This window comes from Pinus tabuliformis, chromosome 7 (assembly GCF_031772625.1).
Source record: "Pinus tabuliformis cultivar Carrire ecotype Pingquan chromosome 7, CPIR1, whole genome shotgun sequence".
NCBI lineage: Eukaryota > Viridiplantae > Streptophyta > Pinopsida > Pinales > Pinaceae > Pinus > Pinus tabuliformis.
In genome coordinates, this window is record NC_142293.1 from 299,517,432 (window position 1) to 299,589,520 (window position 72,089).

Consider the following 72,089-nt stretch of genomic DNA (forward strand, 5'->3'; position numbering starts at 1 on the left):
ATACTGGGTAGTTATTACTATCATCTATGATCTCAATAACTTTGAAATCAGCCACTGCTCTTGCACCTTCAATATCTATAGTTACTCTGTGTAGGCAACCCATTGGAATTATTTTTTGTTGGTTCGCCATGCATAGCTAGATTGACGACCACTGTAACCTAGGCTTTCCCATATGTTCCCAAGTCTGCTTCAGCAGTACGTTAGCATGAGAACCTAAGTGTAGGATTACTTTATCCATTTCAAAATCACCAATCTGCATAGTCAACCACGTCTCCTTACCAACTCTCTTCTTGCTTTGGTTCACCTTATTGACTGCGCACTGTCCTGGTAATGACTTATCCTTACTGGCACAATTATCGATTAGTTCTTGTAGTCCTTCTACTACCTTCTTATCGCATAATAACTTCATATAGGTATGCATAAATTATTTTAACATTTTGGGCTCTAAATCTTGTATTGCAGTAGCATATTCAGGTTTATACTTTCATGAGACTATCAAAATCTGGTTTTGAGACATAGAAGCATCTAAAACCATATAACTCTTTTTCACCTCCATGAGTGCCTATTTTCCTCTATGCAAATTAAAGCCAATATTCTACTCACTGGCTTTTTGGAATCATGAGTCTAATTCCGGTTGTTTTCCTTCGACCTTGTCTTCACCAATGGCTACACTACTTCGCGTGACTATGTTGACATTGGGATCGTCTTTTTGTGGCTCGGATCTCATCATTTGAATATTCTGCGTCAGCTGCTAGTTCATCTTCTCCTGCATCTTTGCTATGAAGATCAAGAAATCTTCTATAACATAATCAAATTGAAAACAATATTGACACAAATTGTGTGTTGGATTCTAACAGCCACACACAAAGTGTCCTAGTTCTCCACAGTTGTAACAAATAATATGGCCTCGATCTCTTCTAGATCCTTCTCCTCCTCCTCTTCCCCGTGCTTGGAATCCTCCATGAATGATAGGTGAGCCTTTGTCATTCTACGCATGGTTTTCAACCTGCATTCTATACAACAGAGTTATGTCCATCATTACTTGATAGCTTCGACAATGCCCCTCGTCATGACCAACTAACTTACAAAAGTTACAGAAGAGGTTCTTTGATACTATATAAACTTCTGTAATAGGGAACAATTATCTGTCAAATGTCGTCCTGATACTTGGTAGATACTACACTAGGTACTTGCATCGATGGTTGATCCAATGGAAGAATCTTTTTTTAGCAGGCTAGGACCTCCCACAGCTATATAATTCCAGAATACAAGGAATTGATCCTTGTGATGACCTTCGACCTTGCGTTTTGCGCACTAAACTTCAGAATGTGTCTCTAACTTAACCTCGTTTCGTTTCTTCAGATCCTGCAAATCCATATGCAGGATTGCTAACTGCGTCTAGATCTACTAAACTCCTACATTTGTATCCTGAATTAGCGAGGCTTCTAGCTTCATTGGTATTTCCAACGCTTTAGCCTGAGACCCAATCTTCTGCTAAGATAACAACAATCTTAAGTGAGGTAATAGCAAAGCTATGTACCAGTCCCTATGTTTTTCATTTGGAATATGAAGGTTGGCTTGACTTAGTAAGCACTTCAGTCACTGATCTATATCCCACACTGACTCATTAACCTTCTGCTTGATCTCCTTGATTCCAGTCACACACTGAGCTTTGGACTTCAGCTTCGTAAATTCTACATTCAGCCCATCTTCGTATTATCCAATGAAGCATCCAAATGAGTTGTGTTGTATCTGATGTACCAGGTAAGTGATCTGTCTTGCAGCGCTGTAACTAGGCGTGCTTTTTTCATATCATCATCGTTGATCTTTTATGCCTTCAAAACAGCCTCTATTAAAAACCAAAATTGTTTGGGATCCTTCTATCCCTAGCCCCTGAATATAGACATTTTCACTATATTTTTCATACTAAATAGCAGAGGTGGAGGTGGAGGTGAAGGTGGAGGTGGAGGTGTAGGTGTTTGAGGTGGAGGCAAAGGTGGGGGTGGAGTGGTTGGATGTGGAATTCTAGAAGTACCCTGATCTACTATTTGCGCAACACCTTTGGTCGTACTAGGGATACTTTTTTCTTCTTCACTTTCAAATTCTCCCAATAAGGGACTGTATTCACTTCTGAATTTTTTTTCTAAATCTACTCTTAACCGATTTCCACTTTACATAGATCCAATCAGGCCCCTCTTAAACATTAAGTGAAAACCATAATCCCCTTTTCACATAAAAGAATTTTAATCTAGGTTTTTGGCAATTTCAAGTACTTTCCTCTCGGACCTTTGAAGAATCATCGTTCAGCTTCGCTATAAGACACAGTTGTATCTATTGAAAATTTAGTGATGAATCCTCCCAAGATACTATTAATCCAATAATTAACAGTGCTTGCAACCTTATAATCAAATCTTTCAATACGTTCGACTAATTCTGGAGTCCACACAGTATGATCATCGTGCTTCCAAGTAGGTTTGCTATATGCTAATTTGAACAGCCACTCTTGTAATTCACAAGGGAACAATGAAAAGAAAACTTTGTGTACTTCTGTGTAGAGATACCTTTGTAACCACTGCTCTTTTGACAAGCACAAATTATTATTCTTCTGAGTTGCACACTTGTGTAACTTCCAACCTATCCACTTCTTGATTTCCTTCTTAGTTGGTATCCACTTATGCCACATTACACATCCCTCAGATAGATCTCAGTCCTGGCAATAGAACCATTTGTTGGCTTGAGGGGGCTTGGACCAAGGTTCAAATTTAGTTGTGCTAACCAACAAAACCCTACACTATCAGCCATTTCGGCAACAACCCACGTAGCATAGGCTACACTCTCACCCAATGTAGTATTGGGGGATGCTTGAACCAGGCTTCTACATCCAGAAGGCTATGTGAAGTGGTTAAGGTGTTTTCTTCAGTTTCAGGTATGATCTAACCTTCGCGAACCCTTATTCATGAACTTAAGTGATTTTTAGTTAAAGAGAGCTATAAACTTTGTGTAAACATCTAATCATGCATAAAATCATATATAATAATGGATCAAGATCTTTGTGAAGAAGTAAATTCAGAAATGCAGATAACTATCTTTCAAGTTCGTAAATACAAAAAATACACAAGAATACAAAAATAGATAGAAATTTCTTCAAATATTCTTTAGTGCTTCATATCTTCTTTATACAAACTTTCCAAACCCTACACACACAACTGTAGGGGCCCACACACTCAACTATGGACTTAACAATGTCTTCATGCACTCAGCTGTAGGAGCCTTCCCCTTCTCCCGAATACATAAAGATCTACAATTATAGACTCAGAAATATCTCATCCATCAATTGATTGACTCCATTAGACTCGCTAAGATACCCTTTTATATACTCATTTCTATTACAATACCATGGTCCGCAAACCATGGGTGGATCTCAAAACAATAACACAATGTAAGGGTTTTTGACCTTCATAAAACCCCTTGACTCCTATTTGACCTACATGTTGTGTGATCTGCTCCTCAAAATGTAGAAACTTACAATATTTTAAGAAAACTTGACCGAGGGGACCCCGTCCCAACACTTAATCATGCTACTCATGAATTTTGTCACCAGAATATCTCCTCCTCCTCCTATTTCCTTTGTAATTCAAGATCTTGAAGGCCCTTACTTCCTCCTTTTCTAGTTTTTTTAATCGTCCTTCCCTAATAATGATTGTTTGTAGTTCCTCCATGTGCTCATCAAGTTGATATTTTCCTAGAAAATGTTTCCATATTCCAATCAGTTCCACTGTTTAATTCTTAGTTTGAGCTCTTTCAGTTTGAGATGGAATGGTTGCATCTTTTTATTCCATTGGACTGAGATCCCTTGCCACCATTCCTTTAGTTTGGATATAAATTCTAGACTTTGGAGCAAGAAGCACTCAAATATAGATGGTTTATTACGAGGGTCCATTTTTAGATCTATGGCTAGCATGATAAGCCAATGGTCAGATCCTATGATGGGAAGAATTGTTGCTTCCACAAACAGGTCTCTGATTAGTAGGTATTTAAAGAGGAAAAAGCGATCAAGTAAGATACTTGATGTTGATCTCTGTGAAGGTTTTTCAAAGCGTGAATTCCATTAGCCATGTCATCATCGACTATCTTTAAATCTTAGATCTGCTCCTGAAATAAAATCAGCATTTGTTCAAGTATTTAAATCCCTCTTCTTTTCTCTTCTAGGTTATGTATAATGTTAAAGTATCCACCTAAGATTCGTAATTCCCATTAAAAGTATCAATGTAATTTTTTCATCTCATTGAACAATCCCTATTTCTTCCATGGGATTAAAGGGCCATAAACCAAGGATATCCATACATACTCTGACAAACCTAGGCACATGAAGCGCCCTAATAATATATTTGGAGTGGATATCTAGTCCTAAAAGGATACCCATATAGGATCCCAAGTAACTTCTATACCCCATACGTTGCCTCGTAAGTCGATAATCATAGATTCCCTTCCTTTCGAGCATCTACTCATAATTTCTTCAAACTTTGGAATATAGATTTTTGTTTCCTGGAGTATTACTATCTTTGGCCTCTCCTTCTCTATTCTAGATCTCAAATATCTTTGCTTACCACTACTACCTAGGCCTTGAATGTTCCAAGACACTATTTTCATGGTGTAGTTGCATTTGTTTGGAGAAAATACTCTATGATCTTATTAATATAACCTGAGTTTCGTAGGAACTCCCTCGATTCTCTAAGAACTTCCCTTGTTTACTTGTGCCCTTTTGTGCTTCAATCATTTGTGGTTGACTCTTTGGATTTATGTAATTGAGAGGACCTTGTCTTCCCCATATGTGAAGAGACCAAGACACCTTCTGATTGGGAATTATTCATCCTCCAATGGTCGTATATATGTAACACATGCTAGATTTTCTCAATCGGGATTTTCTTTTCCTATTTTCTAACCCATGTCTGCAGAAACATGAGCATTATTTTCTCATCCACATTTAAGTTTTCTTGTCAATGTTCCACCTCCAATATCAATCTTGTATTGGTCAAAAATTATTTAAGATATGAGTTATCGATTGGCTCTATCATGGGCTTTTGTTTTGAAGAGTTATCCCCCTTTCCATCTGTTTTCTCTTTAACCTTCATAAGATTATCTTTTGGTTTGTGTTTCCCTTCTTCGCTTACATCCCCAAATTTTCCCTCTTAATTTAAGATTGTAAATGGGTTTGCATTAGAATCACCCTTGTATGTCGAGTCCCTAGACTCCTGCGAGTGTTTTTCCTTCTAAGGGAAATTTTCTTTTCCTTTCTTATAAGAGACCTCCTGAAAGTCATTTGAAGTCTCCTAGGATTCGTTACCTGAATTTCAACAATAGTGATCAGGCATGCCCTTATTAAGTGTCCATGCCCATTGAAACAACAACATTTAAAAGGGACACACTCATAATCTAAGGTATGGGTCCATATCTCATCGTGGTACTCTGAATCTATGATTGCGATAGGGGATTTGAGACATTCATTTATATGCAAGTCCTAGCATAGGAAGAATTCCTTCTCCTCTTCATAATCTCTGAGATTTTCCCAAAATCTCTAATGTAATTACCAATTTCTTCTAAAATATTTGGTTCCTAGAAGTCATCTAGCAGGGAAAATAAGCACACCCAAATTAGAGCCTCCAAGAACTGCTCTTTCTTTGTATTGTAAAGTTCCTCCCAAAATCTCATGAAAAGACCCACATTATTCATGAAATATGAAACATTTTCAAACACCCTCTTCCTATCCTCTAGATCTGTAAAGATAACAATGAAGAATCCTTTGGCCCTTAATCTCAATTCCATGGAGCCCTTTGGCTTCCATTTAAGTTGAATCCATTTCATAATGTCCTAATATTTGGGCCAGATGCCCATGAACTTATAGATCAAAGTGTGATCCTTCATGAATTGCCTAGATTTCTCTAGTTGGTTATTAGGAATAACAAATTTCAAGCTTGATTTTGCTTTAGGAAGATATTTTCCTTTCAAACAAGCTTGCCATTAAGCTCCCAAAATTTAGATTTCCCCTTTGTCGATATTTCCTCTAGATGAGCTTGCGATCATTGTTCCGTTAACAATATTTGGAGAGAAGAGGGTTTCACCCCTCCCTAAAAGGCCACTCATAAGGCTAACCAAGAGACAAAATTACGTGAAAATCACCTTCATTGGGTAAGTAAGTACCATAATCACCCTTATACGATTCAATATTCATAGTACATAAAACCCTTTACCAAGCATACTCCTTTAAAATAAAGAATTATTTAATTTTTTCATATATTACAAAATTTTCAATGCATTCCTTAGGTTATATAAATATTATCCAAATTATTTAATATAGTTATTGCAATATCGTATTATTTATACTGGAATTATTTTTATAGCTAGTTTTTATAGAAAAATTATTTGTGTTTATTATGTAACAAAACCTAGTTGAACATTGTCGTTGTCATTGCAGCTTAAAGATTGTAAGTGTCTTGGAAGAGTAGAACAACAACAATTCTAATTTTAAAACTTCATTGAAATTTATATTTAACATAACAACAACATATCCTGACCTAGCGAATTATTTTGTTAAGTACATAGAATAGGGTTTTTGTGTATCTGATAATGCTCTCTACCAGAAAAGAGTTATTCAATGGCCATGTCATGTTACATCCATCATTTTGAATTTGGAGAAGCAGACGAATTAATGTCTCTTTTGGGGTGCGTTAATGGGGAGGCTCGTGTTTTGCATAAATTTTATGGGGCATAAATTTTACTGGGGCTTTACGAGTAATATTCCTTATCTAGTTTGGAAGTCATTCATTATCAAATATAGTGTAACTTAAACATTATGGGTAGGACAATATACTCATGCATATGTATATTTCATGTGGGCATAAAAAACAATGGAAGAAGAGAAATATTAGCGGAATGTTTGGAAAGACTGTAACATGTTGTTTTTGTTATATAGAAGATGGAGATGTAAGTATTAGACATGTCTTAGCGAAAGAAAAAAATTAGAATAGTTAGTGTATTTATATATATAGATTACATCTTTTTAATTTATTAAAATTATAGAAATGTAGACGGAAAAAATTTAAAACGATCTCTTGAATTTATATATTCTGAAGACTAGATAAAATATATTATATTTTAGTGGATCTTTTATATATATATATATATATACCATTCAACCAAATTTATTAACTAAATTTATCACTATTAAATATTTTCATAAATTCAAATGCTTCATTAATTTAGATAATTTTAAAAATTTATTTTCTTTGTTTTTTATTATCATTGCATCATTTAGAACACCCTAAAATAAAATATATTATATTTTAGTGGATCTTTTATATATATATATATATATATATATATATATATATATATATATATATATATATATATACCATTCAACCAAATTTATTAACTAAATTTATCACTATTAAATATTTTCATAAATTCAAATGCTTCATTAATTTAGATAATTTTAAAATTTTATTTTCTTTGTTTTTTTATTATCATTGCATCATTTAGAACACCCTAAAAATAATCAGTAAAATGGATAGAAATTAAATCACTTATGAAACCTCCATCTACTATTTCTCCTCTATTCACAACAATAACTCTGACACCTTTCTTTAGCAACCCCCACTTCTTTTGGTTCTACTTCTTTCTCTTGTTCGGGGTCCAATGTCTTTATTTTCTTGCATTTTCTTCCCCTCTTTAATTTCCCAATCCTTCTACATTGCATGTTCATTTTCTTCATTATTGTCCTATTCTTTCCTTTTTTTTTTTACACTTTCTTCACATCGTAATCTCATTCTTTCTTTTTCTTTTTCACACTTTCTTCAAATCCTAATGACAAGTTGCTCCCTAAGATTATCATATGATAAATCGCTTGATATATTTTTATATAATTAATACTTTAATATTATTTAACAACAATAATAATATTAAATAAAAATAATCTTAATTAAACTTTATCCTAATGGTTCCTTTTTCTCTTTTCTTTCTTTACTATTAAAATATAAAAATAATAAAACAAACTCATTTATATAAAATATAAAAATAATATGATTATTAATCTTATAAAATATAAATATGTTAATATATAACAACACTAATAATACTAACCTATCAATATTAATAATTTATCAATACTAATAACTTTTTAATATTAATAAAATTATTAAAATGCATACTCAACAATAATATACTACTGATTACCAATTTAATGATAGTATAATCCTAATATAATTATTCATCTTCCCTATATTTTTTTCCAGTGTTATTACCTTTTATACCATACTAATATTTTTCCATCTTTTCATTAAAATTAAATAATAGTATCACTACTAATATCATAAAATAAATAAATATATATATATATATATATATATATATATATAAATAATAATACACTTATGAAAAATAGATTTTTGTTGGGGACAAACTCTATAGCCCATGTCCCTACACTGGAAACTGTATCATAGATCTTCATAGCCTTGTGGATGATTGTCTGGACACCGAGCTAATTTCTGCGACTTCAATGCACAAAAATAAAAAGGAAAAAGAAAAAATAGCACTCGATGGGAAAGAAAAAGTTGATGTGTTACGACCGAAAAGAGATACCATGAATGTATAGATACCATGAATGACGAAGTAACAATCAACGCATCATTTCAAGGAAGATAAACAGTGTATTCTATGTGGAGTATTAGATTGTGTCACCTTGTATTGGTTTGAATCTCGAAAATTTAAATCATGATGACGTTTAAAGCAATATTTCATCCTAAAGCAAAAACAGCAATGAGGATGATGTTACTTTAATTAAAGATTTTGAATAGGAAGTACAGGAGCAAAATCAAATATATTATTTACTGCCTATTAAATTATGAAATATTCTCAAAATATAAAAAATTGTGAAAAAGTAACTATATTACTATCTATTGGAAATATATTATGGTAACTTGTTTCACCCATGATTGTTATGTTTTTACATCACTAGTCTTTTTTTAATCAAACACAGAATTTTCAACTAATTTTTATGGGGTTAATGTGAGATTATATATTTTTATTTGGGTAGTCTTCTTATTCATTTAAGAGTAATAAGTATTTTTTCTTAGTGAAAAACTATGAGTGATGTGTTGATGAATCTAGAGATTTCTGAGAATTGGATAAATCCATAAATAAGATGAATCTAAATTAATTTAATTATAAATTATTAATCATTTTAATTAATAATTTTATTTTTGTTTTAATTTAATTTAATTTTTGTGTAATTTGACTGAGTTAAAATATTTTATTTAATAGTTATAATTAATGATTTTTTTTTACTTTTATTTTTATGTAATTTTGTTGAGTAAAAAATGTTTATATAACATAAAGACATCATAGAAGATTACAATATCTCTTCCATTTTTTTCAGAGAGTGTCTTCTGATATTTTAATTATAAAATGAGAGATGGTTTTTGGGCATGTGGTGACTATCGAGGTTAAGAATCTTATTATATTGTAAGTATTAAGTTGTTGAGCTTATTGATGAAACCTAAGTATGGTTAAAAATTTATTATTTTAATTTATATGGTAAAATGTATCCTAATATATAGCTATTATTTATACCTTAATATTTTAATGTGGTAGAAGGTTTAAATATCTTTTTTTGTAAACTTGACAGGACAACATCTTTAACATGTCCAATATATCACCCCTATTGGGGAAATTTTTGAATTGGTGACCTCACATCAAGGAGTGCCTTAACACAGCGATAAATGTCTATCCAAGACCCAACATCTTTAACATGTCCAATATATCACCCCTACTGGTCTATCCAAGATCCAACATCTTTAACATGTCCAATATACCACCCTATCGGGGTAGGGAATTGAACATGTGACCTAACAATAAGGAGTGCCTTAACAGAACAATCAGTGTTTATCCACGACCCTGTGGACTGCCAAAGACCACGTGGACTGTACAAGGTTTAGATATATATCAGAAGTAATTTTAATACTTTTTCTTATAGATCTAAATGTAAAAATGTTATAAAATTAAATTCAAATAAAATATTTATAAAATATTTTGATTGTGAAATGAGAGATGATTTTTGGACATGTGGTATTGATGACTCATGGTATTAGGCAAATGTATTATAACAAAGCCTATTTACAAGTTAATAATACCTATGGTAATCAATGGTTTAAAGTATTGTTGTATTGTATGTTTATTGGAAGTATTCAATCTTTTATGTGTTTATTAATGAAATTTAAATATGTGTACGGAATCATTATTTTAATTTATAAGAATAAATGCATCTTAATTTATAGCTACTACTTATATATTTTAATGTGATATGCATGTTAGTAAAAACAAAATTGCAATATAATAAATTGAATTTTATTATTTTATTACTTTTAACTTTGTACCGACAACATCTCCTCTTGAGTCTATATTATTTTTTAACATTTTATAATTATCTAATTGAGTAGACAAGTAAATGTTTACGAATCCTTACATATTAAAATAAATTCAACATATTAAATTGACATTTACATATTAAAATAAATTCAACATATTAAATTGACATTTAAAAAGTATTGATAAACTTTTGTACATTACATCTACATTTCTATATCTACATATTTTTTATATCATACTATAAAAAGTCTCAAAACTCAATAAATATCTTTAACTCAGATTATGGATTTTAAAAATATTTCAAAATCCAAATAATATAAAAGTGGTTGATTATTTGAAGTCACCCATATCCCTCAAATTCTAAAATATTTTAAAAATTCACAATCAAAATACTTATATATTTTAATGTGATATGCATGTTAGTAAAACAAAATTGCAATATAATAAATTGAATTTTATTATTTTATTACTTTTAACTTTGTACCGACAACATCTCCTCTTAAGTCTATACTATTTTTCAACCTTTTATAATTATCTAATTGAGTAGAGAAGTAAATGTTTACGAATCCTTACATATTAAAATAAATTCAACATATTAAATTGACATTTACATATTAAAATAAATTCAACATATTAATACTTTGATAAACTTTTGTACATTACATCTACATTTCTATATCTACATATTTTTTATATCATACTATAAAAAAATCTTAAAACTCAATAAATATCTTTAACTCAGATTAAGGATTTTAAAAATATTTCAAAATCCAAATAATATAAAAGTGGTTGATTATTTGAAGTCACCCATATCCCTGAAATTCCAAAATATTTTAAAAATTCACAATCAAAATAAATTGAGATATCCATACTCATAATATATTATTTATTTGTCTTTATTCAGAAGATTAACCATTATTCTATTTCGCCATCGAGTTTGGAAATCAATCCATTAATAGGTCCATCAATAGTTAGCCACGAAAATATAAACATACGCATTGGAGCTAATTCAAATCTGATATCATTTTAAAAGCTATAAAAGGTGAATTTAGATTAATATCATTTTGAAAATAGTTTTTTTTAAAGCTAAATTGCTTCTTACCTAGATTTAGATAGATCCCCATATATATATATATACTAGATTTAGATAGATCCAGTTATTTATTTAATATATATATATATATATATATATATATATATAAAATTGAGTTAGTTAATATTAATAAATTTAGTTTTTTTCTAAATTAATTTATATTTTTAAATTTGAAGTGAAAATATTAAATTTATATTTAGATGTTACTTCTACTCTTTTTCCATTGTTCTTTCAAATTTAATTATATTATAAAAAATTAGTTATGAAATAAGTTTTTGTTACTATATGTGTAAATTTAGTTGAATATCGTTGATTATTCAATTTTTATTTTTAATTATAATTCATGACTTTTTAACAATAAAATTCGTGAAAAAAAATGTATTTTGAGAAGTTTAATTATATATATATATATAAGTATTTATTTTAAGTATTGAATTTTTATATGATTATTAATTAAATTTAAATATGAAGTTATGAAATTTTATAGCTTATAAATATGAATTATCATTATTTAAATTTCTTTTAATGAGATATGTATTTTATGAATTTCTTAAAAAAATGTAATAAAATTATTAATAAAAATAAAATTACAATATAACAAAATGAATTGAATCAAATTACTATTTTATTAATTTTTTCATTAATTTGATTATTATTATTATTATTATTCAATTCAAATGGGTGTATGAGACCCCTTAGTTTGTGGAACAAAAGACCCACCTCCACATAGCTATTTAAATGCTAAGTTTACGAAGATATAATACATGCTCTCATTAAACCCACTCAAATTACAACATTTCTCTTATACTAATTAAAAAAATATTTCTTTACTAAAAAAAAATTTTAATTTTAATTTTTTTCTTTAAATTATGAATTTTAATAATTAAAATTAAAATATAATATTAATTTATTTTTTTTAATTTAATATTAAACTCAAAATATAACATAGTTTTTCTTAAATGATACTTTATAATAAAATAAAAAATGTTCTCCATCCAATTAATAAAACACTATTTAATCATTCTCAATCTACTCTAATCTAATATTGAAAAAAAAAAACTAAAAACCTAATACTCAAAACATTATTATCGCCTTCGCTCCTTTCATACAATATAGACTCATAACCGTCAAAAATCATGACTTTATGTTACGATTACCCTTTTTAAATTTGTGTTACATTTTAATTAATTGATACATTATTTATATTTTTTTACACGCATTATCTGTTTACGTGCATAATAATATTAACCATATATTTTTCCAATTCATATTTAGATACCACTCTTTGTATTAATTTAAATTGTTATTTGTAATAAAAAATATTGCAAAACAATATTATTAAACCGTATATATTTAATTATTTAAATATTACGATAATTATAAATATGAATAACATTGTAATGGAAAAAATATGTTTGTTTTGAGATAAGTATCCTTAAAAAAAAATCCTGACACCTTTTTCTTTAAAAGTGAAAATAGATGCATGAATTGAAAAAAAATTACAAAACCAAAGGTATATTTTCTAAGTATTAAATATTTTATAAACACAAAGTGTTAATAAACGGGTTGTGAAGATAATATAATTCATGAGTATATATCTGATGATTTTTGAATTATTTTAGGAGACTTGGTTTTGTGTCCACCAATCTTGGATAGATGGTGATGGGCATTGTTAAAGTACTAGAAATTAAGTTATACGTTCAATTCTTTACCTTATTTAGGTGTTTAAATTAGGAAAAAAAAAATGTTAACAAAATTTTGATAATAACCATTAGTTTTGATCTACATTCTAGACAACATCATATGTCAATATAAACTCTTATTTTTACATTATACATTGAATAAATCCAATTTTTATGTTGATATATCAATCATATCACTTTTTTAAAAAAAAAATAATATCTTAAAATGAAATAATGATATTATTAATAAACTGATTTTTGTTTATCAATGAATCACCAACTTTCTCAAAATAAATGATGAATGATGATCCAGAGATTGTAGGCAAAAAATTGTTTATATAAAAAGTTGATGTACCAACTAATTACTGGGGATCAAAAACCTTTTAACACTTTATCTTTCAAAGTTAAGATTTTGGACTTATATGATTCTTTCTTCACGGTAAAGGTTATTCTTTCGATTCTTGTGATAGATTTTTCAAATCCATATAGCTGTTATTTCCCTCTTCAGAAATAACTACACCCTTCTGGCTAATTTTAAAACTTTGTCGAACTTTAGGTTTAACGTAACAGCAACTTATCCTCACCGTAACGAATTGTTTTGTTAACTACACAGAAATGGTCTCTACGTATCTCACTGCCCTCTGTACTGGCATTGAATGATTCTGTGGCGATGTCAAGTTGCATCCATCATTTTGAATTTGCAGAAGCAGGCGTCTTTTGGGGGTCTGTGTAATGGGGAGGCTCGTGTCTTGCATGCTTTTTATGGGGCATTCCTTTTACTGGGTCTTTCAGAGTAATATTGCTTGATCTAGTGTGGAAGCCATCCAGTGTCAAACAAACTACAAGTTGAGCAGTCCCGCTAGGAGAAGAGGCGCATGTATATGTATATTACCTCTTGGCATCAAGAATCATGGAAGAAGAGAAGATAGATATTAGATAACTGTTTGAAAAGACAGTACCATATTGGCCTTCCTGGACTTGAAAGTATTAAACAAATCTTATTAAAAAAATCAAAGCTGAGAATGAGAAATATTTGATAACTTTATCCTAACTCTTCTTTTTATTCTTCTCTTTTTTTCTATGTTATAACAATTAACACTATATTAATAAACAAACCAAAAAAACTAGATTAAAATATAATAATAATATAACCATTAATACCACAAAAATATGAATTTCTTAATACATAACATCACTAATGATACTAACATAAAAATATTAATGAAATTGTTAAAATGCATACTTTAATAAGATATGTTACTAATTTAATAACAATACAGTCCTAATATAATAACCTCTCTTCATTACAGCTATATTTTATTCATTATAGTTTCCCTTAATACCAAATTAATATTTCTTTTTTTTTATTATTAAAATATAATAATGATGATGATGATGATAATGATTAAACGTCCACTAAAATCAATGTTTTATTGGACCTCAAGAAAGAAAAAGAATCTAATTGTGATTCTTCAAAATCTTGTTTCTATGATCAAAAGGAAGGGAAAGAAGGGCTCCAAGATCACTATAGTTGGGTTGGTTTAATAGGTCAAGAAGATTGGAAGTGTGGCAAATGTTAAGAGTGGATGTGAGTAAGAGCCAGACATTCTAAAAGGAAGTGTTTTTCCTATTCCACCTTGTTAGTATCACAAATATGACAGATTCTATCATGTGAGGGAATCTTGGGAGTAGACCATTATGTGGTTTCACTTCGAAGTTCATGAGAATTAGTTAACATTCTAGAAGGAAGTGTTTTTCCTATTCCACTTTCTTAGTATCACAAATTTGACAGATTCTATCATACAAGGGAATCCTGGGAGTAGACCATCACATGGTTTCACTTCGAAGTTCATGAGACTTAGTTATTGTCTTAACCATGCTCATTTTTTTCTAAGTACTGGTCAACACAGAGAGATAATTCTGGTTATTGAGGGTGGGGTTGATCACCTCTTTCTAGTATCTTACCTTCCTTTTACCCTCCATTTCCTTATCATTCCACAACTTGTCCTTAAAATTGAAGGTAATACTATCTTTGACACTATCCTTGCTTCCCATGATGATCTCCTCCTTAATCCCCCAGTGGTTGAGCCAACACTGAGCATCCTTATGCCACCCATGCTTAAGGAAAAAGTGGGGGCTTTGCCAAAAGTTAGTAGCAATTTTTGGGAGCCTCTTGGAGTCCATCTTGTAAAGCTTCTTCTTATACATCAGATATCTAAACACCACCCGTGCTTAAGGAAAAGGTGGGGGTTTTGCCAAAAGTTATTAGCAATTTTTGGGAGCCTCTTGGAGTCCATCTTGTAAAGCTTCTACTTATACATCAGATATCTAAACATATTCCTACTTTCAATGTGGGACATGCCAACTTCAGTAAGAAGATATGATAGGGAGTATTTCCCTTGAACTTGAGGTTGTATATTATGAATTGTTTTTTAATCATCTCAATATTTCTCCATTAGTCTCTAGATATATTTCAACCCCAAACTTCACATTCGTATAAGACAACCAAATGACTATAATGATAATAATAATATTTTTTTTTTAATAATAATAATATATTGTATTAATACAATCCTCTTATATTAATAATAAAAGTTTAATACCAATATCACCTTTTCTTATAATATAATATTCATAAGATAAAATTGTATTATTATTATAATAATTAATTAAATAATAACCTTAATTTTGGTTAGTAAAATATTAATCTCTTAACGTAAACTCTTTTACTATAATTAATAGTAACTTAAATATAAATTCAATTAATTAAATTACTTGTTACTGAAAAGAGAAAACATAACACAGAGAAATATCCTAATACAAATATTTATAATATAATATAATTATATTAACATTATATAATAATTATCATATTTTTTTATAATATTAAAATTAATTTAATATTGATAATGATGATGATTAACACCCATTAAAACAAATGTGGTCTATTGGACCTCAAGAAAAGAAAAAAAAATCTAATTGTGATTCCTCAAAATCTTGTTTTTGTGATAAAAAGAAGACAAAAAAATAGTTGGGCTAGCTTAATATGTCGAGAAGATTGGAAGTGTGGCATATGTTAGCCAATTGAGAGAAGATGTGAGTAAGAGTCGGACACTCTAAAAGGAAGTGTTTTCATCTTCCACCTTCTTAGTATTGCAAAACATATTATATCATCCTAACAAGCCTTGGGAGTAGACCACTTCTGGTTTCACTTCGAAGCTCATGAGAATAATTAGTTCTTATCTTAGTGATGTTAATTTTTTTTTTAGCATTGGTCAAAAAAGAGAGATAATTATGGTTATCAGGGTGAGGTTGATTGTAATATCCCTTCCCTTAATAATACATAATAAATAATAATATAATAATATAATAATAAATAATAAATAATAAAAATAATAAATAATACAAATAAATAATAATAATATAAGTAATAAATAATAAATCACTTAATAATAAATAATAAAAATAATAAATCATAAATAATAAATGAATTTAAAAATATACAAGAAAATAAATAAAAATAATAAAAATAAAAATAGTAATAACTATACTAAAACTCTAAATCAGAATAAATAGAAATAAAACAAGAAAACTATCAAAAAGAAGGAAATAAAACAAGAAAGCTAAAAAAATCAAAAGAAAAGTAAAGAAATAAAACAAGAAAGCTAAAAATCAAAAGAAAGTTGCATGTAGACACATGGAGTGTGTGCATGTGGTTCCCCTTCCAATGTTGTTCTATTTAATAGATGGTGAGGAAGATGAGATGCATTCTGGCATTCCATCTTTCCGAGATTTTTTCTTTCATTCTCTTGGGAGAATGGTATACTAAGACCTAGGAGTCACTGGCAGTAGTATGTTGATTGAGGGCTCGGGGGTGGCCAATTGTAGCAAGACGTTGCACAATTGAGCCTACGGTTGGGTGGAGAGTCGTCCCCAAAACCTTGTTGCAGGTAGCAGACTTCAACCGAAATCACAGGTAAGTGCCACTCTGATTTAATGCTAATTAGGACAGTTAATTGGATATTTATTTTTGGACTGTTACATTGATCACCTCCTTATAGTATCTTAGCTTCTTTTTACCCTCCAACTCCTTATCATCCCATAGCTTGTCCTTAAAATTGGAGCTAATAGTATCTTTGACACTATCTTTTCTTCCCACGAAGATCTCCTACTTAATCCCCCAATGGTTGATCCAAGATTGGGCATCCTTATGCCACTCGTGCTTGAGGTGAAGGTGAGGGGGTTTTAACTAAAGTTAGAAGCAATATTTGGGAGCCTCTTGGATTCCATGTTGTAAAGCTTCTTCTTAAACATCAAATATTTAAATATAGTCATACTTTCAATGGGGGAGAGACAAAATTCAATCAAGAGGATAGCATAGGTAGTATTTCCCTTGATCTTTAGGTTGTAGGTTATGAATTGCTTTTGATTCATCTCAATCTTTCTCCACCACTCTAGATATACTAGAACCCCAAAATTCGCATTCGTATAAGACAACAAGGGTGACGAGAGTCTGAAAGAGGAATTTTTTTTACTCCAAATACAAATATCAACCGACTTACAATTGTTTTCAAGCTCATAAGAAGTTTTCCAACCTCCAATACTCATTTTCTTGATGTTATAATTCCTGTTGAGCTGATGAGGAAAGTCAATACCCAAATATTTGTAAGAAGAAACCTGCTCTAAACAATGGTTATCATAGACGAAACTACCATGGGTGGTCTTTTCTTATTTAATAATCATGAATTCAGTCTTGTCGATATTAACTGTCATACCCATCTTGGAACAGTGGACATGAAGAGTCTTAAGGTGCTTCTCTAGGATATCATGGATTTTTGCAAGAAGAATAATGTGATTAGCATAAAGGAGAAGAGTAATGATTATACCCCGAGCTTTGTGCCCTTGAAACTACAATTTCCAAGACACTCCTCTAGCATATCGATGTAAATGCCAAAAAGAGTAAAGGATAGGGGACACCCTTACTTAACCCTGATATTATTTTTAATATCTTTAGATCGCCCTTAGTTGGCAGATCACAACAATCCTCAATTCAGGAGGAACCATGATCTATTCAAGTCTCTCGCGAAGCTTATCTCTATGAACAATGTTGAAAGTTTTTCTAAAGTCTATAAAGCAACAAAAAAATATCAGCTTTACTATTGCATCATTCCTCTACAATAATCCTGAGAATGACCAGATGACCAATAATCAAATAATATTAAATAAATTATTAAAATAATGTATTTATTCGAATTTTAATAAATAAATTTAATTTATAAATTTTTTAATATTCCCGACTATAATAAATACAAATCTTAACCCTAAAGTCTATTTCTCCTAATTATTAGCTTTAATAAAATTGGAGTCAAACTTCCTTAACGAAGAAGTTCTTTTAATAGATAACAAATAATTTTTTTCTCTTTTCTTAATGGACATTTACACATTCTATATGGTTCATTTTACAAATTGAAAACATGAATTCAAACTATAAAAACTTACCTTCTCAATTTTACTCAATTTTATTTTTTTTAGTTAAATATTTTAAACCCTTAATATAACTACTAGTATTCAATCAATTGATTTTTCACTTACATCTACAATGATGACTGGATATAATTACAGTATTCAATCAATTGGTCTTTCACTTACATCTACAAGGACTTGACTAATTGACTAATTGCCAATCTAATTGCCAATCTAATTGGCTATTCGCTAATCATAGATTAATAACTCTAACTATTGGGAGCACGGTTCGCTCTATATAATTTTTATTTTCGAATCACATTCTAGATATTGTTTCCATCTTTTGCAACAGAGTTTATAGATATAATTTTTTACTTTTTATATCAATGTTGTTCGCAATTTTTTTAAATGGATCGACAACATTATCTGTTATAATGGATTCCAGCTGACATGACGAGGATTGGTCTCCTACCATGGCTGATGTGATGAGCTACACACTTAATTTTAGGTAATGAATTTTTATTTTAATAAATTTAATAATATTAACTCGCCCTCCCAAAAAAAATAACGTTCGAGTAAAATTTAAATGAAACAGCACTCCAATCAAATTGCATAATCGTTTAAGAGACAGGGTGAGCTTGAAATTCCAAGCCCTTCTGCAGGGCGAACTTGAAATTCCAAGGTTGAGTGAGATGAGAGTAGGACGAACTCTATATCTCATCTGTTCGTACCAGATTATACATAATTGACACAAGTAGACGCTCGCAATTGACAGATGCAGACGCTCGTACAACTCAGAGAAGGCTGGCCGCTGTACTGCAACGTGAAAAATGGAAAAATGGAATTAGGTTTTTCTTTATTATAGTTTATTTGTTATAATTTTTTGGATTTTTTTTAGGTATTTTTTTTGTTTAATTCGTTTATAATTATGTAGTGATTGGTTGGAATTACAAGTTTGAGTGTTAATTTTCTAAAATTTAAATATCTACAAATTTTTCAGAACACTGAATTGATGATGATGATGGTGGTGGTGGTTAACATCCGCTGAGACCAAACATTGGTCTTTCGGACCTAAAGAAACAAATTATTTATTTTGATTTAAAATTTTATTCTTATGCTCAAAAAGCTTGGAGAGAAGCCTCCCGAGCTCAATATAATTTTGACATTGTAAAAGGCTAGGAAGTTCAGTGTTGTAACGAAGATTGTGAAACTAAGGTTTAATGTGGGTTGTACGCTGAGCACTCTAAGAGGAAGTGGTTTTCATCTTCAATGTTCGTATTCTCACATATATGGCAAATCCTTTCCATTCATAGTGTTTTAGGAATTGCCCAACTACCTATTTCACTATGGAGCTCATGAGAATTTGTTCTAATCTTTGCTATATTAATTTTCTTTGCTATATTAATTTTCTTCTTTCAGCTAGTTAAAATAGGGAGATGGTTGATGACCTTTTTACAATCAAAAACAATTTTAAATTATAAAAAATTATAACTTGATTAAAAATCAAAAATTCCAAATCAATTTAGTCAAATAATTTATCCATTTTTATTATTTTTTCCAATAATACATCTTCATTATTCATTTTTATTATTTTTTCCAATAATACATCTTCATTATTCGTGACGATGATCATTTTGATTTCATTGTCAATTTGATTTTATTTTCAATAATAGATGGTCACTGGTCATGACGGTGGTCATTGTTCGTCATATAGTACCACGCAATTTGTGCGACTTCATTGGCTTTCCTCAGTTGCTGCAAACAAAAATATATATCCAATGACTAGTGCCAACAACATGTCGAAAAACAACCACATACGGAAATCATTTCACAGCTGGAATTCATGCCCCCCAATATCCCTACATACAGAAGTGCATCCACAAATGAAATTCGCTTCCACTCCCCTTCGTCGAGAAAATTTCCACAGTAGCAGGAAATTTCTACAATGTTAGCCACGTTTGAGTTTTTCTTTTTTATTTTTGTGGCAAATGGAAAATACCTATTCATAGTCATACATGCAACAGCAAGGAAAACAGGCCTATAACGATGTTAAAATTGGAAGAATGATGGAAAAGCACCAATGGACTTTTTTTTTAATTGTTGGTTTTTTTTATCAATTTTTTTTTAAAATTGTTAGGTTTTTTTTTAAATGAGTTAAAATCATATTTTCGAATGGATAAATTTATATAACTTAGTGGAGTTGTGTGAATATATATATGAAACTTTAAAAAAATATAATTTAATTTTAAAAATAATATTAAAATATAAAATAATTAAATTATTATTATTGTTACTTTTATGTTAATGTTTTTTATTAATTCATAAAGTTAAAATTTTCCAAGTATATTTATAAAATTTGTGGTTTTATTTTTACTGGATTTGATGGTCAATAATTTAAACTCAAAAATTGAAAATTAAGGATAGAACCAAATGACAAAAAATCTAAAATATATTCATTATAACAAACACCCAATAATCATTCTTAGTCGTCCGAGTTAACTGGAGCTAGATTATCTATATCTGCTCCAAGAGACAGAGGCAACTTGTAATCGCAGTGCATGTGTCCTTCCTTGTGGGCCAATCTGTGATCCAAACGCCCCACTTTCTCCAATGAGCACGATGTTAATTGCACCAAAGGCTCGCCAAGTGATCGTGACGCTGCTAATGAGTATGTTGAAGGTGACCTAGGATTTTCAGGAACTCATCCTGGTCCTCCTGTTGAACTTTGTTGAGTTGTTGTATGCTCAAGGGGAGGTACTAAACTAGTGAGTCTAAAGCACTATGAGGATGGGAAATTGTCTGACCATGAGAGAAGACCAAGGAGCAGGAGGAACCAAGGTGACTGGGCATCACGAGGAGCTCTGACCAGATTACTGTCCTCCCTCCTTGATTGGTAGATTCGTGTATACCACCCCTCCACATAGGAGGCATAGCATCATTCAAAATGACCACCCAACTGTCAATAACCCCCACCACCACGCAGAACCAGCTTCCCTCTTTTAGAAAGAGTCTCTTCACAAAATACTAGGACATGAGAATGCATCTTAATTCGAGACCCCATCACCACAATGCTCCCTAGTCGATGAGCCACCAAGAGGCACGAAAGCCTCGACTATGGCCACAACAATGACACAGAAAAGTAAAAGAGAAGGTTGCACAAACATAGAATCATCTGAAGGACAAGACCAAGGAACAACAAACATGAAATTGAACCAAACAACACTTCCAAAATGCCAATTACATCTTACCCAGCGTCCTATTGACACTTGAAGGAAACAAAATATACCCTTATCTCTAACAAATCTCAACAAAAAAGAAAAACTAGGAAACAAAACTAACACCAGCTGAAGGCACCCCCAGACTTTAATTTGAACATAAATTACCCATAGAAGAAACTACAAAATGCTCAAAGGAATAGTATCAACAAGATTAGCTCCCAGAGAATGATAATGAGTTACAGGTGAAGGATCACCATTATTAGGATATGCATTGTGTTATGGATAATCTCGGAACAAAGGGTCTAGATAACCCTCAATATGCTCCATCTTCAAATAATGATGATTCAATATCATATGGTTTTGATGATCAAATGGAATTTGAATCATTTGGTACATGATGTTCATAATAATGTTAAAACTTCCACATGTGTAAACCCTAGTATTCAAGCTCCAAAATAGGGGATTTCTAATGCTTTGTCTCATGACTCTATCCCTCATGCAGTTATTGATGGGTTGATCTTGACTTGCCTTGAGTCTCCCTCTATTGAAATAGTATATGAAGGGGAAGATGGGCTACACTCATATGGGAAACCTTTGTCTACCCCTATCATATTTAGGTCATTCCAAGGGAGGCTCTCCTCTCCTATTTTTGAGGATTCAAAATTGGGTTTATTGTCTTGGATGGATTCTCGTGGGTTTGAACCTTTGACCATTAAAAAAATCCTTCTTACCAACAAATGTGGCTATTGTAAGCCCTAATTCAAGGAAGAATGTGACTACTAGAAAAACGAAGGGTACAAAATTTAGAAAGGTGTCCTCTTTCGCCCCACTCACCTTTGCATTACACTTGTCCTTTGTTGAGGTTGAGGAAGAACTGACTCTTCATTCCATCGATCCTTGTTATATTTTTGGAGAAATCGTGGTCTTTGATTACTCTGAATCTTGGGTCCTTAGAGGGATTCCACCCATCACATTCCCACCTTAATGATCATTTTGTCTTTCAATATCAGGGGATTGGGATCACCCTCAAAAATACGTTCCCTTCACTATATATAAGTGGCAAAGACCTGTTGATGAGCCCTAGTATCACAACAAGATTGTTGAGAGTCCCAAGGCTATGAACCTTGATTATCAACTCGGTGTTCGTACAAACATAAGAGTGACAAAGTTGTAAGCACAGTAGGTCAATTTCTACTCATGCCACCTTCAAGAAATGGACCATATCAAGGCATAAAAAATACCACTCGTTTAGCTAGCTCAAGGGAGGGAGTTGCATGAAAATTAAATTTCTACTCTAACTGTAGGAATGAAAATGTTGAGTGTGTGTTACATTCTTTCAACGACTAGATGCATGTGCGGGGGATATTTCTCCCCCCTATTCATTGGGCCAGTGCAACAGGGGGGTCACAAGGGGGGCAGTAGCTCCCCTATACAGGGTCTGAGGCAATAGTCCAATTTTTCTTTTTTGAACCCTATATTAGTGGGCGGACCTACCTATGGTTTTGTGCATGGATTTTTCACATGATTTTGGGCATAATGGTTTTATGCCTATGGTGTTTTGGAGATCTCATCAAGGGAACTGCAGTTATGTTCTAATTGAGGTTTAATGGATTGGGGTTTATGAATGCTTCGACATTTATATATATGTATTGTAATATTGAAAGGAACATAATGAAAAATCAATCTGGTAGTCCCAGTTTTGGGATAATATCTATGTACTTGTTTTATATTCTCATCATCGTTTATTTTATGTTTTTAGAATTTGTCTACAGGTCATTTATGTACAGGGTTATAACCTACTGAAAAACAATTTCTCTAGTTTCATAAATGGAAAGTGACATTCATCAAATGTAAATTCTAACCCTAGTTATAGGAATGTAAAATTTATGCTAATTGCAGGAGAAAAATGTACTTGTCTAATTGCAAAATGTAAATCTTGTGCTACTTGCAACAATTTGAATCATTAGTCTAATTGCAGAATGTGAAAAATTGCTTTGAAAATAAATGAATCCTATGCAAGAACAACAATGTATAATTGAAATCCTAAGAGTATGAATTCAAGAAATAGGCCTAATCTTCTTTGGATGGGAAAATCACCCTCTTAATCACTATGTTCAATGGGACTTGACTAGAGTAACATAACTCATATGCATTTCATGAGAAAATAATCATTATCATTCAATTTAGAACTCTAACACCTAATCCTAATTGCAGAATTATGCTTGCAATGAGAAAAAGAAAGGTTCAAAGTGGTCTTGTGTCTTACTCAATCATTAATTCAAAGCCTAGGGGTCATTATTCAAGACTAAGGGACAAAAACCAAGCCTTTGGAGAAAATCTGGTCAAGCTTAGGGACTGCTACAGGATTGTTACAAGATGCCATAGGATTACCCTGTTTTGCTACAGGATTGATCTTGTGAGCATCTTGAGGGTGGAAAATGAATTTTGAAGGTGGTGAAGTGTAGGTAAGGCTATAGGAGGGATTTGTGAGGCCTTTTCCAATCCTAGTTCCTCTAAGAGGCCCATCTTGCACAAAAACAAATGCAGACAGTGTCCCTTAAATAACCCAAAAATATGGTCTCGATAGCAGAATTTTGAGGGGAGTGTGGGATGACCAAGAAGAGGTTGATGATGACAATGGGGATGTAGGATCTATGTGCTAACCCTGGAAGCCACTAATAGTACCTGCAAACCAACAAAAATCCATTTTCTTTCACTCAAAATGATAATAAATTTGTAGTGAAATAAGCTAAGCAAGAGAGGATAACTCAAATTTTATGAAATCAAACAAAGAAGGATATTTTTTTCATTGAGAACCATTTCACCGCACAACATGCACCTAACCTACATACATGAAAAAATGAAAAAAGATGATTTTAACTCCTAGATTGTGGAAATAGAGTATGCAAGATATAATGAACTAAAGCCTAGAAAATTGGAACAAAAAGCATTCACATATATTTTATTATTGTTGTGGACTCCTCAACCACACTTCCCATAAGAGAGGTGGTAATCAAGCCTACAACCACAACTTTTCTAGCAAATAAATCCTACTCAGATGAGGAAGGAAATTTTTCTAGTAAAACAATGCATAAATAAGATACATAAAGAGGAACTGGAACCTCTAGGTTAGGCCCTAACCCAAGGGGACTCAAACCCCTGCAACAAACTAAGATGTGAAGCAATATTATACCTTTCATTAACATAGAATATAGTTCAAATACATCATGCAATGATAGACTCAAGCTCCTATTTCTTAATAGATCTTCACTGCTAAAAAATTCCAATCCTAATGATCCCTTAGGCTTATTTGTTTATACAAATAGGATTGAGGGGTAGTCTCCTTGAAAGGAGGTTTGCTTCCCTCCAAAACTTGGAAAAAGTGGATATAGCTCCCTTGGATCCTCACATTCACTATAGTTCATTGGCTTCTAGTAGACCTCGAGTAATATATGAGTGTAGATGAGTGATTCTAGGGATCACTTCAAGTCAAAGGAGAGTAAATGCAAGGGAGAATCCTCCTACAGTTCCTCTAGATGCCTCCAATGTCCCTTTACATCATATATGTAATAAAAAATGTTATTTCATACACATTAACCACATTAGGCTATGAAGCACGACAAACATCCTTTAATCTTCCCATTAAACACATTATGGCCAAAAAGATGTTAATTAATGTGAGAAAAGGAGAAATTATAGGTTGGACGGTGGATGAATGGGCTTATAATATACCTCTTGATGGGACCCATCACCTGTTGTTGTGCTCCTATAGGAGATGATGGTTAAATGGAGAATGGTATGTGATCTATTGTTAAAAAAAATCCCCAAGTGGAATATATGTGTGATTAGTGCATCTCACTAGTCGGGGGGGGGGGGGGGGGGGGTTGGCGGCCATTTGGGATCCCAGACTTATTAACCTTCATAAATTTATTTACTTTGCAAGGATCATTATGACGAGATTTCCTGGAGGCTCTAATACTCATTTATGCATTATCAATATATATTCCCCATATTCTGACTGAAAGAATTTATGGGATCGTATCGATCAATATGGTTCGATGGATCTCAGTTCATGAATTCTCACTAGAAATTTTAATATGACTATGTATTTTGATGAGGTTTGGGGGACTAAGAGAAAGGTGGATGTGATGGGGACATATTTTAAAGCAAATATTTAATATAAATATGATGAAGGAAATAATCTTGTTCCCAAAGAAACCCACAGGGAGGAATGGTCATATCAGGCCATAAGTGATTCCAAAGAGACTGCATTGTTTCTTTGCTCAAGTAGATTAAGCGGGCAACTTGATAAGTTTGAAATCATGGGTTATTTTTTCAAATATCTATGATCATGATCCCATTTTCGTAATGTGGTCAGGTGAAAATGATTGAAAGGATTTTATTTTTAAGTTTAACCATTCTTGGTTAAAATAAAAGAATTTTGATGATCTAGTCAAAACCTCTTGGAATAAGCCTTTGACTTTTCTGGTGCATAGCAAGATGAAAGTTATCACTTCTAAACTAAAATTATTAAAGAAAAAGGGAATTCAAAGATGGAAAAGGAGGAAAAAAGGGAATTAATTTGAGAATTTATCGACATAGACTATGAAATGATGACTTTGAATGACCCATCAGATCACATATTATTTATCACAGATCACAAAGAAGAGATTATTGGTTTTCGAGGAGAGAAATAGGAAAATTTTAAAGATTTAGGAGGAGGAATGACGGCTGAAGAGAAGACCCATTTGGATGGTAGAAGGAGATAAGAAAACCAGGTTCTTTCATATTAATGCATCAAAAATAAGAAAGGAAAATTCCAATTCGGGTATTTGGGATGGAAAAGGTAAATATATCACATCACAATCACAAAAATGACAAGAGGCGATGAATTATCTTAGCAAAAAATTCAAAGAAAAGGAAAATTCAAACTATACAAATCAAATGGAGGTCATACAACACATTCCAATAATATTTGATGTCGAGGATAGTGATCAATTGGGGAGGAAAATTTCTAAGGATGAAGCAATAGAGGTCTTGAAAACATGTTCCAGGGATAAAATCCTTGGCACAGGTAGATGGTCTGTGGAGTTAATTTTACATTTTTTCTATCTGATGATTAATTATATTCATGAGGTCGAAGAGGAATCCCATATTCTATGCTCAATTACAAGTTCTATTATTGCCACATTCATTACCCTTATTCCTAAAATTTTGAGGCCTTACACCTTTGTGGATTTCAAGCCCATTTAATTATGTCACTCGGTGTACAACATGATTTTTAAAACAATTTCTAATAGGTTCAATTCCAATTTGTCAAAATATCTTTCTCCGGAGCAATTTGGTTTTCTAGACCAAAGACATATACAAAATGCAGTTTTTATCATTCAAGAATGTCTTCATTCTATTAAATCCCATAATATGGAAGAATGTTTATTTAGGATAGACTCGGTTAAAGAATGTGATAGTGTGGACTAGGAATTTTTATGATTGATTCTCCATAAGATTGGGATGAGGGTATAGGTTATAGAGTGGATAATAGCTTTTTTTTAGTCCAAAAAAATTTGTGGTCATTCAATAATGGCCTTCCTAAAACATTTTTTAAGGCATTAGGGGGTCTCAGAAAGGATTGTGCATTGCCTCCTCTTTTATTTCTTCTATTTATTGACAGACTAAGCAGGAGGATTGAGGATTCCCACTCTAAGGGCTTAATTAAAGGTTGTCGGATAACAACAAACATTCCTTACACATTTTACACTTGTGGATGATGTACTCTTCATGGGAGAGGTCATAGTAACATAATGGTATACTTTAAATAGATTCTTTCTTCTTTTGGTGAGGCATCAAGCTTATTTATGAACAAAAACAATCAACATCCAAAGATGAGGCAATGACCATGGAGATTACTAGAATCAATGAGGTAAGTATGATCTATATGGATGATGGTTTTTGATATCTCAGTTTTATGTTGAAACCAAACAATTATGGAAATAAGGATTGGGATTGGTTGATTAGAAAAATTGAAAATAAGTTGTCTTTGTGGACAAATAAGTGGCTCTCTTTGGGTGGGAGGTTGATATTAATAAAGTTTATTTTACAGAATATATTTGTGTATTGGATGCATCTCTACAAGTTTCCAAAAGAAGTCATTCGTAAAATCAACTCTATCATTTCCAATTTTCTTTGGGTTGTGCTGGGTAACATGAGAAAAATACATTTTCTTCACCTTATCAGGATTTCTCGTAAGGCGGAGGTCAGTGGTTGGGGTATAAAGGATACAAAATGTTTCAGTAGGGCATTACTCATAAAGAATCTATGGAGGGATTTAAGCGACAAGGTTTTATGGCAACACATTATAAATGAGAAATATCTAAAAACCAAAAAATATGATAATTTAGATTAGAGAAGGAGCACATGAAAAAAGGAAACATCATATATTTTTTGGACTATGATGATGTTTAAAAATTTGTTACATCGGAGTCTTAGATGGGAGGTGGGTTCAGGTACAGAGGTCGAGATTGGATTGGATGCAAGTAAAGGTTTTTTTGGTGACCATTCTATATATTCCCCTCTTGTAAGGCATATATATAACATTGGTATTTTATTTCCTAACCAGATCTATGTTGATCATTTTTATTTTCCTGTTTCACACTCTTGGCTCAATGCTAGAGAGATTGGCCTCATAGAACCTTTATCTAGTGAATGGGATAAGCATATTTTACAGATAAGCTTAGTAGCTATTACTCGATCTAAGGAAGGGGATTATCTATCATGTGAGGTGTGTGTATATCACAGGGGCTTCACTGGGGGAGAAATACCATATGACGTGCATTCATATCGGGGGATATATATTGAGGGGAAAATGACATAATATATTAGGGGATATATAGGGGGTAAAGGGTTTTTATATTAGAAGGTATAAAAAATGGAGCTCAAAGTTATTGACAAAATATAAATGGGTATAAAAAATGTTAATGAAAGATGGATACCTACAATATCTAGTGAAAATAGGGGTTTTTAAAATTGGGAAGGTGTATTGGATTTGCATTGGTAGGGGGTTAAATAATGTGATTTTTAGAGGTATTTTCCAATATGTAGTCAAATTGTTTAGTATGCCACGAACACATGTGATATGTTATAGGTTCATTGAGTGAAGCCCCCATGGTGTATATAAGGGAAAAATTTAAGTGAAATAGATATACACTCTGGTCTCTCTAGATAATAGCTCGAAGGATGACTATATATGGTTTCAAAAATATTGGAAATGGGTTATTCCAAAAAAATTAAAGTGCTTTTGTTGGTTGGCTTTACATAATGGGATTCTCACTTGGGAAAATCTCCTTAAAAGAGGTTTTCTAAGACTTGTGAGATGTTATTTTTGCATGTGAGACAATGATGATGTGGGACATCTTTTTATCACATGTCCTTTTGTGATTTCGGTTTGCTACATGGTTATGCATATGCTCAATCTTGTTGCGGTCTGGGATACGGGTTCGATTGAGAAATGTTGCACTCATTGGTTTGAGGAATACAAGAAATATAGTGTTGTATCCTTTTATATTCTTTTGGGAATATGGAGAAGCAGAAATGCAAAGATTTTTTAACAGAATAAGACAATTATGAGAGGCACGTGTGTGAAGATTGTTTATTTTTTTAAGGAGATAAACCCAAGAAATAAGATCCTGACTAAGAGATATATCCAATTTAAGGAGGTTGTTTCTAGATTCCCAGTCGGTTTCTTTGATAGGGCATCATCATAAATGATTTGTGGTTGTGGAGCTTATATTTTCCTGAGCCTTGGAATGTTTTACCACTTCTAGTGGGCAAGTGGAACTAGTACTAAAAGTCATGTTGAGCTTATATTTGTTTGGGGTGTCATCATATGCACTAAATGACTTGGCATTGATGAGATACATGTGTTTGGTGATTCAAAAGGGATCTATTGGCTTGGTGGGGCATGACTGTTATAGACATTTTTGTGCCTTACAGCTCTAAGCATGAAATGTCCATAAACCAAGGGCTCCTAAGTCCCTAAAAGTGTTGTTCTAACTCCTAAAGGAACAAGGTCAACAAATTACAGCTTCTCCCAGAAGTTCTCCACCAGAAACTGCTCAGAATAACTCAAATCAAGATCATTTCAGCTGCTCCACTAGCCAAGTGCGTTGCATAGCACCTAAGTCCACTAGCTAGGTGCGTTGGAACGCACCAAAATAAACTACCAGGGTGCGTTGAGCGGGAAATGACAAGTGGCAGAGTCATTCCACGAGGTGGAGAGACAATGGAAGCTTCCAGAATCTTCTCCAATGACACTTGCCTCACTGAATTCGGCCAAGGATGAGTAAGAGGCTCTCAGTCTCCAAGTGGAAGCAAGAACTGACAGAGAGAAGCCACTAATCAATTCATGAGCTGACTCATCCTCCTTGCATACATCTATATATGGTTCCCTCATCCCAGAGATCCAGAGGCTGGAATTTTGCACATTGTAAGGAATTGCTGTTGGTTTTGAGATACATATCAGAGAATTGGGTGATCTATGCTTTGTTGGGGTTGAAGAAGGGATTTCTTTGCTGGGAGGTTGACGCTGGGTCAGGAATCATGTTGTAACTCCTCCTGGATCTTCTTGTATATCAATAAAACTATTTGAGTTTCTTCTCCATGCTTGTGTTTCATTGATGTTTGTTACATTTGTATGGTTAACTTAAATCTGATCCCAAGTTATTTATGAATATAAACCCATGTCTTTGTATGGTTTCCTTCTTCTATTATCTTACAGGTACTTGGTGAAGCTGGGCAAGTGAGAGAGCAGGTAGCTGGGAGCTGTCGAAGAGAAGAGAGATTGGATCAAAGGACTAGCGCAAGACACAGGTTGGTTCATCCTATTCCTCTTTGTTTATAGTTCATAAAGAAGAATACAAAAGTAGTTTTCTCTGTTTGTTTCTAAGGTAGCTGTCACACCTTAGTGGGATAGAGTAGATCTGAATGGACACTTTTCCCGATAACAAAATGGCGACTCCGCTGGGGATCGTGTCTAGTTAGTTTGTTTGTGTTTCTCCTGTTGTTTGTTTCATAAACTTAGAAGTAGAAATCGAACTGCATTTGCCATTAACAAATGCAAAGTAGACATCTGTTTCTTCAATCCATTCACTGGATCTGTTTATGATTTGAACAGCTGATTCATAGACCAATTGATTACCCTTGTGATAGCTCTTAGAACCCCCCTTAGATGTACCTCTGATTGTGCATTACTGATTGCTTTTACTTGGCCAGAAACCATAGATTAAACTGCAAACCGTGACCCAGAACCTGGATAGAATTCTCGTTTCTGCCCCAGCGCAGGCTCTGTGAAGAGGTTCTGCATTTCAACGCACTTCCCGAGAGGGCTACCTGCACTGCAATGCAGTTTCTCTATGTAATAGGTGCGCTGGTCAGCCTAGCCTTGTGCAGCTGAGGTTCTTTGCTTCATCTTTTCAGTTTTGTCTCTGATTTTTGCAGCCTGTGATCATTATTTCACTGTTTCAAACCCCTTTTCCTTACTGATATTCCGCCTCAATTGTACAAAAGAAACTGTAGATGTTTTTTATGTGTTTGTTGCTTCATTTACAGTTTTCCATTGCAAAAGTATAATAGTCGTACTGTCGTCCTTTGATTTAGATCTGTCGCAAGTGTCGATTTTGATCATAAGAGAAAGTTTATTTGCTGTTGATAGTCGATTATGCTTTTACTTTTGCCTTTGGTTTGAATTTGTGACTTTCTAGTGTCGAAACGAGTATTTATTTCAAAATCATAAAGTGTCGTAATCGTCTCTACCTTTTGATTTCGAAAAGAAGTTTGTTTGTGTTTGTCACTTGAAAGCAAATTCAGATTTGTACATCAACTTTCTTTTTAGGCATCAATATTAAGAAAGTGAAAAACAAAACACATGCATGTGCATTTGCATATTGGCAGTCTGTTTGGCTTGATTTAGGAAAAGTGCATTTACAGTGTGCTCTTTGCTCTTTGCGAAAAGATTGTCTTTCTTTTCTCCTAGTAGCTAGGATTTTCATTGCTGAAAAGAGATAAAAGTTTGTTTATCATCTTTAGATTGCATTTTAGGAATTACATCTACATCTCGTGGTGATCCCAAAAGGCAAACTTCATAAGAAAGATCAGCTTAAAATAAATTCAATGAACTTAACAACGCTTTGAAACTTAACGCACAACATTTAGAGGTCTAGGCTAGAGACGTATTCCGGCGTCATAAAGCCTGGTAACTGTTGTCCTCACTGATGGTTGGGTGATTCCTCCACTTTGAGACGATAAGTGCCAGTACGGACTTGTGCTCCCACGTACCGTCGAGTATATATTGGGAGACCCCTATAGGCTCAAAACCTTTATCCATAGGAAGCCGTGTCGGCCGCCCTACTGATCGCAATACACCGAACACAGCATTCGGGAAGATTGACTGCCGTACCGTAAAAAGTATTCTACAGTTTTGCGATTGGTTTGGTACTCCCTCTACCTAGACCTCCAGAGCAGTCCCTTTCACTCCTTTTCAGACTCCTTAACGGAAAAGGTCCATCTGAGCACTTGTCACTTCAGGCTCATTAAAAATCGAAGGAGACTAGAGTCATCTTTTGTTTTTTCTCGACTCTTAAAAACTGAAAAAACAAGTTGTGTCAAAGCGTGTTAAAATTTATTTTAAACGAAATATTCATCCCCTTTTCCTACGTTGATCTTGGGTTGAGAAAATGGAGCCTACCAACCAAGGAATTCCCCTTGGTGGAAATCCTAGTCCCTTCTCCTCTTGGGGAGATGTTGGTGCGCCCCATATGGCCACATTGTCGCTTCCAGGACTGACAATTGGCTTGCCAGTATGGCTCTTCTCAACCAATGTCGTTCAGAACACCACCATTCCTGAACAATCGAATCAACAATTAGACGAGTCCAGAGTTGCCCACCAGCCTTCTACTTCCTCTAATTCTTCCTCTCCTCCTTCCTCTTCGCTTGATGGAACTGGTAAAGCTAAAAGCCATGTTCCTAAGGAGAAGAAGGAAAAGAAGAAGAAAGAAAAGAAGAAGAAGGAGCCAAAGGCGAGTGGGGGAAAACGAGTGTCGTCTAACGAAAATCCACACACTGCACTGACCAGGCCTAAATCACCATGTGTCATTTGCAAAGGAGACCACTTTCACAGAGATTGTCCTTGCATCCCCTGGATACTAAGGGACTGGTCTCCTCGTTTGCACAATCCGGTGTCATCAACCTCTGGTGATCATGTTGAAAGCACACCGTCAACTAGTGAAAGTGAAGCCCCAGGACAAAAAGGGAAAGCTAGATTTCCTTGTAAACTGTGCGAAGGCAATCATGCCCTCCACCATTGTCCCTTCTTAGACGAAGCTAAAAGAGTTTTGGATGATCGTCCGGTTTCACCATTACGACTTCCTCCTGGATATAAAAAACTCTTGCCGAGTCCATCACTAGTTGAGAATCCAGCTGGCCCGCTCAGGTGGTCGGCTGAAGCGCCTATCATTGAAGATAAACCAACTGAATCCATACTAGACGAAAGTCAAAAGGTCAAGGCGGCAGTTGACCCGGTCTTGCCTTCAGAGGTTTTATCTTCGGATGATACAGTCACTGAAGAGAACAAGGATGACACCGTCCAAATTCTCTTCGTCAACACAGACTCCAACGAACATGGGGGCAATCTACCCATTCCTTTACCGCAGGAAGGAATTTCGTTAGAGCCATACCCGGCCGTCTACTCGGTCCCACCTCCAAGCAACCTAGTTGTCTCCTTCGACTGGAATCAACTAGGCAGACCCCGCCTACCAGCAAGTGTACCATTCCGAATTATCATACAAATATATAGAATGGTCATGGCTGGTACCATCATAGATGAGGGGGCTTCTGTGAGTATCCTTTCCTCTACTGCTTGGAAAGCGCTTGGTTCGCCATCGCTTTTGCCTGAGATGAGAAATCTGACAGGCTTTGATAAAGGAACCAGTCGACCTTTAGGGATCCTTCCCGATGTGCCCATAACATTAAGAAGGAAGACAGTTCGCATGAACGTCATGGTAGTTCGAGGACCCTTGGATTATAACCTACTCCTTGGACGAGACTATATTTATTGCATGGGAGTCATTGTCTCCTCACTCTTTAGAGTAATGTGTTTTCCGCACGAAGGAAGAGTGGTCAAGCTCGTGGACCAGCTTTCATTTCCCGGATCACGCATAGCAAATAGTCATGTACCGTCCCTAAATGGTCTCTTCACGTAAGAAATGTCTCCATCCCCAGTCTGTCCTCCCAATGAGCGCGAGTAATTCAGAGGGATATGACTGAAACCCGGGGGGCATGCGTCCTGGTCTGCTTCGACAGGAAAACTTCAGATATAGGGTAGGTTTCCGCGGGAGAATATGACTAGTCTGTACCCCGTCCGTCGGTGGAAGAGGGGTTATTCTAGAATAAGATTCTCTAGTCAAAGTTATGTGAGTTGGCGGGCATCGTCACTCACCTTTGTTTATCTCGGTAGACATTGCCGAAGAAGTGTTTTATTTGCGCCGTGAATAAGACAATCTTTGGTAACCTGTAAGAGGTAGGCCTCTCCTGATAGAACAAATGTTTTGTCTGCAAATTGAGGGGTAACCTTGAAACCATATTTTATACCTGGGGGCATGAAAACCTTTCGGAGTGCAAGCAAAGAGCGAATATTTATCTGTTTTTTGGATTAGTCGTTTCCTAACTTGCATAAAGAAAGGATGTGGGGCAAAAATCTAAAAATTTCCATTTTTATATGAGACATTCTTATCATATCACTGGATTAATCGAGCAGTTTTAGCACATAGTTCAAGCTCGTTAAAAAATAAACATAAGATATGAGCAAATGTTTCCAACCGCGTTTAAGCTCGTTAAAAAATGAACTATTCCCCGGTAAATAACCACCGTGAATGAAGCATTTCAGCCATTAAAGCCTTGGGCGTGTTTGCACCGTCACCTCCAATTTTCCATTGGCCGATCATTCACCTCCATTTGATTGTTTACCCATTTTGAGGAACAGCTGCGAAGAGTGATTTCACTAGCCATCCTTGTGACACTGCCGTGATTGGAAAATTCCAACCCTTACCTGGAATCAGCTGCTACCCATTTTATCACTCGTTCCTCAAAAGACGAGTCTTCTTTAAGCTCTTTTCAACTGACTCGTAAAATATGAAAAGATTGCCGAGTTTTGGCCTTCCAGCTCGTTAAAGCGACAGGAAGTGCTATCCCTCCTCTAGATTTTAATCTTTTTGGACCTGAGGGATTATTGCACAAAAATATCGAGCGCTTGTTTTGTTCGGCTCGTTAAAGCGATCGAAAATTCATCCCTTCTGTATTGTTTTATACTTTTTCGGAGTTAAGGGATTAGATGACGAAAAAGGAATTTTGGAGTTACCTTTATGTACCTTTTCAGACTCTCTAAAAATGAAAAGGACCGAGTTATCTTTGTCGTTAGACTCGTTAAAAAGATTAATAGTGACAAACTTGTCTTTAGACGAGAACGAGTTTCACTATCGCTAGACTCGATAAAACATAGCGATGGGTTTGCCCGAAGGGTAAATTATAGAACAAGCATATGTTATCCTCCTCAAGCTTGACAAAAATAAAGAGGTACTGGTCAGCAATGACTGGGGAAAAATTGGGAAGAAAACTCAAAGAATCTTTATTGGTAGCAAGTCACTCTTGAACATGACACTTCCACTCCGTGCCCGAGTCGGGTTGGGTTGTTTCATTCACCAGTCACATCGCCATGGTCTCACCATACCATCCACATTTGGGGTTAATGCTACCAATCCATCACATAAGTGTTGCCGACATGTTCAAGAGAAGTCATCCAAAAAGGCCACCTGTATCCCGCCCACTACCATACATTATACTCCATTCTTTCATGACCGCCACCCTGAACCATATATCATCAGATCGTTTTCACCTCCATCAAAAATCATTTGCTCCGTTCCGTGTCATTGATGTGGGATTCATTAAGGCCCTCCTATGACGGATCACTTCTTGTCGACATCAGCTCATTATCCAAGAAGTTGATCTAGGAACACCCCATTCAGTACTTTGAAGTTTTCATGCCTCAATGGCAAGTTTCTCACTTCCGGCGACAGTTATACATCAATGACCTTCGACCGAAAGATTTTGCGTGGTGTTCAACGCCAAGTCCTTTATTCACACCACGTGAATTGTACTGCAGTACCTTGAGGGTCATTATCATTATCGGCGATTCCTCTCGCGCTTGTTAACAGTTTACATCATTGACTGGTAATCAAGCGATGTCTTTCCATGTTCGACTTCAAAACATTTCTCACATGGATCGACTTGTACTTTGAGTGAAGATCGGACGAGATTGAAGACCCCGGATCTAGTTTCATCCATCCGGGCTGCGATATATATTCAGGAAAATAAAGACATTGAAATGTACAACATTGCAGCACAGATAATCATCCTACCAAAAGGATGATGGCTCTATCAGAATCATCAGTCTACCATCAGACGATTGTCTGTCCTATGTACATGAAAATGAATTTATAAAGCTGAGCATGGCAATGGCCGCCTCAGCTAGATCATGAAAACAGTATGAAGATAATGTATTGTATTGTATCTTATTACAGGTATCCTCCCAGCATTGAAAGAACTTTGGATCCTCCTAATAAAGCATTTCACCCGATAAACGGCCTCATACTTTAGGGGGCAACTGTTATAGACATTTTTGTGCCTTACAGCTCTAAGCATGAAATGTCCATAAACCAAGGGCTCCTAAGTCCCTAAAAGTGTTGTTCTAACTCCTAAAGGAACAAGGTCAACAAATTACAGCTTCTCCCAGAAGCTCTCCACCAGAAACTGCTCAGAATAAGTCAAATCAGGATCATTTCAGCTGCTCCACTAGCCAAGTGCGTTACATAGCACCTAATTCCACTAGCTAGGTGCGTTGCAACGCACCTAAATGCACTACCAGGGTGCGTTGAGTAGGAAATGACAAGCGGCAGAGTCATTCCACGAGGTGGAGAGACAATGGAAGCTTCCAGAATCTTCTCCAATGACACTTGCCTCACTGAATTCGACCAAGGATGAGTAAGAGGCTCTCAGTCTCCAAGTGGAAGCAAGAACTGACAGAGAGAAGCCACTAATCAATTCATGAGCTGACTCATCCTCCTTGCATACATCTATATATGGATCCCTCATCCCAGAGATCCAGAGGCTGGAATTTTGCACATTTTAAGGAATTGCTGTTGGTTTTGAGATACATATCAGAGAATTGGGTGATCTATGCTTTTTTGGGGTTGAAGAAGGGATTTCTTTCCTGGGAGGTTGATGCTGGGTCAGGAATCATGTTGTAACGCCTCCTGGATCTTCTTGTATATCAATAAAACTATTTGAGTTTCTTCTCCATGCTTGTGTTTCATTGATGTTTGTTACATTTGTATGGTTAACTTAAATCTGATCCTAAGTTATTTATGAATATAAACCCATGTCTTTGTATAGTTTCCTTCTTCTGTGATCTTACAGGTACTTGGTGAAGCTGGGCAAGTGAGAGAGCAGGTAGCTGGGAGCTGTCGAAGAGAAGAGAGATTGGATCAAAGGACTAGCGCAAGACACAGGTTGGTTCATCCTATTCCTCTTTGTTTATGGTTCATAAAGAAGAATACAAAAGTAGTTTTCTCTGTTTGTTTCTAAGGTAGTTGTCACACCTTAGTGGGATAGAGTAGATCTGAATGGACACTTTTCCCGATAACAATGACCCAGATTCAAGGTTGGTTGCGCTAACCAAGAAAACCCTAAACTATTGCTCCTTTCGGCAACCACTTGTATAACGCGGGCTGCAGTCTCACCTGAAGCAATATTCGAGGATGACAGAACCATGTTTATTCATCCAGAGGTCTGTATGATGGGTTCCTTCGACTTCTAGGGATTATTCTTGTCTTCGTGAACCCTAACCTTTTTGGAACAGAGAATATAAATAAATCTTATACACAACAATTATATCTTCGTGAAGGTCATTAACTAGTGATAATATGCATAATTTATATTGATCTACCACTTTCACATATTAGAGAAACATGTATTCATATACTTTTATATACAGAGCGAAGACACATAAATTGAAAAAATAAATACAAATAAGCATATACGCAAGGTATGTATTAAAACTATCTTTTATTAGATGTGATCTTCAAAATACAAACTCTTCTTCCCTGCGCACTCAGCTGCAGGGGCCCGTGCACTCAACTTGCGGACTTACCAAGGTCTCCACATACTCAATTGTAGGAGCCTTCTCCTTCACCTAAGTACATGAAACAAATTTTCATGCCTTAGCTTACTTTCCCAAACAATGATATTCTATCTTATTATTCATCTCCTAGACTCGCTATGACACTTTTATTTATAACCTTTCCTTTTACAATATCATGGTCCAAAAATGATGGGCAGATCACAAAACCTTCTTAACACCTAACAACCTAAGGGACTAAAGCCCCTTTGACTATTAGTATCTTCAAGCTCTACTTCCACAAATCGCTGAGACTTTACATTTTTACAAAACAAGAAATACAAAATTTAACCCCAGGGATCCCATCCCAACAGGCTCCCTACACAATTTGGTGACTTATCCTTGAGTCACTCAGCTGGCACTTCAATTGTCGCTTGGAGTCCGTGGATCTCCAACTTTAAAACCTACAGATTAGTTGTGCCTCGCGCAGTGGGATATACTTTGGGAGCCGAGTCATAGGGTCATCCTCCTCAGCATCCATCTCTTCGATGCCTCCGTGCCATTCTTCTTCATCCAAATCAAAGGGCTCATGTGGCTTTTGCGCTCTTTCCATCTTACCCTTTCTGAAGATTTCTGCAGGAATCTTTTGCAGTGATTGCCTCAGCAGAACCTGTTGTGGTTTCTTCTATTTCTTGTTAGTTGCAGAGGGCTTAGGCCTAGGATATCTCGATGTCGTAGCCAGAATTCCTGTAGGAGCAGAGGGTATTGCTTCAACTTAGAGTGCGCTTATAGAGGGAACTTCTTCTGTTGCGAGGGGAGTGGCAGTCATTCTCTCAAAGATGATCTCACGGTGCCAATTAGGCAAGTTGGAAAACTCCAACTATGCTAGAATGTCCTCCCTAACCTTCTCAGACATACAACACTTGTCTTGGTAGAAAAGTTTAAGGAAACTTTTTTGGAAGAAAAGTGTTTGAATGTGGGGCGGCATGCCAAATTTATAGGCGAATTCGAATTTGGATCTAACCATTCCATCCACATTTGTATCATTAATGTGTCTTTGGCGACAGATTTCCAAAGTTTTTCCCCATAAATGTGCCTTCCCCACTCCTCCTAACGGAAAATTTTCCATCTAATCATCTACAATGCTTCCAACAACTACCTTTTGACCAAGCTGCGTATAAACAACCTTTGTGGTGCATGTCCCCTCGATGCCCTACTTTCTTCCATCGCGCGGCCCTGTTACTTTGTCTTTCCCATTTTTGGGTAGTGTAGTTTATAGTCTCATACTTCCTTGTAGCTGCCTAGTGTACTAAAACAATCCCACCATCATACAGTCATTGTGCAGGGTTGGGATCACCCTTGTTCAAATTCAATTGACTGCCATTGACTCTGCCTGGAAACAATTTCCATTCAACTTCGCACGCTGAACTGCGCCACCATCTATAATTTCTTTTACTACATAGGGTCCAAGCCAATGCATTTGAAACTTTCCAGGAATTTTTTTAAATTTGACGTCATATAATAATACCAAATCATTAACCTGGAAGGTGCACTACTTTATATTTCGATCATGCCATGCCTTTTCGCTCTCCTTTTACATTTGTTGGTGAAATCCTGCTAAAAACCAATCCTCCTCCAATTCCATCAGCTCCGCGAGATATTCGTCCATAGTATCACGATTAGCCATATCAGTGAGTGCTGCAATCCGCAGACTCGACACAATATATTCCATGGGCATCACAACCTCCTACCCATAGACCAATCTAGAAGGGGTTTGGCCTGTCCACTTTTTACAAGTGGTTCTATACGCCCACAAGATGGCTGGTATGTGCACATCCCAGTTAATCCGCTTCGCGTTGCAAACCTTCATCAAAGCGCTCTTCAAGATTTTTTTGAAGGCTTCAACCGTATCATTAACTTGAGGGTAGTAGGGCATAATCTTCTGATGATAAACCTGAAATTCTTCAAGCATCGCAACAATCATTTTGTTTAAGAAGTGTGTGCCCCTGTCACTCATTAATATCTTAGGGTAGCCAAATCGGGACAAGATAAACTAAAAAGGAAACTTCCCAGTGGTAGCTACGCTACAGTCCTTTATTGGTTGTGCTCCCGCCATCGCGTCAAGTATTCAGTTGTTGTAATAATATATCGCGCCATGGTCTTTCTTCCTGGTGGCTGGATCAGACCCACAAAATCAATCGCCCATTTATTGAACAACTGCAAAGTTATCTATCTATTTAAGGGAAATTTGTCCCTCCGCGATGATCTCCCTATCATTTGGCAAGCATCGCATGCCCTATAATACGCTTTAGAATCCTTATGCACTGTTAGCCACCAAAGTTCCACGTGCAAGATGTTCTACATGGTTTCTTTGCCTACATAGTGTCCTCCCGCCACTCCTCCATGTGCTTCTCCGAGGATGCTTGATCCTTCAAACTTTGGAACATATCAGCACAATATTTCATCGGAGCCCATTTTATGTAAGTGTCAAGTGATCACAGAAAAATCAGTTGTGTGAACCACCAAATCCTTCTTCTGATGAGTGGAATATCCTTTTGGGGTTGTGCCAGTTGTTAGAAATTGGATTATATCAGCAAATTGATCGTCAGCGACACGAACAACAAAGAGCTACGCTTCAGGCAACCCGTATTCCAAACTAGAAGGCTCATCACCAGTCTCAATCTGGGATAGATGATCGGGACCAACATTCAATCATTTACGCTTCACAATCACCTCAAAATTGTACTCCTGAAAGAGCAACAACCATCTCCAGATCTTCCCCCCAACAAAAACATTTGTTGGCTTGATGGGGCCTGACCCAGGTTCAATGTTGGCTTCGATAACCAACAAAACCCTAAACTACTGGCCATTTTGGCAACAACCTACATAGCGCAGGTTGCAGTCTCACCTGAAGCAATATTGGGGTATAACAAAACCAAGCTTTTGCATTGAGAGGTCTGTGTGATGGGTTTCTGCGGCTTCTAGGGCTTAGTCATGTCTTCACGAACCCTAACCCTTCCAGAACAGTTAATAGCAATAAATATTATACACACCAATTATATTTTTGCGAAGGTCATTAACTAGTCATAACATGCATAATTTATACTGACCTACCACTTTCGCATGTTAGAGAAATATACTTTGAGATACAAAGCGAAGAAACATAAATTGTAGAAATAAATACAGATAAGCAAATACACAAGGTGTGGATCAAAATTGTCTTTTATTAGATGTGATCTTCAAAATATAGACTCTTCTTATCTATGCACTCAGCTGCAGGAGCCTTCCCCTTTGCCTAAGTACAGGAAACAAACTTTACCACCATAGCTTACTTTCCCAAATATTGATATTCTAACTTTATTATTCCTCTCCTAGACTCGTTATGACTCTTCTATTTATAGCCTTTCTTTTTACAATACCATGGTCCACAAGCCATGGGCAGATCTCAAAACCTTCTTAACACCTAACAACCTAAGGGAATAAAGCCCCTTTGACTCTTACTATCTTTGCATTCCAATTCCACAAATCACGGAGACTTTAGATTTTTACAAAACAGGAAATACAAAATTTAACCCCAAGTATCCCATCTCAACAGGATCATTGGTTGGGTTCTGGGGCTTTCACATTTTGAAATTTCGTTAATATCTAATTGAATGCAATGTATTATGACACTAGAGAATAATTTTAAGAGATTCTTGCCCATATATACAAGGAGAAAGACCAAGTATTGGATTATTTGTCAAAGGAAGGGTGCTCTAAGTCACCAGGAGAGACAAAATTCTCATATTTTATCAATGGAACACTACAAAATTCAGTGAGTATGAAAATTCTATAGATATAATGAGACAAATTCTACAATTTTTTTTTTTCATCAATTGTCTTTCTTTTTTGTTGGTCAACTGTCTTGTCTTGCATTTTTTTCGTAAGAAAAAATTGATTCTTAAGACGCAATAGAAAGAATGTAATGATGAAGATAACAATATGTATTAGAAAGATATTTTAATAGAAAGATAGACAAATAATTAGACTTTATGTTATCAACCTTTTTCAAAGCTATTGTAATTAAAGATACAAGTGGGATGATCATAGACAATGTCAAGCAGAAGATTACCCGCTAGAACTACCAAGAGGTACTTGACCCACGCCACAAACACTGAAGATAATTTATACACTTTTCATCTCCTCCCAAAGGACGCCACCCAAGAAGCCATCCAAACAACATTCCAATGTCACCAAAGTACGAAGGTAAATTCCAACAAGTCACAGACCTCGAGCTCCCACCAAAGTGCCGACCCTCCCTAGATAGAGAAGACGAATCCACCAACGGAAAAAAACACTATCGATACCCATAGTTTCCATTACATATATCACTTCACGCCAAACTATTAAACTCAGTTAATGCCAACCTATGTGATTGCAAGACCTCCCACGCTTATGCATGGGAGTAAATCCCCATGATTGCTTTATTGAAATACCATATGCTCATGATAGCCCCTCGATATACATTATCCTTGGATCTGTGCACCCCCATTGCGGAGAAAAATAGCCACATTATTAATTAGAATGGGAAAAAAGAGATACCTACAATAATGGGAAAAAAGGTTTGATTATCACCACCAAAAAGAGATACCTTCAATAAAGTGAACTAATGATAATCACTAGTGGAATAATAATAATCACTATAAGTGCATGAATCATGAAGTAACAATCAATGTATCAATTGAGGAAGATGGACACTATAATTTATTCACACTGTTAGTTTATGTCACTTTACACTAGAAGATTAAGGCTCTGAGTTTGATTTAACAATCGTGTTCATATTATTTTTAAAAGCACAAATATAAATTAACAATTTTTGTTATTAGTCAGTGATATAATAAAAAAGGTAGTAATATAAAATCAATATTTTCTTATTATTTAGTGGAAGGTTTAGACTATAATTGAAAGGTTTATTAGAAACTTTGGACATTTCTGCACTTTATATGATTCATTTTGGAAGCAATATTAACTACATAAATTCAAACTGTGAAAATTTACACCATTTTTTCTCGCTTAATTAATTATTTTAAGCTACTCATATAATTACTAATATTTAATCAATTAATAATTCAAGCTCTAAAAAGTTATACAAATGTTTCGAAAATTTATACATTTTTTCCTCCTTTAGTTAATTATTTTAAACTATTGGTAAACTTACTAATATTTAATGAATTGATTTTTCACTTACATCTACAATGATGACTTCACTGATTGCTAATCTTAGATCAGTAACTCTAATAATGGGAGCAATGTTTGTTATCTATATAATTTTTATTTTATCAATGTTGTTCTCATTTATTTTAAATGGATAGACAACATTACCCGTTAAAAATAGATTCCAGTTTGAGTAAAATTTAAATGAAACAACAGTCCAAACAAATTGAACATTCATTCAAAAGAATAGTCATTATACATAGCTACAGGATGAGCTTGAAATTCTGAGTCTGGCTATAGAGAAAACTTGAAATTTAGACACAAGTTGAGATAAGAGGGAAACCAATATTTGTGGAGTTATAGCTCCATTAATGCATGGGGCAAGTATATGTCACCCATTGGACTTTGTACTTGGCTAAATCTAAGGGTTGGCATATACTTCCCCCATGCATTAATGGAGTTATAGATCCACAAATATTGATATCCAGATGAGACTCAGAGGAATATTTTTATACACCATTTGCTCGTACCACTCAGAGTGCACTATAACACACCTTGAAGAAAAATTGGATGGGTTTTTGTCTGTTATGAACCGGATACCTCATCTCTGTACACTTAGGTATGGAGTTTGATGGGTAAATTGCTTATGGTGGGGTGATTTGTCTATCAAATATAGTTAAACAAGATTTTGTCCGTCAACATTGTTTTGTTCAGATGATCAAAATGGGCACTAGAATTGTAGAAATTGCCAAATTTAAGAGGTGTTTTAGATTTCAAATTCTTGCATTACTCAAGGTTGCCATTTTTGTTGTACATCCACATTAACTTATCATAAAACATACTTAATTTTACTTAGATATAGTGCTTTCGTGTGGTGTACATGCATATCAACATAGCATAAGAACACTTATTTTTACTTATCTTTACATAGATTTAGTGCTTGCATGTAGTTAAACTTAACTTAGCTGCCTTATGTATCGATTATTTCATCACAAGTGACTATACAAAATTCATTCTCTCTTCTAATGTTTTTCAATTTTGCAAGTTTATGCAATTATTCTCCTGCTAGGTCTTTAACTATGCATGCTCTAATAATTTAGCATGGTATTAGAGTGATGAGGGCCTTGGAGAAGGTGCATGAATATGTTTTTGCAGGGTTGAAGATCAAAGAATTGGAAACTACTAGGAGATTGAAAGAGAAAGAATTTTCCACAAATTGAAAGTGCCAAAAACTGTCAGAGAATTGAATTGGTGAAATAATGGAATTCCTTGCTTCCGTCATTATCACTCCGTACAATTACTATGAATGGAAGCCAATGATTTTGCTTCATGTTAGGAGCAAAGGCTTACTGGATAGTCATGGTAATTGAGAAAAAACCAATGTTCGATTGGCTTAACAAATTTAACATGCTTGTGTAAGATTGTGTTTATCTATGTCTCATGATATTCTTTGTTAGATCATAAATATTGATTTGTCACATGAAATATGGACTATATTCAAAGGATTATATATTGATGAAGATGATATCAAAGAATACCATTTGGAGACAGAGAGCTTGACATATCATAGCAGCCATGAAATCGATGAAGACTTCTTCAACAACATTGACATATATTGTCGAGACAGTGTTGCAGATGAATATTCTACTTCTTCTGTTGCTCATTTGGCTATTACAGATGAGAATTTTATCCCATCCAATAATGAAGATGTCACACATGAGGAAATATCTTCCTCCACTAGTGATGAGAAATCAATTATAGATGGAGACACTGCTTTTGAAAGCATAGAAGAGGACTTTGATTCATGTACTATTGATGTTGTTGATGATGTAGATATGACGAGGTTCAACTTGATGATGCCCCACATACACTCTCAGTGGTAGATCCGTGCATGCATCCAACGGGGAATCAATAACACTATGCATGCACATGCATGTGTCCCTAGAGAGGAAGGAATACTTGCACATATATGTATCTCTAAATCCATGCTTGCACTTGCATGCATCCTTAGAGACAGGCATGCTCATGCACACATATATGGTACATGCATTTTATTGTTAAACACATGTTGAAATTATAGGGAATCCATATTGGCATGCAACCATGGATAAGGAGAATCCATCCTTGATCCAAACATGGTAGTTGGTACCACTACTTTTGAAAATGAAACTTGTTCCTCCTAATCCATTTGTAAAGTAGATCACCTCCATCTATGGACTTAGTTTGAGATTTGACCCAATTTGTTGGTCAAGCAAGAAGCACGCTGCCATTGCATTATCATCAACAAAGGTCGTGTACAAAGGAATAGTCAATGCCACCATTCAGGCCATTTGGTTGCAACATTTCCTTTATGAGTTTGGTGTCATTAGAGATCATCCGACTTTCATACAATGCGACAATCACAGTACATTAAAGTTTTGCAAAGATCCAATGCAATGACAGTGGACCAAACAATTGAGTATGACATGCACTACATTAGAGGATTGATTCATGAAGGGATCATCGATCTACAATATTGTCCTAATTCTGTATAGACTGCCAACATCTTTACCAAGACTTTTACTAAACAGATGATTTAATTTCTGCGAGATCGTCTCGTGATAAAGGACACAACTCCCTAACAATTGTCTTTTCCTTTAGTTCTTCATCATATTTTGAGGGGGGAGGGTTTGTTCCCATTGGGTTTTTCCTCTTTCCTGTTTCATGTATTGTACATATGGGTACCTAAAATGAGCTTATTGTATGGACTCATCCATCTTGCATCATATTCACCTAAGTTATGCTTAAAGGGGGTGTTAGTGTAAATGGACATTAATATAGCATAAATAACACTTAGTTTTACTTAGATTTAGTGCTTGCATCTAGTGTACATGTACATTAACATAACATAAAGCACAACTAGTTTTAGTTAGCTTTAGTGTTTGCATGTAGTTAAGCTTAACTTATTTGCCTTATGTATTGATCACTAGTGAATATACAAAATTCATTCTCTTTTCCAATTTTTCTCGATTATTGCAAGTTTCTAAAATTATTCTTGAAATCCTCATTTATGCAGGGGCTAATAATTTAATTGTCATTGATCTTCATAACTTAGTAGATAATTGCCCATTTTTAATATTTTTTATAATCATATTTCAGTGACCATGTAATTGCCAATTTTTAGTATTTTTTATAATCATATTTCAGTGACGATGTTTACTGTAATTAATCGTCATTGATCTTCATAACTTGGTAGATAAATGTCAATTTTTAATATTTTTTATGATCATTGTTCAGTGACCATGTTCACTGTATTTTTTTTTTCAACGCTGGGCGGTCGTGACCGTGGTTACCACGGTTTGTAATATAATTCTTTATTTTTATTATTATTTTAATAATGAATAGTAACTGTTTCATTGTTTGCAATCTACTTGTTGACACTCACTAATTTCTGCGACTTCAATAGCTTTCCTGAGTCGCTTCACATTTATATATCCAATAAATGACTAATACCAACAACATGTCGACCAATTTCCACACATACGGAAATCAATATCCACACTATCACCGCGTACGGAAGTCCATCCACAAATGAAATTGCCTTCCACTCCCGTTCCCCGTGAAAATGAAAATAACAGTGCTAAAATTTCCACTTTAGCAGGAAATTTCTACACTGTTAGCCACGTTTGAGTGTTTCTTTTGATTGTTGCGGCAAAGTGAAAATACTCATACATGTTATAAGGATTTTAAATTTTGAACAACGATGGAAAAGCGGTACTGTATTTTTTTTGATTGGTTGTTTTCTATTTAAGATTAATATTAATGTTAATTAAATAAAAATGTAGGAAATCATAATTTTGAATTAATAAAATGTATATAATTTACAGTCACAGTGTCGTGGTTTTCCAAATTTTAAAAAACTAACCCAAAAAGGACTCTAATTTAACTTTTAAAACCGCGGTAAAACATACGAGAATTAAATAGATGAAAAATAGCGCAGATGAAAAGTAATGGGAAAAAATATTTGATGTATTACCGCCAAAAAGAGATACCTACAATAAAGTGGGCTAATGATTCGAAGTATTAGGTTGTGTCACCTTGAATTAGAACATTAAGGCTTAGAGTAAAAGTTTTAAAGTTTTATTTTGTTTTGGAAAGTGAAAAGTATTCCTATTATTTTTATAAAACATAAATATATAATAATAATGGTTGTGATGACTTGTTATTGGAATGGTTTATAGTGAGAATTTTTGGAATTGTTTTGGTGCGTTTTTCTGGTTTAATTTTTTTAAAATCTTCGAGTAATTTATTGAAATCACAAGTTTAATGGGTAATCCTGCACAATGAAAGTGCCCTAAGGGTTTTTCAGGTGTTGAATCCATATATACAATCAAAAGACTAGTTTAAATAACAGAAATCAAGATTTCACTTCAAATTTTACCAAAAAATCACACTAAAAACAACTCCTTTTGGTATTTGGGAAATCATATATTAATAGTATAATTTATTATTATTATTATTATTATTAATATTGTTTTCTACTTGCCAGTAGAAAATTATTTTTATCTGCATTCTCCATGTAGATAGAGACTCTTCCCATTAAGAGTTTTATGTGCTAGTACAATTTATATGTAGGAGGTGAGATTGTTCTAGCTCTGATAGAATTCCCAACATCAAGCATCCATTGCTTTCTCTCCTCTATGTGTTTTGTAAGGGATGAATCTTTCAGATTACTTAACTTGGTCCTCCTCATGAGAAATAGTTCTTTGGACAGCTACACATATTATGTCCATGTGGTGTTCCATGGTTTCCGTAGTAGTTACTTGGGCTTGCGTGTGGTGAACATAAGATGCTCTAAGATTAGAAAGGCGGGTGAGATCAGGTCATCAGCATCTACATTAAGTTAGGCCCTGCTGATCTGCATCTAACCATGATGGAGGGAAGAGAATGGTGGGTGGGGCAATATAGAAGGACCTTTCTAACAAGCTGGGTGAAAAAGCAGAATTTTCTAAGAGGATGAATAAGCTATGGCTATAAGAGAGCTGAGAAATGGTCGGGGTGAAAAGAACCAAAGTGCGTGGGAGAAAAGAAATGTCTAACAGAGTGAACGTAGAATGTACAAAAGGAAACCGAAGGGACTCTGAGAGCTTTATTGATAAAATGAACATAAGCAGTTGATGGGACATACTATAGAAGTTAGCAGTTTAAGTCTTGAAATTTCAACGAGTAGATATATGAAAGAAAACCATTTATCCAATTATTGGTTAGTTATTTTTGTTTTTACATTATTTTACATTTCCTTATTTCTTTTCTTATTATTTTTTTTGGTAAAATTTTAATTATTCGATTGTTATATTTTTAATTTAAAATATATTTTAAATACAAAATTAATTTCATGAAAAATATTTATAAAAATAAATTTTAATTATTCGATTGTTATATTTTTAATTTAAAATATATTTCAAATACAAAATTAATTTCATGAAAAACATTTATAAAAATTTAACCAAGTTAAATATTCTATTATAATCATTTCTAATAATATTTAAAAAATAAAAGAAAATATATTTATAAAAATAAAAATTCTTATAAAGTTGAAAGATTAGATATATGTTAGATCTAAGACTTTTGTGATCCATTAATTTAGAGAAAAGTCTTCCGGATTAATCACATGATGTTTTGAACCAACTAATATGATTAATCCGGAATTAGATATAATTAAAAAAAAACATATTTATAAAAATGAAAATTATTATAAAATTGAAAGATTAAATATAATATTTAATGTCATATTAAGTTGCATTACAGGGGTGGGTTTCTCATCATGTCATACAGGCATATCTGCATCAATGTTTCCGATGTCACCATTTTCCCAGTTCTATTTGTCATGGGATTCTCGTTATATATTATAAAGTGGGTCAGGATTCTCTCATGAGAAGTGAAATGTATGAAATCAAGGTTTACATCAATATCATCACCAACTCACGTATAGAAATCATTGATGGAGACATGTCAGATGAGTGTGGCGCTGTGTAAAAGTTTGCACTTATGTTTGGTATTTTGTTTTCAATAGTTTATATAAAGAATAACACACACAATTACGCACATTTAATCCTAGTTTGAATTATCATGAGTCAATTTGTCATTGTGATTTTTGCAATATCAGAATGGGTTTACAATTACTTTGTTATATGACACACGGACGCACATTTGATTATAGTTGCATTATCATAATTCAATTTGTGACATTGCAGTGTGATTTTTGCATTATCATAATGTGTTTATAATTATTGATGGTGAAGAATATTTTGTTTTATATTTTTCATAATTTGTTTTGTTTTGTTTCTTGAATGGGAAATTTCTAAACCCTGTTTCAGTATGGTTGTTATTTCTACTTCCTTTTCCGTTTCCGGTAATATAGTTTGAGAGGATCAAAGTGAGTGAGCAATGGAAAAACGAATTAAGACCAGGAGAAAGGCTTGAATTTTAGCTATAAAGAAAAACAAGATCCCCAAAATGATTAAACTTAGAGATGGGATAAAAATCCAAAAACTAACAAAGCCAAAGACAAAATTGAAACTATTAGCCAGAATTACTAAAACTAAAACTTAACTCCAAATTGTAATAATTAAAAACTTGAACCTACAATTGTTGAAGACATTGCAAGATGACTCCAATTTTTATGACTATGACGTTGAAGTAATTGGCCCGAAAAATTTTCAGCCAAGGACAGACCCCTATGCCTCAACAATTCCATAGGTCTCCAGCTCTTTCTACCATATGCATGCGACAACATTCAAGCCTTACAATCTGATCATCAGCTAACAGCATAGGTCTCCAGCTCTTTCTCCCATTTTCTTCTATTGATGTGATGTACAACCTTGTATGCAGCCCACTGGATAGAGCAACCTGGATTCCTTTTCATTGTCTACTGCTCTCATCCCACGTTTGGGTGATTTGCCATTCCTTAACACACTCCATGGAGATTGAATTCCAAATGTTAAAATCATGTGGACAGTTTTCCTTTTTGGAAAAACGAGCACTTCTTCTACCTCCCGCACTCTATCCTAAATCAAGAACAGAAACAGCCATTAACTCCCGTTGAGAGAAACGGAAGAGTGGATCATAATAGTTTCAGTTGGAGTAAAAGCTATCTTAGGGCAACTTCTTTCCATATCAGTCCTTTCTAGTTTTACTATAGTAAAATTTATTATTTTCTTGTATTTATAGTAAATATTTAGCAGGGGATTAACCAATTTACTTCGCAAGACATTAACCAATAAAATCCCAACCAATAAGAAGTTCATGAAGTTTGACTTCTTTAACCAAGCTTACATGAATGAGGGGATTAACCAATTTACTTAGCAAGACATTAACCAATAAAATCCCAACCAGTAAGAAGTTCATGAAGTTAGACTTCTTTAACAACGGTTACATGAATGAAGCGATTGAAGACTTATTGATTCATTCCAAACATGGCCCAGTTATATAAAAGATAATTGAAATTGCATTTACATGTACAACAATGGGAAGTGAAGGTACTAAAATTTAATACCTTCTCTTCAAATTGTTTTCTAAAACTTAACTTTAAAAATGAATAAACTAGTTCTCAATAAAAATAAAACTAGTTCTCAATAAAACTTTATTATTATGTAAATGCAATTTTAATTTAATATTATAGTTATATAAGTTATATTGGACATTTAAATTTCTTTCAATCACATTTAAATAGTTACCATATAAATTTTTACATATATATAAATTAGCGTTAATAATTAATAATAGAAATTAACATTCAAATTTCATATTAAATAAAATAATTAACATTGAAAAAAAATTGTAATAACCTTCCACTCAATTTTATTTTTTTTTTCGTTTTTTATACACGTCAACCATGAGTAAAAATTAGCCAATACTACTATTTAATTAAGTGAACTTACTTCCAACATTACCATACAATAATCTATCTTAGAATTATTTTTTTTCATTAATTTTTTTTAAATAAAAGGAAAAACTTATTACTCCCTTGACTCTTTTCTTCTTCCTAAATAATAAGTATGCAAAGCAATAAAACTTTACATAAATATCAAATATAAGTCCTTACAAATCAACAAAACTGTACAAAGTTTTCTTTTGTAATAGAACAATTGAATTAAAGTATTATAAATAACTACATAGGCCGAACTAAATCAATTTCTCAATTAAAAAAAATAATCCCCATTTTCCACTATTGAAGAAAAGAAATAGTCCAAATTTTCCAAAAACGTATTAGTGTAAAATAAATAATAAAAATAAAAGCAAACTATTATAAACAACTACTTACACAAAACCAAATCAATTCCTCGATAAAAAAGATAATCCACATTTTCCAATAATGAAAGAAATCGTGGACAACTTTTCATACAACATGCTAGTGTAGAATAGATATGAAGAAGAAGAACTATGCTTGTTTAGGTGGTTCAGGTTTACTTTTATTCTTTTATATCAATTAGTTATTAATCATATTTTTAATGTTGTGTAATTTTTATTGGATTTAATTATTTTTATCTTATTAGATTATTTTGTTTAAATCTTTTTAATTTAGTAAGTTAGATTATATTTATATATAGATGATATGATTTTATATTATTATTTTAGTATAGATGTTTTATTAAGTGTTTAGTGAGACCAAATTATATTAAATTTGAAAAAATAAATAAATTTAATCTCTCCGTGGTTGATAGATTTTAGGTTAATATGGATCTATGATGTTTACTTATATATATATCACGTGTCAAGTTCATCCTAAGCATGAAATGAATTACACATAGCTTTCATCTTTTGTAACACAATAATAAAATGTTTTTAACTACAATTTTCTTTTAATTTGCTTTATACAATATAAGCACAATCTCTCTCTATAAATAAATAGATATTTACACGGAATTCTGTTTTTTATTAATATATTTTTTTAAATGTTACATGCCAATTCATTAAAAGACACCTATAATAAAATGAATTACATATTTCATTCATGCTTAAAAACACATTAATAAAATGTTTTAACAATCAATTTTTATTTTTATTTTTTTTAACTTTCATTTACTTTATCTATTATATCTTTTGCATTGAATTATTTTTGTTATTAATATTTTTTTGTAAATGTTATTTATACACTTGCATTAATAAAATAAGATAGCACTCTTTCTCTAGATATAAATGATATTGAAATATGTTATTTATAATTCATATTAATTTTAATTTATTTAAATACCACATATCAACTCTATATTAAATTAAAATAAAATAAACTAAAAAAAATAATTTATATATATATATATATATATATATTCCCCTAGGAAAAAATCGTAATTTTATTCATAATTGAAAAAATTACATTTTGTAGATGCCAAGGCATATGCAAATGGCTGATCCTGCAATGACAGGCAGCGAAACAGAGACAATAACACTAGGTAGCAATAGAAACAAATCCTGTAAAGACAGGAAACAACAGAGTAACAGAAAAAAGAAATTATTATGTTCCAGCGAGCCTATATTTTCCCTCCCTTCTTCTTCTCCACCCGACGCCATCCTCCTGAGTCAGCAGTGGGTGTGATAATAGCTAGCCGGTTTTCCATTGTGTTCATTTGCATTTCTTTGTCTGATTCTGAGCCCTCTGAGCTGTGGGTTCTCTTTATGCCACTTACTTCCAATTGTAACTCCTGATGCAGATCTGTGACGATCGGCCCCGAATGAGTTGAAGATGTATTTGCTACCTGAGTTTGTTTCTGTCCCGTGTTTGTGTGGCTGGTTCCGTCTGGGTCTCTGTGGGTTCTTCATTTATATCCTCTTCTTCTAATGGGTCTGTGTGCTGCCAGCCTTTTGGCTTTTTTGGTTGCTTCTTAGTTTTCCTGGGGTCCTTTCGAGTTAATGGGCAGTTATATTGAAGGTGCCCTGTCTGCATACAACTCCTGCATCGAAATGCTGTGTTTTCGTAATCAAGCTGCTGTGTCCATTGAGTATTATTAAAGTTCAGCGTGATGTGGTCAGGTAGCCCCTCACTCAAATCCACTTCTACACATATTCTGGCAAATGTGAAGATCCCCCTGATAGCTCTATCTTCATCCATTTTTAGGAATTTCCCAAGAGAATTACCAATGGCGGTTAACACTTTTTGATGCCAGAAGTGTAGTGGAAGTCCATGTAGTCTCACCCATACGGGCATTTTTGAGACTATCATTGTAGAAGCATCAAAATCCGGGAACCATGGGGTGGTAAAGAGGCCGGCACTACCCCAGAACCAAGGGCCTTGATTGATAATGTTGTCTCTTTCCTGTTCTGTATTAAATCTAACTATGAAATACCCCTTAGGGCAGAGATAAATTTCACAGTTAGATGACCATGTTGAGTAGATCCATTGATGCAGGGCATCTGATTTAGGCCAGAAGCCATTGAATCTACAAATAACTGCAGTATTAGATAAATCTGTGTACAGGTTATTTACCTCTGGTATAGTTACTTGTAGAGATGGTGATTCAGGCTTTTGTTCAACGATGTAGGGTCCTGGCAGCTCTGATGGTGGTATTGTTTTATTTTCCATTTTATCCCCTTTCACCGCATCCCGAAAAGAGCTGGTGTTTTTTGAGCTGGAACCACTGCTTCCCCCACACAGACGCAGATTAAGAATGATGGTTGAATTGTTGATGATGCCGTAGTGCTGGAGTGATTGGTTGTCCTGTAAACTGAACCCAGAAAATATAAGGTGTTGATATTGAGCTGGGATTCCAAGTTGACCCTGGATCCTCTCTTTTAATTCATGTACGCTCATCCCCTTGCTGAGCCTCATGCAAATATGTTTGCCTTCAATAGATTTAATGAAGATCTGGATCAGATCTGAGTTCGAGAGGAGTAGGTCCTGATTCACTGGTTTATGAGCCAGATCTGACAGATATATGGCCTGTCTGGGGTTCGCATATCTTCCCACTGAGGGAGAGGGAAGACCGCCTCCAATCCATGATTTACCTGACGCTGTTATCGCAGATTCGGAACGGGATGCAACAGATCCAGTTCTTCCATCAATGATGTATATGGGAAAGCCCCAGATCTGGCCGTCCCCTATCTGTTTGACTCCCGCATACGCAGTCATCTCCAGCCATACCGCTTCGCCCTTGTCCCACAGCGCAGTTAGTGTCTCTGATTCAAAATATGTTTGCACGTACTCCTGGAGCTCTTGGACCTTGTCCTTTTTTGTGAGATCCGGCCTAGATCCGCTGGTTTTAGGCCATGCAGTAGTGTACATGGGTGGATCTGCCCCATGCAACCCTTCATCATTGCCTGTGTGAAAAGACTGTAAAGGGGTGAGCCAGATAATCCATATTCTGACCGATCTTGTACATATCAGACCGATTTCTGCCAAATTTCCGCCCTCCAAGAGAGATCCGAGCCCAAAGATAAAAAGGGTCTGCTGATCTCTGGTCTCGAGCGAGGTTGCTGGCCTCTCCTTCAGATCGTCCCTGGTTCCTTTTGGCCCAGCGTGCAGATGGAGGAACGCTGTACCCACAGCTTCCAGGGGTTTCCAGGTACTAGAGCGCATGCTCAGGGCCGCTTCAGATACTTGGAGAGGGCCGCACCATGCCAGTGCCGCGGCCATACTGCTAGATCTGAACGGAACAGGGGCGGCGACCTTCCCTTCCACGCCACCTTCGACGATCGCCATGCCGCGGGTTCGATTCCTGCGCAAAACGTGTTCTCCAGCCCGCGTGAATCGCTCTATTTCAATTAAATCATATATATATATATATATATATATATATATCATAAAACGTTTCCTGGTAAATGTAATAGTATCGTCTCTTCTCTCAAATAAAAAGTCATACACTATTATTTTTTATCAATATTGAATCATTACAAAAAAATATTATAATTCTTCTATATAATTTTCTAAATATTAATTTTTTTATATCGATAAGTGTTTAATAATGTCCATTCACATATTGATATTGATGTACGTTCTCCACCACACGGTTCACGAGAAAATAACAGTGCCAAAATTTCCACACTACAAGGAAATTTATAGTGAAAGTGAAAGTGGAATTTTTTTTTTTTTTTTTTTTTCCGCAATATTCATAGCCATGCATGTCACATCATGGAAACAAACTTATAAGGATGTTAAATTTTGAACAATGACTGCAACTGGATGAAAAGGACGTAACGTAATTTTTTTATGTTCTTGTTATTTAAAATAAATTAAAAAAAAAACAAAATTATTTAAATATAATTTAATATATTATTATCTATAGAAAGCATTTTAAACCACCAAAATCCGTGATAATTATCACATAAAAGAGTTCAACTTGATAAAAGGAAAGTAGTGACATGATTACTTAAACTGGCCCATGGAAAATAGCGACGTAATAATGGAAAAAAAAGGTTTGATGTATTACCACCGAAAAAAAACACTCAAATAAAGTGGACTAATGGTAATCATGAACCATGAAGTAACAAGCAATGTATCAATTCATTCAAAATCGGCATTGTGATTTATTGATAGTATTAGTTTTGTGTTGCCTTGCACCAGAAGATTAAGGGTTTGAATTCGAAAAGTTAAAATCATGTTAGTCAGTTTTTTTTGGGTTTGTTTTGTTAGGTTATTTTATTTATTTATTTATTTAGTGTATAGTCGTTTTGAGGGAGGGGGTAAATAGCAACTGTAGAATGGATCATAATAGTTTCAGCAGGATTAAAAGTTATATTAGGGTAATTATTGTTATGTTTTTGTTAGAGTATTGTTATTTTTATTTTAGTAAGAAAGGACAAATCACTATTCTGAAGTTCACCTTAATAACATGGAAATAAAAATACTCTTAGAATAATAGTGAAAAATTGGAAATTTATTAAAACCTGTGAATTTTGATGTAATAGAACACCTCAATATAATATTAGAACCTTAACCTGTGAATTTTGATGTAATAGAACACCTCAATATAATATTAGAACCTTAAATTTTGAAGTAATAAAACACCCCAATATAATATTGGAACCTTGACCTTGATTTGATACTTGGTCCAATACTATAGGTACCAGAATCCCCCAATATAATGTCTTACCACCGAAAAGAGATATTCCAATAAAGTGGAATAATGATAATCAATATGCCTGCCTGAATCATGAACCATGAAGTAACAAACAATGTATCAATTCACTCGAAATCGGCATTTTGATTTATTCATAGTAGTGTTGTTGTGTTACCTTGCACCAGAAGATTAAGGGTTTGAATTTGAAAAGTTAAAATCATGTTGATAGTTTTTTTTTTTTGGGTTTGTTCGGTTAAGTTATTTTATTTATTTATTTATTTTCATTTATATAGTTGGTTTTTTTGGAAAATATTTTGGTGACATAGAAGTGGTAACATATACAGTGATGTATGGTTTAATGGTATGTCTTAGAGTTAGGTTTACTAGATGGTCGTTCAAATTTCATTGAGTATAGTGTCGGCTAAGGAGTAGACTCCCCTTTATCACTGAGTTTTGGCTTTTGCTAAATCATAAGAATTTGGTATATATGGCTTGCAATTTGTCTAATATACTCTTGGTGTTATAGTAGCAGCGACGAGGGTTGATCCTGGGCTTCCCTTAGATTACTCCAAACACTTATAGATTCACCATATGATAAAAAATAAAAAATAAAACATAAATATAATAACACAGAAGTAACTATACTATCAAAATAATAATAAAATTTGGAAGTTTACCAAAACCCATAAATTTCGATATAGAACACCTCAATATAAATTTTGATATAAAACACCCCAATATATTTGGTACTTGGTACCTTGCGCAATACTCTAGGTACCAAAATCCCCGATAGCTTTAGCTGCTCTACCTCTCATTTATTTTTACTAAAAACAGAATTTTCAGCTAATCTTCATGCCTGTAATTTTCAGCTAATTCTCTTTGGGTAGTTTTCCTATCCGTCCATGCTTACACACGATTGATTCAAGTCTAACCACTAAGAGCAATACGTACTCTTCAATAAAGAAGGGTCAGTAATCTATCCACACTCTTTATTCTTTGGGTCAGTAATCTGTCCACACTCTTGAATTTATTCTTTGTTTGTATTTACAGTAAGATATTCAGCAAGTCATTAACCAATGAAATTCCAACCAGGAAGCAATTCATGAAGTTTGGACTCCTTAGCCAAGCTTGAACGAAGAGATTCCAGGCTTGATTGATTCATTCAAAACATGGGCCAGTTAAATAAAAGATAATTGTTCTGTGTAGCCATCTTTTAAGTTAGGCAATCAATCGTTGGTAGGTCAATCAATAGTTAGCCATGGAAATACAAACAGATACATTGGAGGGGTGATTCAAATTTGTTATCATTTTAGGGTTAATTTTTGTATAATGATTAATGTTATAAATGTATTTAACAAAGTATTATGTCAATTAGGGTTATTTATTGAATTGGTGGACGAAATGGGATTTTTTTATCTAGGTTTAATTTTTTTATATTAACAATGTTAATATTATATGTTTAAAAGAAAGAAATTAAATTTAGAATTTTAAGATACAATATATTAGTTCTAAAATGAACCTTTTTAGTTCTGAAATGATTTAGAAAAAATAAATTGTTTAAATTAATTATTATTAAGCAATCTGATTTTTCTTAAAAGTTTTGTTTACATTAATTTATGTTTACTCGAATGCTAATGATTATGTCAAATTTATATTTAAAATTTAATCACTTCTCTTCCTTTTGTTTTTGAAAAGTTAAATTTAAAAAAATCATAATATATATTTTACATTAAAATAAATAACATATAACATCCATTTTACCATATAAATTAAAATAATGATTCCATAACCATATTTAAATTTAATTAGTAAGCTCATAAAAAATTAATATTACAATATTCTAAACCGTGAATATTCACCTCATTTTACGATGGATATTATTAACTTTTAAATAAGTTTTTTACAATACCATGGGAAAATATCATGGCTGATGAATACACATACCCAAAATTATAAATATTTTATTTTAATTTTATTTTATTGCATTTTGTAAATCACAACTTAGTACTTACAATGAACATACAATATAACAATATTCTTAATCATGGATATTATTAATCTGTAAATAGGCTTTGTTGCAATACCACAAGTCAATACCATGGCTTATCAACACCACTTACCCAAAAACCATAAATCATTTCAAAATTAACTTATTTTGTAAATATTTTATATTAATTTTATTGCATGGAGAGGTCTTCTCCAACCCATCATCATAGAGATATTGTAACGGAATGACATGTTCAACATTTTGACTAAATCAAATTACATAAAAATAAAAATTGAATTAAATTAAAATAAAAGATTAATGGGATGTAAATCTTTTAATAGGTCAAAATAAAATAAAATAAAATAATAAAGATAATCTTATAAAAATAAAATAAAAACAAAAATAAAAATGGCACATGGTATTCAAAATGTATACTATTCATATAAAATGTATCCTATTTAAAGAGGAAAATTAAACTATCCTTGATCCATTTTAACTAGAAATCTATGAAACATATTTTAGAATAAAAAGAGAGTTAATCTCTCTCTATGTTTGGTACATCCGAAATTAAAATGAATCTAAACTAATAATTATACTTAAATAATTAAGAAATAAATTTTATTTATTTATTTATATATATATATATATTAATATTAATAATTTATAATAAAAGTGAATACTCTTTCCAACCAATCCAGAGTGATTAACCCACTTCCATTAAATGATTTATCTAAATTAATTTTTCTTTTAAAAAATAAAAATAAAAGCTTATTACCATTTGGACCTTTTTTTTTCTTAAATAATTAATATACAAAACAATAAAATTATAAAATTAAATAGGCAAATCAATAAAATGATAAAATTAAATATACAAATCAATAAAATTAAATAAAGCGAATTAAATTTTCCAATCGTCCAAATTTTCCAAAACCATGCTAGTGTAAAATAGATATGAAGAAGAGGAAATATTTTTATTTAGTTTGTTGAGGTTCACTATTTTTTTTTTAATACCAATGAGCTACTAACAATAGATTTAACCCCTGTTGCATTTTTTATTCAATTCAATTATTTTATTTTACTAGATTATTCCATGCACACTTTCTCAAAGGTAAACAAAAACGTTCTTCATAATCATAAACGTTGAAATCATCATAAAACTAGGATAGAAAAAACAATATAATTCGTATATAGTTTTCTAACTATCAAAATGTAACGCATTGATAGGTGTTTGATGATGCCCATTCACTTGTTCATCTTCATATACATTCAAAACAACCTCACATGCTAATAAACATTTTTATTCTTTCATTACACATTTTTTTTTAAGTAATGCTATTTTATTAAAGAAAAAGATAAAAATACAACGAGGTTCTAGCCTTTGCGGTACTGAACATAGTTATATCATTGGTAAGCAAAAAACCAAAACGTCATTGCCCACCGAGGGGAAACCAATCCAAGTGTACCCAAATGTCAAATGCCCACACAGCGGTCCCATAACATAATCAAAAATAAAAGAAATCCCACACAGGGATCTTAAGTCAGAACCAATCAGAGTGTACCACATGGATTGAAAAAACATTAGGATAAAATCACATGAAAAAAACTACTAGATGACCTAGTGGTTCGAGCAGATGTCTTGTTGAGCCCACTAGGCATCTGGTGGAGGCTCCTCCATGACACGACAGCTGTAGTCATCCTCGTCCACTGGCTCATCCACCACTGCAGTCGTGGCACCTTGGCTGCCACCGACCTCTTGCGTGTCGCTCAGGCTGCCATCCACTGCATGCTTGCCTCCAGCAATCTCCGTGCCATGCAGAGTGCTATCATGGCCATCTTTGTGCCCGAGCTTAGCAATATTCCTATCCGTGTCTTCTGGTCTGCCTGTGTCATGCATCTCCTCGGCCTTCGGTTGCGTGTTGGTCTATCCTTTCTCTAGCCTAGGTCCGTGGGTTTTAACAGTCTGTTCATCTTGCGGACACAATTCTTCATTGAAAACCACTGTGATAGTGGCGGTAATGTCGAGACGATGCAACATGCTATGGAAACGGAATTGGGTAGTGTGGTAGGAAGGATGAGGAGGGTCAGGAGGGCCTGTTGTTTGGGTAGCTGCATTCGTTCTTTGGGCACCATATTCCTGTACCCAATCTCTTCCGCTGCGGGTATGCAAATATCTGCCAGATAGATGGTCTTTGGATTGATCAAAAAAGGGTGCGGAGGAAGGGGTCTCCGGTTCATGGGTGGGCGTAGAGGTGGGGCGAGTGCTTCGGTCGCGACTACTACCACATCTGTTGCGCATCCGATGGCATTGCCTTGGCATGGCTTGTCTGGCAGGTTGGTGATTAGTGGTGTGGGCTAAGATGGCAGTGGTATTATCAGTATGAGCAGCAAGTGAAGCAGGGATCACCCTAGGATTACTGGAGCTATTTAGTCGAGAAGAAAAGGTAATCTGGGTGGAATTTAGAGCACAGTGAGTGGTTTGGGTGAAATGGAAACCATTCCCCAAATCCACACAGCTGAGAAGCCAGCAGCGTCTCCCTGTGATAGTACGAGTACTCGGCTCCTCTGCGTGAGGGGGGCAAGAGCATCTGTGCGGGGAAGGGGAGAATGAATTCTGGCTTACATTAGCCATGTCTTCGAGCTTGCTGCAGACATCTCGATCTGAGCACCAGGTTAATGGTGATTGCAGGTTGACAGTTTTATGCCTTAATTGGCATGGAGGAGGACGCGGGTGGCCATGTGGCTCGACCACCTGTCGTTCTCCTGTCTTGTCTCCATTAATTGCAACTTAATCACTCGCATCCGGGTTCTTTCATTACACATTTAAAAATATTAGTGCGAGTACTTGGCTCCTCTGCGTGAGGGGGGCAAGAGCATCTGTGAGGGAAGGGGAGAATGGATTCTGGCTTGCATTAGCCATGTCTTTGAGCTTGCTGCAGACATCTCAATCTGAACACCAGGTTAATGGTGATTGCAGGTTGACAGTTTTATGCGATAAATTGGCATGTAGGAGGACGCGGGTGGCCATGTGGCTCGGCCACACGCTGTTCTCCTGTCTTATCTCCATTAATTGCAACTTAATCATTCGCATTCGCGTTCTTTCATTACACATTTAAAAATATCTAATTGTTGAATTAAAATAATCATTCCATTTTGTTTTACAAAATATTTAAGAATAATATCTTAAAAAAGAATTATTTTATTTTTAAGGGATTTTTGTATTTTATTAAAATACTAGTTTTCTAAAAAGAAATGATGATCCAGGTGGATATGATGGCCACCTATCTCTTCCACTAACTTAATGGTTCTCTATTTTTTAACAGTTTTTTTTGGTCTTTTGGGTCCCAAATATCCAAAGCGATTTCGAGGCCTTAAATGACATTTTTAGTAATTCAAATGGCTAGAGGTTGGCATGACATGTTTTTACATTTATTAAAATTTTTAATCCTTGGATAGTTATTCTAATGAATTACTGTGTACCAAAACAAAGATTGTATCAAAAACTTACACCATCACAAAAGTTGATGTACCAATTAATCACCACGAGATCCAAAAAACTTTTCTCACTCCATCTTTTAGGATTAGGTTTTGGACCTCTAGGGTTGTTTATTTATGTTAAAAGGTCATTCATTTGACTTATTGTGATAGTTTTTGTGATTGCACTTAGTTTCGTTCTCTCTTGTCAATAATAACTACCACTATTCTACCTAGTTTGTGTTCTATAATATTCTTGTCAATAATAACTACCACTATTCTACCTAGTTTGTGTTCTATAATATTCTACTATTGTGTTTGTTAATAGAAGTTTGGTTTTCATGATACTACTACGCTCTTTATTAGAATTATCAATGTGTGTGTGGTTCATCTTTTTTCCTGTTTTTCATTTGATTCCTTGTACAACCAATATCAGTGATATTAGAGCAATGTGAACCTTGTTGTTTCTTAGTACATGTCCTCGACGAGGTCAAACTACATAGAGTTGGGTCTGAAGCTAGTTTCATTTAAGAATGTCCCATGGAAAAATAAAATAAATATGACAAAGCAAGAGATCCTATCATGTTTTTGCTAATCACTCACATGACATGAATGCAATGATGGACAATTTCACCCATATCCTAAAACATCTTTCATTAATGATCGACACACCTTCAATAAGTGGTTGTTTCATAGGTGTGACATCCTCCAAGGTACAAGTTAACTTAATATCTCCTTATTTGAAGGCCAAATACATGTAGACTATTTAGAGAAAAAGTTAAACCCAAAATCATCCTAAGCTTCAATGGGTACTTTGGATTTTTTCGGGAGCTTCACTACAACATATATTTTGAAGTTTTGGTTACTTATTTTGAGCAGATTTTGATGTTTCAGGTACCTATTTTGACTAGGGAAGGTAGCATTTGTTTATTTTCTATGTGATACATGCCAAGTCATAGGGGTGGACTGCATGAACTACATAAATGTGGAGATGTAGCAAAGGTTTCAACACAATATAACGTAAAGGTGGAAATGTAGCAAAGATTTCAACACAATATAAACAATTGTGAGTCATTTTGTAGCAGATTGCAAATCTTGAATTTCAACAATTGCAAATAAGTCTACTCTCTTGAAGTCTATCTTGAAGCTTTAATGATAAGATTCAAGGAATTGCAGTGATGCTCAGAAAGAGAAAGATTAGTGTGTGTGTTAATTTCATTTTATTAATTCCAAAATTGATTTTCGAAGTTGAATATAATATAGCATTGCATGAAATCACATAATAATTGACTAATAACAACGTTTTTTCTGGTTTGGGAGTTCGACGTGTTTCTTTGTTGGGACGGAATTTGATTGGCAAGTTTTGGATGGAAATAAATTATTTATTTTACTTATTTTTAATATATATTAAATTTTAATATATTTTATTATTGTGGCTCCAAATTTGACATTTCATGTAAATTTGGGCAAAGCTGAAATAAGTACTAGAAACTCCTGAAGTATTTAGTTTTTATATGTTTATTTTTAAATATAAAGTTATGAAATCTTATACCAATATATATGAATTATGGTATTTAAATTTCCTTTAATGAGATATGCATATTATGATTTTTTTTCATCCAAAATAATTTTTTATAATTTTATTAATAAAAATAAAATTACACTATAACAAATTGAATTGATTCTAATTACCATCTTATTACTTTCTTAATTGATTCAGAATATGTTTTATTATTATTATTATTATTATTAATTTAACACTATATTTCCCATATATTAATTAGAAAATCATCTCCAACAGTCACAATAACTAAGAATTAAACTCTATTTTCTATTTTTTTTTAGTTTTATTAAGTTAATAATTGATAATAAAAATGCATATCTTATATTAAATAAAATAACTAACATTAAAAAAATGTAATGTTCAACTCAAGTTATCACATATATTTTTATGGTATTCTATATAAAAAATATTAATAAAACAAAAATGTCTTAAGGGCAGTTCAATTGGTTATCAAAATAATGTGACCATGTGCTAATTAAGAGATGCACACTTCAAATCCTGGAAGGTTTATTGGTTGCCAAGTTCTTCTAGGTTAAAAAATAAAAATAATAAAACACAAAAGATTCTCTTTCCAACTAACCAAATACTATTTGATGAATCTACTTTCACTAATAATATACACAAAAGATTCTCTTTCGAACTAACCTAACCAAATACTATTTGATGAATCTACTTTCACTAATAATATACACAAAAGATTCTCTTTCGAACTAACCAAATACTATTTGATGATTATGAATCTCTTTTCACTAATAATATACAGAGAAGATTCTCTTCCCAACTAACCAAATCCTATTTGATGATTATGAATCTACTTTCACTACTAATATACAATGTATTAATTTTTTTTATATTTATATTAATTAAAATGAAATATATATATAGACATATATATTATCACTTTGACTCAACAAAATAGAAAAAAGAAAAATAATGTATCAACAACTTTTACATGAATGTTTATTGCGCATAAAATCTAAACTAATAATCATTGAAATTTCACAAACAAAATAAGGCTGAAAATCCAAACCCTGGTACAAGGTGAAGTTGTAATTCCCACCCTGGCTCTGTAGCTCATCTCCTCGTAACAGATTGCTGAGTAATATAGGATAGATGTATATGCTCGTAACACTTAGAGAGCTCTTTATTACAACTTCAAAAGTGGGGCTTTGTTTTGGCCGAACCCTATACCTCATATTCGTACACCCAAGACTCTACAATTGATCTTCATACACTTTCGGTGGATGATTTGTCTTTTTTTTCATCATTATTTTCAACATCACATCGTCACTTGTCATGGCCGTGGTCATTGTAATTTAGCTCTTGACATGACGGTAATAGAGTTCTTGATACCCACGCAATTTGTGCGACATCAATGGCTTTCTCAGGGCTCTTCACACACGTGTATATATATATATATATATCATCACTAGTCCCAACAACACCTCAGCCAATATCTACAACTCAAATTCACGCCTCCCGCCATCCCAGATTCCGACATACGGAAATCGATTCACAAATGAAACTCCCCTCGAAGCCCCGCTCCCCAATAAAGGAAAATTCCGCAGTGTTAGAATTTCTACACTACCAGAAAATAAAAGCAAATGCCCCTCTTGTTAGCCACGTGTGACTGATTCCTCTGATTTTTGCCCCCACAGTGGAGAGTACGTATTCATAGACAGACAGGTTATATCAGCAAGACGTGTTAAATTTTGAACAAAGAAATCATTCGATGGAAAATAGCGGCAGAATCATGGGAAAAAAATGAAACATTTGATGTGTTACGACCGAAAAGAGATACCATGAGTGACGAAGTAACAATCAATGCATCATTTCAAGGAAGATCAACAGTGTATCGCATGTAATCTATTGGGAGTATTTGTTTGTGACACCCTGGACTCAATTGAATCCGAAAAGTTGAAATCATTTTGGTAGATTTCACCTACGCCACATTTCATCCTAAAGCAAAAAGAGCAATTAGGTGAAGCTGGTAGTAAGCGTAATGTGAATGTTGTTATTTTAATGGTAGATTTTATTTCTGAGTGTGAGGAATAACAGCAAAATCAAACATGCTGTGCTTCAAAAATTTGAAATATTTTGGAAATCTACGATAAAGTGAAATACTTATAAAAAAATTATCAAACAAGTAAATAACCATATTACTATGTATTGTTTCACCAATAATGGTAACGCTTTTACAGGTCTACTTCTCATTTTTTTAATCAAACGCAGAATTTTCATCTAATCTCCATGGCGATAATGTGATATTATGTCTTTCTATTTGGGTAGTCTTGATCCATCCTTTCTGACTCTACAATCGATTAAGTCTGTAACATGTAAGAGCAATATCTTTTTCGTTTTGTTAGGCCATCAATCATCAGTAGGTCAATAAATGGTCAGCTAAGTAAATATAAACATACACATGGAAGGTAAATCAAATCAATTATCATCTCAAGGTTATACAATTTTGAATTAGCTACATAAATATAAACATATATAGTTGAATTAGCTATGTAAATATAAACATGCCCATTAGATGTAATTAAAATATGTTATCATCTTAAAATATGTTATCATCTTAAGACTATAAAAAATCGAATTTAGATTAATATCATCTAAAATAATTAATATGATTAATATCATATAAGGTGTTTAAGAAAATACGAAAATATAGGAAAATAATTTCAGATAACAAGGTGTCACTTTGTTTTTCTTTTCCTTTAAATTTTTGGTTAAGATGAGTTTATCTCGATTCCTTACAATATCATTTATATTATATAAATTTCACATATGTACATATAAAAGTATTCTCATTTTTAATTTATTAAAACTTCAATTTAATATCTATGGGAATATCTTTAGTAACCGTGAGGATGGAGGGTTTAGATATACTTCAAGAATAGTTAACTTTTTTTTGTTTTAGATTTAATTAAAAAATGTTATAAAATTAAATTAAAATAAAGTGTTTGTAGAATATTTTGACTTTGAAATAAGTTTTGGTTTTTGGACGTGTGGTATTGATAAGCCATGATACTGGCCTATGGTATTATACTAGAATAATTAAAAAACGAGATCCATAACATAATAATCAAAAGCCTAGATGGCCCATTGTATTGATAAACCATGGTATTAGCCCATATTATTATGGCTTTCTTCCCTCCTCTCTCTCCCTACCTCTCTCTATCTTTCTCTTTTGGGTATTGGCCCGTGGTATTGTAAAAAAGCATATTTAAAAGTTAATAATATACATGGTAAATATTTATAATTAAAAATCTTGTTATATTGTAAATATTATATTCTTATCCCCTTATTAATTAAATTTAAAAATGGTTGTGGTAAATTGAATGTTAATTTATACGTACTATTTATATGTTAGATATTTTAATGTGATATGCATATTATATTTTATTTTATCTAAAATAAGCTCACACATCTAACACACATCTAAAGTTCACCCATCCACCCAAGTACATCTAACGTTCACCCATCCACCCTATACTTGGCTATAGAGGGCCTTTAAAATGAAATGAAAAATGAACAAATTATGTTCTAAATAGAAAAATAATGAAAAAAAATGTGGTAAAGTAATTAGAAATAAAAAAATGGGTGAATCATATTTTTAAAATTTATACTTTTCAAAAATATTTCAACAAGATATTTAAATAAACTATCTGAAGATCTATGCGAACTAATCTATGTCAATATCGACTTCATATATATCTACTTATAGAAGAAAATAAGTTTTATGGTTAAAATTTTTATTTGGTTCTATATATACACTATTTAGCTTTCAAAAATACAATTTAAATGATAAAAGATAACACATTGTATTTTCACTCTAGAAGAATTTGCACGTGAAAAAATTTGATTCCTCTCTGTTCATATAGATCCGTATTTAAAATACATATATATTAATTAGCCACCTATAAATATTTCCTTTTTCACCCAAATAAAATATAAATATCCATAAAGCATACTTGTTATATCAACCCGGCGTATTACATTAGGGTAAAAAATGTCCTAGATGAAAATAGTAACTCAATAATGAAAAATAAATAAAAAAGTGATGGATTGTGTCCGAAAAGAGATACCATGAATCAGAAAGTAACCATCAATGTTCATTGAATGAAGATCAACATTGTATCCATGTAATTTATTGGGAGTATTAGATTTTTTCACCTTGGACTCGCTTGAATGGAAAGTTAAAATCACGTTAATATTTAAAGCAGCATTTCACTTATCTCACATTCTATCCTAAAGCCAGTAATGAGAGTTGAGTTGGTAGAAAGCCTCATGTTATTTATTCATATGGTTGATTTTGCAAATATATTTGAATATGAGGAATAAGAATAAAATTAAATAATTATCTTGTTTTGGTGTATCTAAATTTATAATATTTATAAATTATATTAGGGCAACTTGTTTCGCCCATAATGTTATTGTTGTTTTTTAATCAAATATTTATATTTTGTAAGTAATTATAGTGTTAATGTGAATTTATTTATTTTTATTTTTTTAATAGTGTAATTTTGTTTTTATTAATAAATTTATAAATAATATTTAGATAAAATAAAATTAGATTATACATTTCACATTAAAATAAATAAAAATTTTAAATTAACATTTATTTTATCATATAAATTGAAATAGTGATTCTGTATTTAAATTTAATTAATAAGCTCATAAAAAATTAATATTTACAATAAAACAAGATTCTTAATTGTGATTATTCATCTCATTTTATCATGGATATTATTAACTTGTAAATAGGTTTTTTACAATACCATGGCTCTTAAATACACATACCCAAAAACCGTAACTCAATTAAAGAACAAAATATTATAAATATTTTATTTTATTTTTATTTAATTGTATTTTGTAAATCACAACTTAATACTTATAATAACCCAATTTTGTCATGAATATTATTAACTTGTAAATAGTCTTTATTACAATATGATTGGCCATTACCATGTCTTATCAATACCACATACCCAAAAACCATAACTCATTTCAAAATTAGCATATTTTATAAATATTTTATTCTAATTTTATTACATGGAAAGACATTCTCCAACAAATTATGGTAGAGATATTGTAAAGGAATATCTTGTTTAACATTTTGACTATATCAAATTACAAAAAAAATAAAAAATAAATTAAATTGAATTAAATTAAAAGATTTATGAAATGTAAACCTTTTAACTGGGTCAACATAAGATAATAAAGATAATCTTATAAAAATAAAACAATAATACAAATAAAAATAATACATTTTCACCTCAGGCTCTTCACCTCAAGCTAAGATCTACGGATCTTCACGCGGCTTTTATGTGATCAACGACTCTTCACCTCAGGATGAGATCTACAGATCTTCCCACGGCTCTTCAAACACGCAGATCTTCACGTAGCCCTTCAGATCTTCACGCTGTTTCAAAATTATGAATTATTGGCTTATTATTATTTCATGGGGTATATACATGGAACACGTTTGGATATAGATCTCTCCTTTAGTGCGAAACTTGACTTTCATTTCAGGTGGTATGTGGTTCTTAGTCCTTTTGGATATTGTGGCCCAACGCTATAAGAATTTAATATATAGTTCTCAGTGTGAAGATCAGGCTAAGATCTACGGATAGATTAGGTTGAGATCTACGATCTTCACGTGGCTCTTCAGATCTTCACATTGTGGTTCTTCAGTTCTTCATTCTGCGGTTCTCCATGCTTCAGATCTGTAGCTCTTCACTTCCCTTTGGCAATCTTCTATGGCCTTTTGTGGCCCTCGGCACTGGTGCTGCATTTGTCGATCTTGTGGCTGCCCAAGAGAACATTCCCCATATGGCTCCCAACTTCGCAAAAATCATTGCTGGCTCAGTTTTGTCCACCTCTGGGGGGCAAGCTCCTGCCCATATCGTCAGTGAAGCCCCAGCTCCCACTGTCTAGGTGGTCCAGGCCTCACTCGATGAGGCTTTGAAGTTCTCTGAAAGTGCCCTAATCTGTCGTTTCAATTCTTTTTGGTCGCGGCTGACACCTCTCCACAACTTGATCTGGGAGGTATGGAAGCCTCTAATTCCTAACGCAATTAATATCTACCCTTGTGCTAGGGGTTTCTTTATAGTAGATTTTGGAAATCCTGAAAGCAGACAATGTATTCTAGATTCCGGCCCTTGGTTTTGGGAAAAATCAAGCCTATTCATGAGGCCATGAAACTCATCATTCGATCCCTCAACAACAGTCATAACCTCAGCACTAGTTTGGGTGAGATTGCCAAACCTACCATTGCATCTCTGGAATTTCTCTTCGTTAAAAACCGAGGAATATGCCAGAACCACCTATGCACGCATCTGTGTGGAAATGGACTTCAGCACCGGATTCCCAGCTGAAATACACCTAACAAGTAAAGACTATGTGTGGAACCAGAAACTCGATTATGAAAGTGTCCTCTTGAGATGTCAATCTTGCTTTAAGACAGGCCACCTAGCTAAAAACTGCCCTAAAGCCTCCCAGAAACATTCTGCTAGAAAAAATCACCAGAGATCTACATGGTGGGAAGGAGCAAAAAGAGAACACTACACTGTCATCAAAGAAGAATACTCTCGAGAAAACTCTGAATCACAAGAAATCAGGCAAGAAAGAAACAACTCTCAAGACAAGCAGGGGGAAAGCCCCGCCCAACAACAAAAGAGTGAACTCGACAACCCCTCAAGCATCAACAGTTATGAGGATTCGAATACCACACAAAATAAATCTTCATTTAACAGCAAAGCAGATCTCCTAGACCAAACTTCTTCTCTGACTATCTTCGAAAGGACGAACACAATAGATCGTGAAGCTAAGACACCAATGTCCCAAGAGATGAAGGAGATGCAAGATAAAGAAAGTTGGAAGAACGTAGAGAAAAAAAAGAAAGCTACAGCACCAACCTCACCAAGAAACACAAGGAGCCAGACAATTAGAAAGTAAGAAAATTATAGATCCGATAGACCAATTTGGTCTCAGTGGACGTTAACCATCATCGTCATCATCATCATCAGAATGTAGTCTATTAAAAGGGAAAATTAAACTATCCTGGATCCATTTTAACTCGAAATCTACCAAACCTTTTTTAGAATGAAAAAAGATTTAATCCCTCATAAAATAATTAATATTTAAAAAAAAAATATGTTTGCTAGTTTTCAAATCTAATGTTAAATTATAATTATTAAACCATTAGGGAAAAACAAAGCGTTCTCTTTCCAAATAACCCAATATTATTGCATACTCGTACATCTATTTCCATCCATACATATAATAATTTATTTAGATTAATTTTTCTTTTAAAAAATAAAAATAAAAACTTATTACGATTTAGAGCCTTTTTCCCTTCTTAAATAATTAATATACAAATCTATAAAATAAGAGGAGATATATTTTCAAATCCTCAAAAAATAAATGGTTCAAATTTTCCAAAAACATGGTAGTGTGAAATAGATGTGAATAAAAAGAGTTTTTTATTTAGTTTGATGATGTTCACTAATTTTTTTCTTTATACCCATCAGCTACTCACCATATTTCTAACCCCTCGTACAATTTTTATTCGATTTAATTCTTTCCATAAATGTTGAAATCACCATAAAATTAAAATGTTCTTGATAACCATAAAGGTTGAAATCACCATAAAATTAAGATAGTGAAAAAACAATATAATTCAGATATAGTTTTCTAACTATCAAAATGTAAAGCATTGATAAGTGTTTGATAATGCCCATTCACTTACTCATCTTAATGTACATTATGAACAACATCACATGCTAATATACACTTTTATTTTTCATTACACATTTAAAATTTTTATTTTTTCAATTAAAATATAGCATCATTCTATTTTGTTTTACAAAATCTTTAAAAATAATATTTAAAAAACAAAAATTATTCATTTTTTTCAAGGGATTTTCATTTTTTTATTAAAATATTAATTTTCTCAAAAAAAAATAATGATCTAGGAAGATATGATAGGCGTTTATCTTTTACACTAATTTAATGATTTTTTATTTTTTAGTAGTTTCTTTTGGTCTTTTGGGTCCCAAACATCTAAAGTGGTTTTGAAGCCCTAAATGACATTTCACGGGGGTAGGGGTTGCCGTGGCATGTTTTGGCATTGGTTAAAAGTTGTAATCCTGAGATAGTTCATTCTAACGAATTATTGTGTACGCAAAACAAAGATTGTGTGAAAAATTTACACCCCCGAGAAATTGATGTACAAGTTTGGATTTCAAGAAATTACTATGCTCTTTATTAGAATTATCCATGGGTGTGTGGTTAATTTATGGTTAATTTATTTTCCTTTTTTTTTTTTCTTTTTTTTTTGATTCAGCTATGGTTCACAGACACCCACGGTCACTGGGTGGCCACTACGTCCATGGAAATATCCCCGCGACCAATAGCTAGGCCTAGCCCCAAGGGCTTTGGGGAGAATTGACCCTGTGACCTCCCGAACAGCAAGGCACTTATTTGACCAATTGTGCTAACCCTTGGGGCTTAGACTACATAGAGTTGGGTCTCAAGCTAGTTTCATTTAAGAATGTCCCATGGAAAAAGTAAATAAATATGACAAAGCAGGAGATCCTATCAAAATGCACCTTCTTGTTTCTCAGTACATGTCCTCGATGAGATCAGACTACATAGAGTTAGGTCTCAAGCTAGTTTTATTTAAGAATGTCCCATGGAAAAAGAAAAGAGAGATGACAAAGAAAGAGATCCTATCATG